The following is a 72,089-nucleotide window of genomic DNA, read 5'->3' as shown; positions in this document are numbered from 1 at the left end:
GCCTATATTCCATGTTTATACACAATGTTATAATAATAATTAGTTATAGTAGTAGTAGTAGTAGTATCATGGATAATTATATTGTCTATGTAGGATACTTGAAGAGAGTAGTACTTGGAACTACACAAAGGATTTAGCTCGAATTGGCTCGTTTTGGCTCGACTCGACAGGAAACTCGATCCAAATTGAGTCGAGTTAGGGGAATTTTTTCGAGCCGAGTTCAAAGATGTCTGCTTCGAGTCGAGTCGAGTTTTAAAGAAAACTCGCTCGAACTCGCTCGTACCCCATCCCTATTGTATGCATGATGGGCATGTAGAGTTCTTTCGAGAGGGATAGAATCATAAACATAATATATTTGAAAAATGCTTAGTTCCACGGCTTTCTTCCCAGGGGGGCGAAGGGATGGTAGTTATCCAGCATTTATTATGAGTACCTTTTTTGAAATATATAAAACAGTAACAAGTGGACAACACAATATATACATATCTTCTTATCTTCAGTTTTAATTGCTGATTTCAATTGCAATTAACAATTACAATTAGCAATTACAAGTTTCAATTGTCAATTGCAATTAACAATTAAATATTTCAATTGCACTCTTTGCGATTGACAATTAACAATTAAAAGTTTCAATTGCCTGGTGACCAATTAACAATTGACAATTGACGAGAAATTAATTGCAAATTTTATGGTTGAATTCAATTGCGATTGAAATTAATTGTCAATTACAAATTGAAATCAATTGCAATTGAAATCAATTTCAATTGATTTTCAGAGAAATTACTTTCAATTGATTGATCAACTGCAATTGATTTCAATTGATTTTGTCCAACACTGATTCTGATAAATCATTCTGATTTAAATTAAGATTTAAATCACTTGATTTTTTAAATAATCAAGTGATTATGAAAATCAAATTCCGAAAAAAAATGCAGTGAAAATAAGTAAAATCCCGCTTCTGTTCTGTTATTTCAATCATGGAGGTATGTACAGTACAGTATGAAAACGAGTGTTATGCAGAGGATGATTAGGGAAAATACCGATTTGAACGGGTAACAAGCCAATCTTGCTTTCTTCTCTTCGTAACATAGTGTTTGAAAATCGTAAAGTATTCCAACGGGGAAATCACCGTTCGAATTTAAGACAAAAATTATTTTATGTGCATGTCTGTTTGTTCCCAGATATATATATATATATATAATAACTTTAGGCGAAATTTACGGATGTTATATGTATTTCGAGCCGCAAGGTAGTTCTGATTTTTTTTTAAAATATGCCCTACCAAATATTAGTAACTTTTGTGAAAAAAAAAATGCAATGTTGATAAACGTTGCTATGCTTTTTCTGTAATGCTTAAGAAACATTGTCTGGGATTGAAATAGGTTAACGATTGGGGATTAATTCAAAATTCAACTCCAATACTTTCACTTAAATGTCATAATTAACATTTAATACTAATTCCTAAGGTTTTTTTCTTCAGTTCGCGACTTGTAGTATAGAAGGAGAAAGATTTGGTTTAAATAAATAAAAAACGATTTAAATAAAAAAAATCAACACAAATATTTTTTTTAAATCACGATTTTTTCCACCCTACATAATTCACACGCATTTAGCGCCTAGCATATTGATTCTCCCTTCTGGAGAACAGAAAAAAACGAATATATATATACGAAAGAAAGCCACGCATACACAATTCAAAATGCATATTTCATCAATTTTCAATAGGTGTACAGTGTATTCCTACAGGGTGTAGTTCTCAGATATGCTCTCAATAAAGTTTTTATATATATCCTGATTGTATAGAGTGTCCGAATTAGGCAGGAGGTAAGCCTTGACAACAATGAACATCTAATGCTTCGGAGGGAAGTCGGAAGTGTTGAAAACCAGCAGTTATATGGTTTTAATGTTCAGAGTAACATGTAATGCGATGTATTTCGTCATTGTATATTTCACATTTTCTTCAATCATAAGTAGGGATGGGCACGAGTCGAGCGAAAGGTAATTTTCTCGAGTCGAGTTCCGAGTCGAGTCGCTGTTTTGAGGTCGAGTTTTGAGTCGAGTCGAGTTTGATAAATGGCTCGCTCGTTCAGCTCGTTTTAGCTCGTTTTGAAATCATGGCCTGATTGAGTGATTAGACTAGAAAACAAAAGCTATGAAAAATGTAAGCACTAATGTGGAATACTTTTAGTGTTGCTCACGAGAGGGGACATTGCTCGCAACACGTCTCGTCTCGATAACGAGACGACAATAGATTTTATAACGAGACAGCTTCAAATATGGTGAGCATCAATATAAGTATATACTGTAGTTCTTACCGTCAAGGCTCAGACCTGCACGGTCGAAGTTTTGAGCCCAAGCAGAAGCCCACCAAGGGAAGTGATGTTAACCGGCTCGACTCGGTTCAACTGAATGAACAGCTCGAGCCGGCTCGGTCGGGATAAGACATCGGCTCGGCTTAATTTAGCCGACGGCTTGAACTGGTTCGTTTGCGATGAAACATCGACTTGACTCAAGTAAGAAGATAGCTCTAGCCGGCTCGGTTGAGATGAGCCACCGACTCAGTTTGACTCTGCTCGAGTGAGCCTTCGGCTCGAGAGGGCTCGGTTGAAACGAGTCCATCGGTTCTGCTCGACTCGGCTCAACTGAGCCGGTGGCTCGAGTGGGGTCGGTTAGGGTAAGCCATAAACTCGATTCGGTTCTGCTCAGGTAAGCCACCGCCTCAAGCCGACTCGATTGGAATGAACCATCGGCTCGAGTTGGCTTGGTTGGGATGAGCTGTTGTCTCGGTTCACTTCTCAGTAGGGATGCGCACGAGACGAGTAGAGATTTAAGACTGTTTCTACTCGTCTCGAGAAAACGCTGTTCAAGGTTATATACATATATAACCTTTACATACCGTATATAGTATAAGCGGTTTTTTAATCATTTACATATTACGTAGCAAATTACGATAAAAGTTTCAATTTTTATCACAATGTGTAAATTTTGTAGATCATTTTATGCACTATGATGAGTAATTATATATTCATAAAGGAAGTCCAATAAATACGAAAGTACTTGACAATTCCATTCATTATGGAGGAAATTGTGAATTACTTTCGTATTCATTGGATTTATTCTATGAATTTATTATTATTATTATTATTATTATTATTATTATTATTATTATTATTATTATTATTATTTTCTCGACTACAAAGATACAAAGAAGAAGAATTCCGTCACTAGTAACATAGAAGCGAAAGTGACTTCTAATTGAAAATAATAAATCAATGCATTTAATTTCGGGGAGAGTCCATATGGGTACTTTAGAGTTTACGGCTTTTCTCCGGAATCCGTGCTCATTGTTGGAAAAGCGTTATATTTTATTGTATCATTTGTCAAGTTTAGCGAAATAAGAGTTTTACTACAGCGACAAATTGAACAATTAGGCTCAGAAAAACAACGCATATGCTGTTCTTTCTTCAAACATACACACACAAAGAGAGAGCCCATTTGGTCAGGATGTTTTTTTAAGTTAGCTTTGTGGAGTCTCGCAAGGAGAAATCTTACAAGTATAGTATGCTTGTTTTTACAAGAGATGTAAATGGGCATCAGCACTTCTAATGAAAAGCGAAAAGAAAAGAGCAGACTTGCCACACTTGACACTTGCGAAGATACCAAACATGGGATTGATTTATGCCAGATTTTCAAATTATATTCCTGAATTAATTTTAAAAACCTGCTCTACTTATCTCCATTATTTTAATGAAGTGTTTTAACTGTATTCATGTACAAAGGTAAAATGACGCTGTATCACAAAGATAATAAAATAATTGATAAATAGCAATATATATATATATATATATATATATATATATATATATATATATATATATATATATTAAGAATTGATTTTTTTTAAATATCCTGTTTAGTATTCACAGAGATTTTTTTTTCAAAACTTAAATTTGATAGGTGAATCAGTAGACTTTTAATACATTCACATTGTATCCATTGACTTGGGGAATAGTCTACCTCCAGACGCACTTAATCTCTTAACCATCCCCCGATTAATCGAACAGTTTGATACATTCGAATGTGACTTAAATTTCTATTCATAACTATTCTTATCAAACAGGGACATTACGAAGAGATGGATGTACTGTACAAAATAAAATAAAAGTATATCATTCGGATTTCTATAATCCACAGTCCAACCCAGGGCTTTCTAATTTTAAACAAGATAATGTGCCTAGCTGAGACTTCACATTGTGATGATTATATTAGTGAAACTTATGCAAATGCTATTGTATATACAATTTAATAGATATTACTAAATATTGAGCCTCCCAGTGGCTATGTGGTTAGCGTACTCTTCTTCGGTGCGGGAGTCCGCGGTTTGATTGGCAACAGGAGCTCATGTGGTTCAAATCCCAGGTTAAGCTGTAGGTTCACGTCTTATACAGCTTTGCTCCTGAAAGGGACAATAAACTATAATCTAATTTAATATTACTAATTTTTTAATGGCTTACCAAGACGACGCGAATTTGACTGCCACCAAATCAGTTTTACGAGTGTATATAAATATTCAGAAACAAGTGTATACACATACACACACACACGCATACCAAATATCAACACTTGAAAACTATTTTACAAGTGGTAGACTGCGCTGCATCAAGCAGTGTTATCTTCAAACAAAACTTCTTCATTTTCCCATTAACGTCTCATATAGTCTCGCTGCTGAACGGGACGTTAAACTCAAAATAAACTCAACTTATTTTCCCATTTGCTGAGCTGAGCTGATTTTGAGTTTAACATCCCGTTCAGCAGCGAGGCTATATGAGACATGGACCTACTGATTAACCTGAAATCCGAACTGCATGAGCTCCCGCCAGGAATCGAACCCGGGTCTCCTACACCAAAGGCGTTTACGCTAACCGCTTAACCACGAATGAGCTCAATCATCTTCCTATTTGTGTGCATTATTTGATTCACCCACAGATTTGTCATGTATATTTGCACTTGTCATTGGTTTTAGCATTTTCGTGGAGAGTTCCAACTAGTCACAACCTGTAAACTGAACACATTGAGAAACTAAAAGAATTACGTTCATTGTGACTGATAAAGAACTTCGTGCTTGAAACAAGCGTTTCATTTTTCTCTGAACATCTTTCTTCAGCAAAAGAGTCGGTTCTCTGTATTGGAAAGAGCGAAGAGCGAATTTATATTTTATGCATGGACAACATTTTAAGAAGTATATACAAAACATGCCGCTTCCGACATAGCTGTCAAGCCTTTCTTTTAGCGGTGTATGACTGGCTGTCCCCTGACGCGAATCCCCTTCCCTCTCAAGTTGTAAATTGAAAACGGACAGAAACATTCAAGATAACCACATTTAGATTTCAGTTGACAGTAATAAAACTATGGGTAAATAGTAAACTGTCTTTTGTGGAATCACGTTGTGCTTATTTTTGAAAATTTCTGTGAATTCAACAATACAACAGCGGAAATACTGACAAGTTTTATTGCTCCAACCATCGCAAAATTTTCAAAAGGAAGCAATTATATATAGTAATTGCAGAATCCTCCTAAACGTTGAAACACGTGTTACATTATCTTAATTTAAGGGTGTATGTACTGTACACAGACTTTCACATATTCAACTTAAGAAAATTTTTATTTTGGACACTTTCTCAATAAAGTAATGGAAATTTGAGTGTTATGAAATTTTCTCCCTTTCCTTCCTCAGGAGCGAGACTTTCGAGAAGTCTATGTCCATGTCCATTCTTTTATTTAAACCTTTAGTTACAAAATTTCACATCTCTAATTTAAGGAAACCTTTACATTCACCACTTTGTCAGTTGCCCCTTTTTCCTCTTGTTAGCAGAATTTTCGGAAACACTTAAATACGGATTTCCTTAATCAAAATGTCATTAAGATGCCGAATTTTACAGTCGAACTTAAGAAAATCCACGCATTTAGAACTTTCTGATTAAACTATAGGAATTTGAGTATCTTACAAATATGTCTTGCTCCCTTTCTGGATCAGAATGTTCTACATTGCAGAAACACGTGTTTCATTATGTTTAATCAAGCGTTTATATTCCTGTTTAATTTCTATAATTTCAGTTCTTCATGATATATGCTATTCTTTTGGAGAAAGACGACTCTCTTAAGATACTTGTTTCCAAAAATGTTTGTTTTTCCCTTGCTTGTGTGGCAAAAGGAGCGTGATGTCCACATTTGACATTTCTATCTGCAGAAGTATTGCCTGGGCAAAAATGAGTTAATCGCTTCAACATTTTATATAATAATGCTTATTTATTTAAGCATTCTTACATATTGTTATGCCTTTTTCTGCTCTTCAGAAATGACTATTTAACTGGAACTTAAAAGGTTTTGTTATTCATTATTTGCTTCGATTGATTAAATTTGCAGTTGTTTGAGCTCAAGCTACAGTATGTCACATTCTTATTCGTACACACATTAATTTGAAAGAAAAACACAATGTATTAAACATACTGGTGGTAAAATTGACAGCAGATTGCTGGAGGAGTGAGGTAGGACAATGATAGACAAACCCAGTGCAGAAAGGGGCGAAACAAGTACACCATAGAAAGGCAGAAAGGAAAACATATGAGAACTCCCGAATTTACGCCACATTGTTATTCGTACTCTTGTATACAGGTTTACATTTCATATACTAAAAAGGAAAGAAAACATCATTAGAACACGAGCATAACTAGTGTGGCGTACAGGAAAAGGACATATTAACTGCTGGTGTTAATGACGGTGTACACTGGTAAATAAACCTTCAAGAATGGGGAAGAGTAAAGAGCTAGGAGAGAAAGTCAAAGAGACAATCGTAACGCTAGCATTACGGGGGTGGTCGTTAAGAAAATAGGACAATTAATAGTCAAAAGGCACACAATAGTCCAATGTATAGTAAAAAGTTTAAGTATAGTGGTTCAATGAGAAATAAACCAAGAAATTCGAGGAATAAGAAGTTAAGTGAGAAGGACGAAAGAGTGATTGTGAGACAGATGAAAACAAATTCCAGACTAAGTGCTCCAAAAGTCCAAAAGATAATAGAATGTTTTACAGGGATCAAAGTAAGCACTGAGACGATTCGTCGAGTGCTACACAAATACGGTTACCATGGTCGAATATCTCGGAAGAGGCCATTCATAAGTCGTAAGAATCCTAAGTTACGACTTCAGTTTGCAAAACAACATGTTAACAAGAGTCAGAAATTTTGGAACAATGTCTTTTGGTCAGATGAGACTAAAATTAATCTCTTTAGGTCTGATGGGGTCCACAAGGTGATGCGAAAACCCGATTTGGACAACAATATTGTCAATACCATACCCACGTAAAACATGGATATGGTTCTATTATGTTTTCGGGGTGCATATCGGCAAAACGGGTTGCTAAAATTTAGATTATTGATGGTACAATGGACAAGGTTATGTACCTTGACATTTTGAGGAAGAATGTTAAGCAAAGTGCAGAAAAATTGGGCATGCTACCAACTTTTATGTTCCAACATGATCACGATCCCAAATATACGACAGTTATAAATAGGGACTGGTTAATTTGGAATGTAAGCAAACAATTGCACACCCCTTCCCAATTCGCTTACCTTAACCCTATTGAACACTTATGGGCTTATCTGAAACCTAAGGTTCACAATAAAAACGTTAAGTCAAAAGAAGACTTAAAACGGGTGGAGACGGAAGAATGGGGCCAAAATCAGCCATGCCACGTGTACTACTTTTCTTATTCTATACAGCAGCGATGTATGGCAGTTATTAAAGCCAAAGGCTACGCTACAAAGTATTAGTTATTTTGTTTTTTCATAAAATTGTTTCTTACGTTAATGTTTATATCTAACTGTACGAATAACAATGTGGCGAAATATTGCATATCTTAATTTAGTTACGCACGCATTTTATATTATATCGATTTGTAGATTGTTTCTTTGTGTCTGTAACAACAAACAAGTGTTTCAGAAGTATTTATGTTCAAGCAGAAATAAATGTCGTTCATTTGTTTACGCGCATCTCTCAATTTTCTTTATGATCACCATGTGTACGAATATAATTGTGACATACTGTATTCGTAAATACAAGTTGGCTTCTCAGTACGATTTGTAATTAATGGAAGTTATTTCGCTGTAGTAGTTTTAAAATTTCCAGTTGTACATGGCAAATCGCGTGCGTGCGTCAAGAAACCAAACAGCGTACTGTTGGTTTGTTGATGAATGTTGATTTTAGAAACTGATTTTTAATATTTCTTTCTGTATCTTGTTTCTTGCCGTTGTTTCTTTAGACTAAGAAGAAAATAATCGATCGGCCTCGAAAACAAAGAAATGGCTGTACAATGTGTAATACTTCAAAGAGGAAGATAAAAACGAAAATAGCTGCTGTGTGCTTTGTAAGAAGACGGCATTTTTGTAGCTGAATTAATGAAGAACAAATGGAATATATAGACAACGTGAGGATACTCTACGATTCTCTTCTAATAGCACGCTTCTCTTCTCAAAGCTTAATTCTATGTTCGTGTTCTGTTTGAAGTACTCTCACATTATATGTCGTGACAAAGTCGTGTATATATATATGTGTGTGTGTGTGTTTTGTGCATAGACACTGGAAACTCCCCGCCCTCACATCACTGATTAAAACGGTCATTCGTTGTGGGCGTTGGGAGGCTGATTGAATATTCCCTTTCTGAAGGTGTACGTGTTGCCTGACAAAAAGAACGATGAAGTAACACAGATAGAAAAGGGACACAGGTAGCGTCTAGTGAGGATGAAGTTCGCGAGTTCTTAGTACAGTAAGATTTTTTTTTTTTTAGGTTCGAACATTTCTTTTTTTCTTTTTTTTTACCTAGAAATGAACAGTTTAAGTCAAGTATCAATAAACTTATTGTTGCAGAACTTGCTTGTTTGAAGAAGCTTGAAAAAAATGTAATGCTACTATTGTGCACATGTATTAGCAGAAGTGTCTGTACTTCGCAACGGAAGAATACGAATTGCCTAAAAGATTTCAGATTGACTTACAAAATTAATTTTATTTTCAAATAGAAGGATACTTGTTGATGCAAGTTTGCGAGGCAAATCTTTTATGCATGCCACAAATCAGTTGTCCCAGTAAAGGACGTTACACTAGTGCTTTCAAAGGGTCGGGTCGGGTCGGCTTGAAGACCGACCCGACCCGACGCGTGACCCGACCCGACCCGTGATCCGTTCCCATTGACCTGACCCGACAACCCGACCCGAGCTGACCCGATTGACCCGACCCGACAACCCGACCCGAATAACTCGACCCGACAACCCGACCCGAGCTGACCCGACTGAGCCGACCCGACAACCCGACCCGAGCCGTAACCTGACCCGAGCTGACCCGACTCAACCCGAGTCGGTTCGGGTCTGGTCAACCCGACTCGTTTGAGAGCACTATGGTCACGACACTGGTGAACGCCAAAATGCACTCCCATTGGGAATTAAACCCGGACCACGTGTACCGAAGTCTTACACGTTAACCACTAGCTAGATCAAGCGGGGGATTTGTATATGTATCTTAATGAATATTTGGCACTTTTGAGGTTTGGTTATTTCTTTTTATAACTGATACCAATGCCTGACGTGGGTGAAATTTATTTATTTATTTATCTTTGCTTTAGTTCTATGTGACGAAATTTTTATTCAAGGCCAGTGTTCTCACCTGCTCGGACGGCAGAGTCTTCTCGGAAGGCAGTAGCAAGAGTCTCTTGACGGAAACAAAAGGATAACGTTTAACTACAATGGTAAGGGTTGAGGAAATGGGAGAACACCTGTGATTTTTCCAACCCTTCAACTTTCATTCCAAAATAGGTTCTTATGATTCCGGGACCCGCGCTACTTTGATTTTTCTTTCTCGGTAATTAAAACGTATTTTACAGTATATATAGTTGCAAGTAAGAAGATACGTAATATGAATTTTGTAATTTAAAATTTAAAAATACAGCATGATAATCAATTATAAAGTACTAATTTTATTTCATCATTTCAGCCCAAGAAATGAAATTCAAACAATTCGCACCCTGGGTCTTGGTCATCAATACTGCGTCTTATTCTTTGTCTTGCACAGTCAAGTCTTGGTCCTGCATTTCGTAGTTTTGGTGGTCTTTCATGCTATACAAGAGCGAAAAATGCTCACCTCATCGGTACAAATGAAGACCAAGTGTGATTTTCGTACTATACGGAAAGCAAGAAAATATGTTCATCGCTACTTGGTGATCACCAAAACAAGGCCAAGAGCAAGATTACTATGCAATTCGTCTAGCATATCCAATCTTTATCTTGTTCTTCTATCGATGTCCTTGGGCTTGGTGAAATTAAAATGAAATATTCAGTTTAAGGTCCCTTGATTCTCTACCGAGGCTAAGGGATATGGTGACCATGAGAAATGAATGCAATGGTGGAATGAAGAAAGTGGGAGGTAACAGGAGAACCTCGAGAAAACCCACTACATGGCGTTTCTCCACCACAAAGCCCACTTAGCACAAGCTGGGATCGAACCATGGATACCATGTACCAGAGATGAATTATCTACTACTGAGCCACCGCGGCCCTACTTGGGCTTGGTCGTCCATATCCAATCTTTCTTTTGGCCTTGCTTAAACAACTTCTAGTTTTGTTCTAAATACAGATTTCATATTGGCGTAGATATTAATATTACAGTCGATTGGTAAAATCAATCTTCCACATTTAAAAATTAAAGTACCCACAAGTACAAAAATAAGCATTTACCATAAAAACACTAGCTGCAAGTGTTCAAAATAGATTTATGGTTTCTATAAAATTAATTGAAAATTGCTATTTTTAATTAGGCAGCTAGTGAAAAACAGCAACTTTCGACTCCAGCCGAGTTTAAGCTCAACCTAAACTCAGTTGACCAAAGTGAACTGACCCGACTGACCCGACCCGACAACCCGACCCGAGCTGACCCGATTGACCCGACCCGACAGCCCGACCCGAGCTGTCCCGACTGAGCCGACCCGACCCGTAACTCGATTCGAGGTGACTCGGGTCGGGTCGGGTCGGGTCAACCCAACCCCTTTGAGAGCACTGCGTTTCACATAGGAAAATATCCAACAAGCTTCAACAACAGTTATTAAATATCATTTGATAATTGACTTCAATGAAAGGAAGTGTAGTACCAGCCTACAGCACTAAACTTTGAACAATTTTCCATTCAACGCTTATAATAATGCAGGGAGGTACAACGTCTGATTCCCCAATATGTCAAGAAATAACGTAAAAGAAACTAGAAGACTTTATAATATTTATTGTAGTTGCAAATACTGTTCAAACTGCCTCCCACCATGTTCAATGCACAAGGTACTGTACATCTCTTCAGTACTGATCATCTGAGGATTGACATTTAATCTCTTGAGTTATTGCTCGATTAACTGTTTCAAGTTTTACAAATACTGCGGTTGCCCGGTAATCATCTTGTCTTTTACAATACCTCACATGGATAAGTCGCATGGTGTAAGGTAACATGAACCGTGTGCCGAATCTGTCGTAGCAAGACAACAAATTACTTAATCGAAATGTTAATCAAAGAACTCCCTCACAACATGATAGTGAGAATTTCCTTTATTGTCTTGTGACTTAAAATGAATGTTTTCGTAACCAGTGTTATTGTCAAGTTCTGGAATAACAACTTTCGCCAACATATGTAGGTATGTGTCACTGGTAACAGTTCATTCTAAAAGGAATGGCTCTTTTACACCACCAATCCAAATACCACACCAAACAGTGATACCAGGGACATCTCTGACTCTTCTGTCACAATTTTCTGTGGATTGACAACCCTCCAATAAAGATAATTGTGCCTGTTTCATCTTCAATGTGGCTTCATCTGTCCCAAAAATTCGTTTTCAGAAGTAGGCCTATCTGTCAGCTACGTTTCGAACGTGAACTCATAGACCTAAACACGCCAGTCAAGATCACATTCGCGCAACGAGTGCAGAAACTTTGGCCGGTAGAGGTATGTGCCATTTTCAGATTACCTTTCCCTTTTGATTAGGGATGGTACCGAGACCGAGACGGACATTTATATACTGAGACGAGACCGAGACCGAGACGGATTTCTAAATACCGAGACAGACCTCTATAAATCGAGACGAGACCGAGACGAGACTTAAGTCAGTCTCGAAAGTCTCGGTCTCGTCTCGAATATTGATATTAATAGATACTAAAATTGCCTTCACTCAAAATTTGTTTCGCTGCTGTGTTAGATAATATGAGAACGGTTGACTGATGTACATTGGCGCATTTAGGGGGTCGTCATCGGGCTCAACCCCCCCGAAATAAATTTGTGATTTTTTTTTTTTTTTGCATTGCACGTACAACGCAAATGTTTCTTACTCGTTCCTCGAGCCTCTCCGCAAACAAAATCCACTGCTGAGGCAAATAGAATTTTCTCTTTCTGCTGTCTGTGTCTCTCTCCCTCTCCCTCCATCCCCCCTCTCTCTCTCTTTATATATATATATATATATATATATATATATATATATATATATATATATATATATATATATATATATATATATATATGGTCGCGGTGCCACCCAGGTCCGCCCTGCATAGGTTCCCGGGGCCCAATTTTAATTTTAAATGGAAGCAAGGGGTGGGTAGTACCTCGTTCGATAGACCTTGAGAAACTAAAAAGCGTTGTGGCAAAAGATCTTTCATATCGGGCACTGTATTCAAAATGGCCGACAAGACATGTTGCCTCTATCAGATACAGTAAAACGTGCAGTACCACTAATATGAAAACGGTTGAACGTAAATGAACCGAACAAAAACTCAAATAGAAAATGTCATGTGGCACGTCGATTGATATTGTCGCGGAGGCTCCCATGGCCACCCTTCATGGGCTCCCAGGGCGCAACCTCAAAATTGTAAATGGAAACATGGGGTGAGTGATACCTCGTTCAACATAACTTTAAAAACTAAATAGTGCTGTTGCTAAAGCATATGGGTCACCGTTCATATGGGTCGCCGTTTTTAAAATGACCACCAAGGCATGATACCTGCATCAGGTAAAACGTCCAGTGTCACTAATATGAAAACACCGGAACAAATATTCGAATAGGAAATCACAGAGGGTATTTATCATTCTATAGCTCGGGAATGTTGCAACAGTCGAAAAGATGATTAAAGTGAAAGTGTCATAATGGAAAGGAAGAAATCTAACTCCTAGAAATGTATTCTAACCTCACTCCGTACGTGAGTGAAGCGGGAAGGATCGGTGAAATTGCAAATGAGAGCCTTAGTTTTTGCAAATTGTATCTACGAAACAAAGTTATTTGAAATATGTTTTTATAAGAGATAAATGTCTCTGTAATGGGATAAAGTATGTAAGATACTTGTTAAATGGTACCTTCTATTTTGATTGCGGGTAATGGTTTGATGCAAAAATGAATCAACTGAAATGCGAAGCCAATTTGTCGAACAATGCAATTTTAGATGCTTCCAAAAGACTTAAATGCTTATAACGCCATTTACAACAATTGTTATTTCAAATCGTTTCAGAGATACCAAACACATTGTGATACTGCGTAAAATGACGTATTTGTATTAAATTTTTATAATGATTATTGCTTTCCTTTGCTTCTATAACATTGCAACAATAGTTTTTGGTGGTTTTAATTACAAGTGGCAGTTACATTATTTTAAGCAGCGTTGCCCACTTAAATAAATTGCTAAATATTATTCTAAATTAGGGATGGCCAAAATTTTCCGGAATCCGGATTCCGGAAATTTTGTTTTCCGGAATCGGAAAATTTACTTTCCGGAATTCGGAAAAAATCCGGAATTCGGAAAAATTCCGGAATTCAGAAAAATTCCGGATTTCGGAAAAAATCCGGAATTCGGAAAAATTCCGGAATCCAGAAAAATTCCGGATTTCGGAAAAATTCCGGAATTCAGAAAAATTCCGGATTCTGGAAAGTAAAAATTCTGGAATTGGCCATCCCTAGCTAGTAGCTGTTAAAAAAGAAACACAATAATGAATATATATACTGTATTAGTTTCTTGTAGTTGGATATGTCTTTATCACTTACGTAGACAATTGCTACTGCAGTTATTTACTGTTTTATAAGGAAGATCTTATTTTCACACACAAAAAAGTCGCCGGTATGTCTCAAACATTATCGCGTTCCCACCTGCAGCTGCTCCAAAGCACTGCAAACTACCTTTTAAACAGGCGAAAGGCAGTGAAGGAAAATAAATCTCAACAAATATTCTAATAACATTCGCTTATTGTCAACATACCTACAGTGAGCGCAGAAAGTGTTCGTACACCGTGCATACTTTATATTGAAAACAGCTAGCATGAGAACGGGAGGTGGAAAATATATATATAACCAGAATTAAGACTACACATTCATACATTTTATTTCTATATACAAGAGAAAGGCCAAACAAACACAATCACTGTTTTGTTCAGAAGAAAAGAGAGAATTCCTTTTTTTGTAAACGCAAAATGTCACCGTACACTTATGCTTGAATTAGTGCTTATAAAGTATATTACGTTATTTGATATTTTGTGGGATTACCCTGTGCGTTAATGATTGTCTGTAGTCTTTGTGGCATTGATTTCACCTGTAGTAGTTCGTAGTTCTGTAGCTTCGGGACTGATTATGTCCCATTCTTCTTGAATAGCTTTTCTTAGGCCTTCTTTAGTAGAGACAGGGCCGGCGCGAGAGAGGGTCGAGCCGTGCCACCGCCCAGAGCGGCAAGTCTAATGGGCGGCAAAATTTGAAAAAGAAAAGAATACTATCAAAATATAATGCTTCGTAATAGGCTCACATGGAAAAATAAGATTGTGTTAACCTGAGAATGTAATTGAACTTACTTTACTCACATTCAAGAAAATACTCTCTCAGGAAATTCAGAGCATTCCTCCTCGTTTTCAATTATCAAACTACTAGCCACAGGATTCTCGTTCAATATTTCCCTTGCAGCAGTGTAGATAGGATTTTGAGCTAGAGTGCATAAGATTATCACGGTGTCTTTTTATATTTTTTTCTATTCAATAATGTTCTAACGCTCCGCTCCAAGTATGCAGAAGGTACACTCCCACTTGAGACAGGCCGTTCTAGCCTGTAGCATCCAGGGGCGGATCCAGGACGGACTTCTGGGGGGGCGGTGGGTTGTAATACTGCTACTTAGAGCTACTTTTAAGAGCGTCAAAAAATAAACTATATATTTTATTTATATATAAAATAAAAAAGTTTCCTCTTCTGGGGGGGCGATCGCCCGATCACCCCCCTGGATCCGCCCCTGGTAGCATCTAGAGACATTTAGGTTCTAATAGCGAGTTTTTGACCAATTTACAAATTGTTCATTCCGAATATAGTAAATCGTACAGCGTATTATTTCTTGAGAAATGTCTCATTTTTTGTATAGCTAAAAAAAAGTTTATGACTTTTTTTTCTGCGTCAGTTCAACGTTAGGCCATACTAAAGGAACATATTAGTAGTCTCACTTTAAAATCATAATCCACCACAAGGTGGGAGAGCCGAATTGATGCTCTGACTCAGTTATCAAATATAGGAAGTTTATGATGCCTTACTTCAAATAAGTAATGACAATAGAACCGATAGAATGGTCGTCCACGATGCTCTGTGTATAGCAAACCAGCTGAGTTACTTTTCTTTCCTTTACTCACTCGTTGTCTGATATGACTTTAAAGCATTGATTCTCATGTGTTGGATGCAGTAGGATTTCTTGAAAATATATCTGGGTACTTTGAGAGGAGCAGAAATTATGCAAAGTTTAAATCTTACTTAGTTGATACGATGGACTTGGCATCAGCATTAGATACGGGTGATCCACTGATACGTAATACAGTGCAAGCTCGAAGTCGAAAGAAGAGACAGTTTCAGTACGAGGCAGAGGATGAAGCTACTGAAAACATCCACAAACAAGATACAAGATCGATTTTTATTACAAAGTTCTAGAAGTGATTGTGTTAGCTTTTAAGAGAAAGATTTGAGCAACTTAAACATCACAGCGAGTATTTCAATTTTCTTTGCGATATAAGTAATCGTAAAGATATAGCCTACCACCTGAACTTTTTGTCTGAAAAGTGTACTAAACTTACCATCATTTTAACACACGAAGAATTGAAAGATATTAACCCCAGTGATTTGAAAGACAAACTGAAAGTGTTATCCACTATAATTAAGCCTGTGAAAGTTCACAAAAAAAAAAAAAAAAAAAAAAAAAAATAGGAACATGACTTTGCTCCCAATGTTAGTATTGCACGTAGAATTTTGTTAATCTTGCCTGTAACAGTGGCAAGTGGAGAAAGAAGTTTTTGGAAACTTAAGTTTATTAGAAACTATCTACACTCTTCTATGTCTGAAACACGCTTGAGTGGTCTAGCGACGATATCAATAGAACGCAAATTGGCTAAAAAGGAATTTGCTCATATCAAAGCAAGAAAAGTTTCTTTCAATTAAGGTATGTTAAATTTATGTATGTCTATTGTGTTTTAGTACATTATAAGGCTTAAGCTAATCACTTACATTTACCATAATATCTGATTTACTGTATTATCTTCTTGCTCCATACTCTGTTGAAAACGCCTTTTGATATAAAATAAGCCTAAAAATTAAAATTCTTAGTCATGATTAAAGTATATTTTTAAAATTTTATTTTCTGTATGCGCTGCTCTATATTACAGATATACAGCGAAATCGAGCATACTGAATATTGTGTCAGTATAGAGTCGTTTAAATATTACGTGAACATTCCAGAAAGGTAGTTCTTTTTTTTTTTTTTTTGTTTGTTTACTTTTCCATTTTATACATGTTTTTAAATGACACTTGAACGTTATCTGTCAAAATAAGGTTTGCGGATTAAAGGGGCGGCATGTGAAAGCACCGCACAAGGCGGCAAAATTGCTATCGCCAGCCCTGAGTAGAGAAGCTGTGCCTTCTGATTGTTGTCTCCAGAACAGACCATAGATGTTCTATGGGGTTCATGTCTGGGGATTGGGGAGGTATGCGAAGCTGTTTCAAGGTATTATAGAGTAGCCACAATCGAGTATTTTCCGCTGTATGTTTGGAGTCGTTGTCTTGCTGAACAATAAATTGTTTTCAAGAACCATCTTCTGCGCACTAGTATGGAGATTTTCCTTTAATATGTTAATATACACTTTGTGGATCATCACTCCATCGATAAGGTGGAGACGACCCACTCCTGAGGCACTCATACAACCCCAGACGAGCACGGACCCTCCTCCGTGTCTTACTTTAGGGACGAGATTTTGAGGATTCATCTCTGTATTCACCTTGCGCCATACAATATGCCTCCCATTGGACTCGATAAAGTTAAATTTACTTTCGTCCGAAAATATGACCCTATTCCAGAAAGAAGCCTGATCCCTTATCTTTATACTCTTTTTCAAACTTTAGTCTCTTTATACGATTTGTCTTGTTCACCCAGAACATTTTCCTGGCTATCCGACCATGATACCTTGCAAATATTCCGCACTGTACTGGCTGATACTTTAACACCGCGTGTTTCCAGATCCGTTGCCAATTGCACAGCACTATTTTTTGGAACCTTTTTTCTTTCCCTAATAATGTAATGTTTATCTTGTTCACTCAACACTCTTGGTCTTCCAGTTTTTTTTTTTTTTTTTTTCGCACAGTGATAGAAACATTATACATCGCAATTATTGTTTGTACTGTTGAACGAGGCCTGTCTGCAAGGTTTGCTATCTTTCTCAAAGACTTACCCTTCTTATGCAATTTAATAATTACTTTTCTTGTCTCCTCATTTGTTTCTGTTCGGTTGCTTCCCACTTTGACAGCCCACCGTGCAGTTTTTTCACTTCTATTTACAACTAAACTCATTCTGTTACTCGTCATGCTATACAGAGGTGTATACTCAGGTGAATACTAGTGAACCCCAGTTGTGGTATCTTTGTTTCGTATTCGTACGTCAGGTGTACGATCACTTTTGGCGTCTACTCTATATATTTGGTCTAGGAATTAATTCGTGCGGGTGGACAAGAGATGGCGCAACGAACGGAGCGTCCCACAGTTCCGTGTATCCACACATGTGTTGCAAACCCCTGTCATCGCGTATCGTTCGTAGTATAGGGCAGTGGATTAAAGTGTCAACAACACCAGTTTGTAGTTAAGTGATTATATTAATAATTATACATCAGTCATTTATACCTTTTTTGTAAATTTTGTAGTATAATGAAAACTTGTATTTGTATGGATTGCCCTTTAGTGAACTAAAATTGTATTTTTTTCATTTGTTCGGAATATTATAACGGATGGAGTAACTCACTGAGACGATGATAGGCAAGCCTAGTTCAAGTGTGAGTGGAAGTTACTTTACACAATACAAAAATAAGTTGAATTGTAGGGCGCTAACATCCCAGTGCAAATATATAGCCGGCGCATTTTCCCCTCTTTTTGGGGTAGGGTGCAAACATCCCAGTGCAAATATATTGCGAGCGCATTTTTTCCTATTTTTGTGGTAGGGCGCAAATTTCCTGGGCGCAAAATTCTCAGGAAAATATAATGTCCGTGAAGTTGACAAGCCACTTATGTCAGACTCCATTTCGACTTTAAACGTCGCTAGTGCTACGTTAGTGTTCGATAGTGACGCAAATCGTTAGTACTTCACAGATAACGTGTGCTTTTTAAATAATGGATATAGGTCTTCTAACTGCATGCCAACACGCCCACTTCTAAGAATCATCTCAAAAATGAGGTTAACCGTTAGAGCAAGTAAGTGCTCATTAGTGCCATTAACATTAATGCCTCCATCGTACGGCCCTTTGAGTAATGATAATAGCACGCTCTTTGCTAGTCTCAATGCGTCCCTATATTCTCGCGAACATTCTGACGTGCCCAAGTTAGTTACTTTTTTTTTTTTTTTTGCAACTATTGTTTATCTGTTATTGTTTATTGCTAGTCTGCAGAGTAGTCCTTACATTAATATGCCATTGTCCCTGATAATCATTGCGTATTTACAAGCAGTTTGTTATTACTGTTAGAAGATATCAAAAAACAACAGATAAAATCTACTACTTAACGGTTCACATTTTTCTTTTACAGTACATAAACGATTAATAATAATAATAATAATAATAATAATAATAATAATAATAATAATAATAATAATAATAATAATAATAATAATAATAATAAGACTATTCCAGCATAAAAGTTATCACTTGCATCCTACTGGCAACAAGCGACGCATATTTTAACTTCACAAAAATTAGTTTCTCACGATTTTCTGGAAAACTACGTATGATAACATCTTCATTATGTCAAGTTGTTTATCTCAGTGTGATATATGTCTTACCTCTGGACAATATCACAGTAAAACAAAAATTAAATATTAGAAGTACATCGTACTTTTGGACTACATCTCATTAACCATGGGAAGATTGAGTAGTATATACTTTAGGATGTAAGTTTCAGCTTAACTTGCATCATACATTCTTAGGATTACAAAAAGGAAATTTGTTCGTTTGCGTTTGAACAAAATTCTTAGGATTACAAAAAGAAAAAATAATTTTTCCGAATTCCGGAATTTTTCCGAAATCCGGATTTTTTCCGAATTCCGGAATTTTTTCCGAATTCCGGATTTTTTCTAAATTCCGGATATTTTCCGAATTCCGGAATTTTTCCGAAATCCGGATTTTTTCTAAATTCCGGAATTTTTCCGAATTCCGGAATTTTTCCGAAATCCGGAATTTTTCTAAATTCCGGAATTTTTCCGAATTCCGGATTTTTTCCGAAATCCGGAATTTTTCCAAATTCCGGAATTTTCCGATTTTACTTTCCGGATTCCGGAAAGTAAAAATTCCGGAATTGGCCATCCCTATTCTAAATATGTGCAAATAACGTAGATGAACTGCAAGATATTTTAAAATTACTCGTAGTTTGTTTTATGGTGCAAAAATGCTTTCAAGACAAGACGTTTTTCATGGTCTTTTGGCTACTTATAATGTTAATGTTTAAGTCTTCGTTCCAGCAATAGATGTAAAGGCAAATTGTAACTGAAATTAAATGTAACTGATACATTTTCAGTAACACTAGTTGTTCCTTCTAATCCTTAGGCCTGGTGTACTCTTTAGATTAAGACCGTGCTTAATTAAAAGTTATAATTACACACTAATTATATTTCACTTCCTTTAGTTTGACCACCGATCACCATATGGTATGGATCACCACTCGATCCATACCATATAGCTATATGCAATTATTCAAGGACTTACAGTTAGTAATACACAGTGTTCACTTTTCTTTTGTTTTGTTTTAGTTTAACATCCCACAGTTATGCTAGGGCGGCTAAAGGAGACGTGGAGCTAATGATTATACTGGAATCCGAATCACTTCAGTCGTTCAACTTTACCCCTACCGGAAATCGAACTCGAGACCACGCGAACCGAAATCAAGAGTGCTAGCCGCTAGACCAATTGCGGGTTCTCACATTATGTTGATTTAAATCATTCAGTCAGTGTTGCCAGATCCGAAGATTAAAAAGTAGCGTGTCTGTACACCCAAAGTAGCGAATTCGAATTATTTGTAGCCCAAATATATAGAAATGAATACTGATGGTGCTAATGAAATAATTTAATATGAGTTGGAAAATGTACTGGACGTATTGCAAGAAGAAATTATGATCGACGGACGAAAACAATTCTAGACTGGATACCACAAGACAAAAACAGCCTAGTAAACCTCCGCATACAAAAAGGTGTGACGAAATGAAGACCCACTGAGGAGTAACCTGGAAAAGAATTGCCCAAGTTAGATAGTTGTGAAGACTTGGAAAGACCTTCATCCAACAATGGATTGATAATGATTGATTATGATGATGTTGATGATTTTATTATATCTAAACCTCGGAGATAAACTAAACCAAGTCATAATTTCGTAATTTTACAGAAGCGAAAAACCGATTCCTCAACTAAGACTACATATATAAATTTTACTAGGTAAGGTAGGGTAAAAATGGATCCAAAATTTAATGAAAAATGATAGAGCGAAAAAAATATTTTTGACTATTCAATCCATCATGTTGCAGAAAAACTACGAAAATTAATACAAAAGAAAACTATAAAGTTAAAAATCACTTGTTTTGGCGAGTGAGAAAAAAAAATAGATACAGATAACTCGAATTACCTATATACTTATATAATATGTATGTCCATGTTTCGCAAGTAATTTTTAATCAATATAAAATTTCAACGTAATGAACGCAAGATTAGTTTTCTCGAATAAAGATTGCATGCACCGTTGAGAGCTCAGGAATAAGATTAATCTATGTTACGGCACTGGATATGTGCTTACGTAATGCATTACAACCTTATGAACTTGTATAAGAAACAAAATGCACTTAAAATGAGACGCGAATTATGCGAAACATCGGACTTTGAATCTAACTTGTTTTGTGATCCAACTCGAGACCTCACATAGCAAAGATGAGTGTAGTAGCTCCCACCACAAGGTTCAGGACGTTCGTGTTATAAAGTGTCAATTAAACACGGAGATGTGAAATGGTAATAAAGCATTTTATCAATTTCAAACAAAATACGTATATTATAGTAATAATTTACCCTATTAATGATTTACCCTATTTGTTAAGATAATGAACGTTATATTCTGTTTTTAAAATGACAGTCAAAGCAGAATGTATTGAATAATAAATGAGAATTTGTAAAATTTCAATTTCGGTACAATTAAATACATTCGTGCTGCTATGTGTTGTGTTATCCGTTAGGAGGTATTGAACAATTCTGATTCAAATGAAGGAAATAAACTACTGTATAGTACTGGAGTTAATTTAATAGAGTTTAAATGTATAGGCAGTTCTGAGGCTATATGAGACAAAGTCTATTGCTGAAAGTGAAATATGGGTTATATTAGGGCATTAGGGTGATATACCCACTGATCACTGAACCTGGACTACGCGCATGGAAAGCATTAGCACTAGCAAATTAGCTATGAAGAGGTACACCATACCATAATTCTAAGTCAAAATGAAAGGAAAAAATAAGCGGAAACGACAAACTGTACGAGAATAATACTTTCCTTATTTTAGTTTCACACTATTTATTTCGAGACTTTCGAGACGAGACCGAGACTTGGTACTCGAGACCGAGACCGAGATCGAGACAAGCATCTGTTGACCGAGACGAGACCGAGACCGAGACGGTGATTTTTTTACTCGAGACGAGACCGAGACCGTTATTTATCAATCGAGACGAGACCGAGACAGTACAAAGTCTCGTCTCGTCTCGATACTATCCCTACTTTTGATGTAGGCCTACGTATTCGAGGAACATACACAAACAGGCCTATGTGCAAAAAGTTGCAGGGACGGATCCAGGAAATGTCTGAGGAGGCCGCAGGTCGGAAAATTAAACTTAAGTGTTCGCTAAATAAAAATGTGAATTTAAGTGTTGCGTAAGCGCAATACGTATTTATCTTCATATTGCCGAGTTCAGTCTTAGAGTAGAAATACACTTAAAAAAAAAATAAATAAAGAGGCTAAATTTGGACAATTAAAGTCAGTGTTTAGAATCACATTAAAAATACTAAATTCTCTTTATCTGAAATATTAAATCATTGAGAATAATGATTTCTACTACACACATTTCATCAACAAATAATTTCATGCCAGACAGGAAAATATTTCTTAACATATCTCTGAACCAAATTAATGATCCTCGTCCTGCCAACAAAAATGTTTCCACAGTTTTAGAATTTCCAGAATAAAATTCAACGCCTTGATGGGTTTCAATTGTTCCTTAATACAAACTTCACACCACTTTAAAACTTACTTTTGTAAGATTAATTTCTCTGTACGCACTGGTGTAACTTATTGCTACAACAGTAGCACACATTACAAAAATAAACCTATTCCATATAAAGTTTAAGGCAACAATAAAGAGTGAAGCAACTAAAATATGGAGAACAATGCAAAGCCATGGATTTAAAAATATAAATTCATAATATTATTTCACACAATAAATGAAAGTTTGTCATTTCAAAATGAGACATAAGTATTAAAACAATAATTTATTGCTAGTCGTTTTATAATTGTAATGCTATACATCTTTCCTAATGCTACTTAAAGTACAAATTGAAACATCGTGTTTTTCAAAATAGCGAACATATTAATAACATTCTCAGTGTCAACGTTAAGATCCCGGTGTTACATAAAATAATGCAAGTCCAGTCAACCTATCTTCTGCCATCGTAGACCTTATCCACCTCTTGAGTATCCTTAGAGTTGAAAAGCTTCTTTCCGCTGGCGCTGTGGATATTGGCAAAGTCAGCAATATTTATAACAAGTGGTTCAAAAACGGATAGACATTTCCGTCAATTTTAGAATATAGTACTAGTGCCGTGTTGAACGTTCTGATAATTTCGAAGTTGCAACTTTTCTTCAAACAGCATATCTCATTTACAAGCTTAATTTCCATCGTGTTCATATTGCGAGAAAACAGAGGAAAGTATTTGTCACAAATGTGTGAAATTCTTGCTTTCAGTTCAATCACATCTGAGATTTATTCCAGTTGCATGGACACTAACGTGTTTGAAAAGCGTAGCGATTAACTGACTCTTTACTAAAGCGGTCCTGGAGATCAGCATAAATAAAATCTAGTACTGAAATGTACACAGATTTTTAACAATAATACGTAATATTATCTTCCTTGCTATCAGAAACATTGGAATATTTTTACCGGTTGACCTGTGTCAGTCAATCGTGGAATGCAAAGAGGGAAATCCAGGATTTCTATGAGTTTTGGTTTCTGTTTTTCTTTTCTTTCTTTCATTTTTCCTTTTTTTTTTGCACGTTCAAAGGTAATAGAGAAAAAAAATACAGTTTTCTCTCTTCTCCTTCAGTACTTCAATTGCATGTCTGTGCCGCGTACCATCTATGTTTTCTTCATGTACTTACTGAGCACAACAGTACTGTTCAGGATGTCACTTAAACTGATAATTGCAATTAAAGATCACAGTTAAGAATATAATGTAATAAACAATTGAAGACTTTTGGGTAAAAGCCCGTCAAGTCCAGAAAGTGAAAGTGTAAAGGAAATAGTTTCACAGGGGTTTCTCATCACCCAATTTTCTTCGAACTTCGCACATATATACTAGACCAAAAATAAATCGACACTTATTTATCTTTTTTTTTTTTTCGAAAAATATATTAAGAGGACAAAGAACCCCTTTTCAAGAAAAGCTCCCCTTGATTTAAAGGACCAAATTAAAGAAACGAAACTCTGCCAATGCAAAGATGACTTCAAAGTAGGAAATGCGAGTTTTGTCGTTTTTACGAGAAAAGATTTGCAGAGGGCAATGGCCCCGTTCGAAATGGCAAAGGACCACGAAGAATCCTTACGGAAAACGGATTTGGGCGGAATTGCTTGAAACCATGATATCTTGTAAATACTGTGATTCTGAGAAAAAGTCTTAATGGGCATAAACGCCAATCACTGATCGTTTGGCCATTAGAAGGCCACTTTTCTGAAATCAGACGAATATAGTGATATTCTGGATTTCAGTGGAAATGACTGAAACTGTGACATGTTTCACTGAAAAGTTAGATATTGAGCTCCATACTATACATTACAAAGTCAGATTTCGGGTCAGATTTTTCGGAAACGGTCGGGTAAGGAAACTCAGCGAATACATATCAAATTAGTGTAGGGAGTCCAGCACTTTTAGAATGAATTTTTTGTGTCCCCGGGGCACTCGCAGGGTCCTAGGTGGTGTCCAACTCAAAATTTGCAAATGGAACCTGGGATCGAGTAGCATATTGTATGAAAGCTATTGTTAAATAAAAGGAGTTAGAACAAATCTCAACTCTCTACGATAACTCTGTGCAAACGGTCAACTGATCAAAACGTCAATACAACCTACATCAGCAAATCTATGGCGATGCTTCTAAGACCGTTAAGTTGCGACAATACAGTAAAAAAAATAAATAAATAAAAGACGTTTAAAAGTGCAAGATATTGAAGTAAAGCAAATTGCTGTAGAGTCTCTCACAGAGTCCCACAACGGACCTTATCCAAATATAAATGTGACTTCGAATGACCAATGGACCATAGAATGACCATGACCATGCGAATTTTGAGTTGGACCCCGCCTGGGACCCTGCGAGTGCCCAGGAGACACACATTTTTAATTCAAAAGGTGCTGGGCTCCCCACACTAAATAGATATGTATTCGTTGAGTTTCCTTATCCGACTGTTTCCGAAAAATCTGACCCGGAATCTTACTTTGTAATGTATAGCATGGAGCTCAATATCTAACTTTTCACGCTTCTATCTCCGCAACGGTTGAGATCGAGAATGTATATCTTTTTCCGTGTTATGTTCTTTTGGGACAAGGTATCCAACGGCCATAGTCACGATTCAAAGTCAGAGTTATACTTGGATAGGTTCTCTAGTCAGGGCAACTTTTGATCCAAAGGAAACACATATAGCTCATTAAAAAGAGGTAGTTATCTGCAAAATTACAATGTGCATATGTGCCGAAAAGAATAAAAGAAATAGGTTTAGAATTAACGACCATAAATAAATTTGTGTAATAAATAATTTATTTTTTCGAAAGGTGTCTACAAAATATATTTGTCATGTAAGAAAAAAAAGTCATATAAACTGCATATAAATTGTTCAATTTATAATTGTGTTTTTCTTATAACCATCTGAATAATTTGCTACAATATCAATTTCAATAAACTGCATACGTTTTCTGTCTTATGGTTGTTTGTGTTAATGAGTTTTCAATACGAATAATTCAGTGTACGAGACTAGTATTAAATACATATATTAAACATAGTGTAGTATTTCTTCTAGTACTGTATATTGTTATGCTTACTCTAAATACATTATTAAAAGTAGTTGTTGTGCCATTGATTATAAAAATTTTACAAATCAAGCTTTACTAGAAATCCTATTCTAGAAATACAACAATCATACTTATTTTCTGTAAGTTGGCCACCTGCATAAGTTGGCCACTTTTCAATGGAACCGATGGTGGCCAAAATAGACAGGTTTCACTATATTGCGATCCTGAGAGAAAAAGTGTTAATGGGCAAAACCAATAATCTTTGACCGTTTGGCCACTACCAGCCAGTTTTTGAAAGCAACCGAATATAGTGATATTCTGGATATAAGTGAAAATGACTGAAACCATTTAATACAGTAAAATTAGCTCCGAACCCGGGCATCTAAAAAAACAAAGGTTTGAGTGTTCCACATTGTTCATTACACTTTACTTTAAATGTGGTAAAAAGTATCCGCCAAAAGACTGTCGGGTTTTGGAGGGGAGATGGGGGCGGGGGGTTGGTATGAGTTGTTGAAATTAGTTTAGAAAAATGATAATATTCTTGATCAAAAGCATATTCATAATATAAGTAATACTTTAATATACAATCCTTGACATCTAATCTATATGCTTGACACCTATAAAACAAATACAGTAAACTCTCGATTATCCGCGATCTTCTTTACTGAAGAAAATCTACGTAGGAAAATAAAATCAGAAAAAGGAAAAGGTATTTTAACACTTAAAAAAAAGCCAGTGGACTTATTTATGAGAAAGAAAATCAACAAACTTGTCTGTTTAGGTAGTAATAATGTTATTTGTAGAGATTCACCTGTAAATTTCAATTCAATTTGACATTAAGAAGAGGTATGCATTTTAGCTCCGCATAACATGTGTCTGTTTTCAAATGATCGATTAAATTGTCCAAAAGAAATTTCGTGTAGATGTATTCTTCTTTGTCCATTTTGCGCACCGTCCGGTATAAGTTTGCCGCGCCACCCAATTACAAGGATAATTAGAGTTTACTGTATGGATAATTAGACAAACCTAAAACGAAAATTATTACCTTAACGCATTAAGCACAGAGAGTTTTCATTTCTCCATCATTCTCATCACTATCTGAATTTGTTTCATAAAATTCTTGGATATTCTCGTAATCTGTCAACACATCTTCTTCCGCATCAGAATCAGTGGCAAAATCTGTATTACTGCATCCATATCCAGCGCAGTTAGTACACATGGTTGTGCGCTGAAGGGCACTTCTTCAGCAATCACAGTCGCTTAAACACTCTTCTGTGCATGAACAAGAGATGAGGCGTAGCAACCATTCTGGAGCAGCAGCAAGAGTTGTTGGTGTTGGACGCAGATATCCACTGACCTTCCAGCCCCATTTTAGTGGGTTTTTCTTGAATCCATTCCAGTGTTGCACTTGGTGGTAGACTCTCAGTGAATGTTCCCTTGCTGTAGCTTTCGTTGAAGGTAGAGTAGCTAACTTAAACTCACCTTGCACTGGCTGTCTTGCAACTGTCATTAAATATATCTGGTGACGTAAAGCATCCAAATTTCGTGTCTTGTGGGAATCATATAAAGATAAAAAAAAATCATGGCCAGCTTCAGCAATATCGTCTGCCTGTGCATTAGGATAATTAAAAATAAGCATTTTTTTTCTGAGTTCCTCATCACTTTTAACTTTTTTAAATGGGTCTGTCTTACCTTTCCTATATATTGAGGACACAGAGTCACAGCCTGTAAAGGCATAAACATACAACAGAACTTCCTTCATGTCCCCTATTTCATGCTGCATTTCTTGAATATTGTAAATTTTATTTGACTGATTTCCTTTACCAGGCACAATCATCTTTAAGCGTAAGCTGCAGTATGGGGGAGCAAGAGTAATTAACAAAACCAACTGATCAGTATCATCAACTATTACTCGCACCTCCATCCCATTTTGAGTCTCTGCGATTGCTGTAGAAACAATCAAAGTGTCTGCATCCCCATATGCTTGAAGCACATGACACCCTCTTTCCTTCAAGTGTAATGTCAGAAGAGATATTAACTGTTCCTTCTTGTTCTAGTTGGCAAGGAAATCACTCTGCCCAAAGGTGACGTGAATGTGGTCTTCTACTTTCACATCTATGTTGCTAGCTGAGCGAGACCTTCGCAGATGTTCCTCATCTTTTGTGTTGAGTTCTTCCCTATAGCCATCGAACACGACAGTAGCTCTTCCGTAACGGGAGATAACATAGTCACTATATTGTCGGCATATTACTTGAAACGTTGCAGGGCGTTGCCAAACAACACGATGTAGAAGATGCCCTCCGTCGACCACATATGATACCCTCAGTGCCATCTCATCATCACGAGGTGGATTGGTTCCTGCACTTGGTAACACTTTTAGGATTGAAGATTTGGTTCCTTTCCTCATAAAACCAGTTTTATCGAACAGTAATTGAGGGTATGTACATAGTTCATATTTAAATATTTTCTTAAATGTTCTTCTGTTCTCACACTACAAACCATGCGATGGAACAACTGGTTGGGGTTGACGTGAGTGGTGTCATTTCGGATAGTGACATATTTTGTCACGGCTGCTAACGATTTGACGGTATACTTTCTTTTTAAATTGATTTCACTGGATTTAACCCCCTCGATCTCTTTTATTGCAGAAAGACCAATATCACTGGCCTTGTCACAATTTGTAGTAGAGTCAGCCAATACACCTGTAGAGAGAGAAGACAGCTGAGGAGGTTTTGTAAAAGGGTTGTGCAATCGAAACCAAGTTATTAAAACTTTTAGGTGCTTGGCATTTAGCTTCTGGTTTGAATCACGTAACTCTACGTGTTGCTCTGAGGAAGCATAATTAATAGATGCAAATCTCTCAACTACCTCTACGATTCTGGAGCTTGCAGGCATCGACTTCACCCATGTAGCGATAGTTGATGCAGTGATTCCTCTGCCACCAGTCAACCCACCGCTGCTTTTCATCGCCCGCATTAACACTTATTCGATGGTCATATTGGTCCAAACACCGCACCAAAATTTGTTACTTCGGCGAATGGTGAAGAACCCTCTGGTGATAAATTTGTCGAACTCTTCTTCGGGTAATATACTCAGTAGATGTAGGCAATCTTGCAAGTACACATGCGCCGATTTCGCATAATTCAAGTGTCCTGTAGCATGGAGAAAAGGCAGTATTTGCTGCACAAAGTGAAGATGGAGGTAAAAATCTCCAGTTCTCTCTGCTTTTATGAAAATCTTGATAATATGTACCATTTCTATGAATTGAATTCACAATTTTTGTGTTCTACCATATTCCTTGAAATTCTGCAGCTGCTCATCTAAAGTATTTGCTAAATTATTGACTGCAGTAGACCTCACTATCTCATCAGCACCTATTGTCCAAGAAGTTAATTACAAATAGAGTGCCTCTAAATCTTCTTTGTTAACATCAGGATCGTGTGTCTCAAGGAAAACTGTTATAAGGGCTTCTTGGGTTAGGAACAAGGCACAAATAGATCTGGAATATGCTTTCCCTGCATCATTTGCGGAATGCTGTTTTTTGCGTATACTTGACTCCACACCTCTTCCAAACCACTTCCAGCCATTATGTGACCTACTGATCCTATAAAAGAAAGGAGAAAGTGAAAACCTCCAAGGCGAATGAATAGTGAGTTCAGAGGGCTACTGAGAGGGGCTGCAGCTACAATTTCCCGAGCCTTGGCATATAATGGTTGATCAAACGTAACCATCGTGCAAGCCTGACCCTGCTTAGCACCTTCCTGAGCAGCATAAAGGAGAACGGTGTAAATAGTGGAAGGGTTTGAGGGTGCTAAATTCACAAATTGAAGAGCCAAAACTGCTGATGTTTCATACGGTTGTCCAGCATGCAGCCTTTCCATACAACCATTCCAACCAGGCCTACTATCGGTACACGAACCATTAAGCCAAATACCAGACAACAAAAACATATTCAAAGTGTGGGTGGTAATAGCTGATAAAGGTTTAATTTACATTACTTTCCAATTTAAAGCAGTTATACGTGTATACCCAGATGTATCTGGACGTTTGTATATCTGTAATTCTGTTAACCCACTTTGTTCAATTTCTTTTGTTTTGACATTCCTCCGAGGTACACAGGTGTCAACACTGAGTGCAGATTCAGGTGTCACACACAGTACACCACCCATGGAATGAAAAGTGGCATGATCATCCACAGTATGTACATTGTAATCAGCATTATCAAAGACATACTGAACATAGCCCTGATTTATATTTAATTTGTCCTCACTGGTAACTGACCTTTCAAATTTTAATATTTCGTTATAAGAAGAACAGAACCCCATATTTGTCAGTAAGTAAATTAAGAGCCTGGACCCAAACATTCTGTGAAGGAACACTGCTGTACCAAATTGAACAGGGAACACAAATGATTTTGGCCGAGATACTGCAATTATGGAATGAGCAACAGCGATTGTTTTCCGTTCAGTATTTTTTTTATTGTTTTCTTCTGTTATCCTGGTAGGCTTAATGATTTCATAAAGCAGTGTCTTCAGTAATTCTGGAATAGGATCTGGACTTCCCGCTTGAATTTGCTCAAGAGTTGGAAATTGAGAAGAATCGTAAGCTTGAGATTTCAGTGTTCGTCGAATTATTGCTGCTGCAGTTTTGATACTCTCAATTAATCATCTTTTTCAACAAATTGCCGATTTTGGTACCAGACATCCGACAGGATTCTGGATGCTGTTCCACTGAAGCAAATTGCGACCCTTCTTCCGGGAAGATCTGTTACATGTATGTTGGAACCAAAACGCCCGATCAATTTTCTTTTCAGGTGGCTGTCATCGTATGATTCCACGTTAGGGTTCAGATCGTTATACAGTTTTTGTAATTCCTTCAACGTGTACTGGCATTCATCATTCTCAATTAAATATTGACATAATTTATCAAATGCTGCAGCTCTTTCAGAGTATGCTATTGATCCGCCTCTAGTTGCTGGCTTTCCAGGTTTACTTGAGCCTTCCACCTTGAATCTTGACAAACAATACCTATGGTACCTACCATCACATTGGAGTAGGTCAATGACATTGCTAAGTCTGAGAAGTGCTTCTCGTCCCCAAGCACAATTTCTTCTTATTGCGTCTTCACGGATAGCTTTTATCAACTCAACTGTCTGTACCTCACTCCATTCTTCTTGGTATGGATACCTGCATTTCGATACGTCCACAAATTGGCGACCACACAAGAAACATTGTGTTTTAAAGTCAAATGGAGCACGGGGAGTTTGTCTAAGCTCAGGATTTGGAACTGTTGGGGGTGGCTTGGGTTTTAAAGTGTAGCGCCTACGACACTCCTTATGCACTTCCAACACTACTTCCTTTTCGAATTTCTCCTTCACACCATCTTGCTTAATTTCACTACACTCTATTATTCTATATCTCCCTTTGTGAGTTAACCGAATAAGTTCACCACCTTTATCAACACAAGGTTGCAATACACAACTCATACTTACAATGATAATAATATCGTTTTCACGTCTACAAAGCAAATCAAAACTGTTATGAAACAACTACCGGTAATACCACATGCTATACTTGATTAGTGTTCCTTTGCTTGGAAGACATAGTAAATTATCAGAAATGGTTTTAAACGTAAAAAGTAAAGTAGATACACAAGAGAATGTCGTTTACATTTTTTAAACATTAATCTTAAAATAATAATTATGCATGTTGATTTCAAAATAGCAATACGCAGAGGAAATGTTGAGATTTTGTAATTTAGAGACATCTGCGGAGCAAAAATTTAACCGTATCTTTAACAAAGAGAAAAAAATAATTTTCTAATCTCTTTCCTTCTACCCCTTCCCTCTCCCAAACCCGTCACTATTTCTGCGGAGACTTTTTACCACACTTACAGTAAATGGTAATAAATAATTTGGAACAGTCAAAGCTTTGTTTTTTTGGATGCCCGGGTTTAGGTGTTTTTCTGTCTAATTTTACTGTACTATATGTGTAGTAGATATTGTGATAAAATAATAGAAAAGTTCTTGAGGGAACAACCAACAATCACTGACTCTTTAGCCACTACGAGGTTACTTTTTTTGAAAGCAACTGAGAAAAAGATATTATGTATTTCGGTCAAAACTGTGATATGTTGTAGATATTGCCATGCTGAGAAAAAGTCTCAATGGACACAACCACAAATCACTAATAGTTTGGTCACTACAGGAATATTTTCTTGAAAATAACGGAGTATAATCATTTTCTGGACTTAGATAAGAATGAGTAAAACTGTGAGGTGTTGTACTTGACTGGCAAAACTTGATCTTCTCATGGTGAGAAAAAGTCTTAATGAACACAAACATCAATTATTAGCCGTTGGTCACTATAGGTCCATTTTCTTTAATCATCCCTCTATAACGATATTTTATTATTTAGGTGTAAATGAATGAAACTGTTATATCTTGTAGACGTCGTGATTCTAAGAAGTATTGTCTAGCAGTTTCCAGGGTTTTTCTTAGTCTCGCAAGACTAAAATCGGAATTTTGTATATGTTTAAATGATGCTAGTCGCTACTCTCTTCACCCCTTAACCAGGTTCTGTGTTAGGACTTTTCAGGATTTCATACTATTTCAGCGAAATTCCAGAATATCCTTAGCTTTTGCTGTTTTTTAAAAAAATGTAGCCACGTACTTGACAAACGGTCAGTGATTGGTGGTTGTACGTGTTGAGCTTTTTCCCCCCTTCAGGATCACAATATCTACAACATATCACTCTTTCAAGCAATTACACCGAAATACAGAATAGCGTGGCCTTCTACTGTATTAAAAAAATGAATCTATAATGGCCAAACGGTCAGTGTTAGTATTTTCTTATTTCCCTTCAAAATAGTGTTTTCTTGACCCAAAGATGGCATTGGAATGCATTTTTTGTAAACAGTCCCTGTTTCCAACTTTCACCCCAAAGACAACCGTTAAGGAAGGGAGAAGGGGGAAGAAGTGTCCTCGCCGGAGCGAAGAGGGTTCGTCGCGAGGAACAGAAGTGAGCAGAGATGGACAGTGCGAGTGTGCGGTGTTTGTTTAGTGCGTAAAATTAACATTCAATATTCACAATATAACAATTGCTTATCAAGAACTATCAGCATAAATGATTATTTGGCACTCAAGTGCAATAGTGCAAGACAATGTGTTTTTATCACGTCAATTTCGTGTTTCAATTATAAAACAAACAAACAAAAACAATCGATCAAGTGAAACAATAGATTCAAGTTAGCTTTATTAACTATTATTTAGTTAACTTTATTAATCTACAATCATATATTTCTTTAATTAACTTATATCTTTATTCAACTATTTATATATGTGATAAATTAAATTGCTATTGAATGCGAATGCGATCATTATTCAACTCGCGTATCCGTGGATGAACCTCCTATGGAAATACAGTTCTGTTATAAAATAACAGTGGTCCTCCAACTATTGCGCATCAATCACACATACCAAACATAACAAACATTGGTCCTACCAGGGCCGGATACGCGAGTGGAGAGAACTAATTAGTGTGTTTACAGTTTTAGTGGACAAATTAATTCAGTGCATTAGAAAAACGGCAATATGGCGGTGTACGTGAGCGTCGGGTAGAATATTTCCCGCGCGTCCGTGTCAGTGCGGTGGTGCCACATCACACCCAGGTCGGAGAGAAGAGGTCCAGGATTGCAGCAGCAGAGCAGTATCCAGGGAGCAGCTTTACAACCAAAGGTCAGTAAGTATTTATCTGGCTCATCCATTATTTTCCTTGCTTGTTTAAATCAAATTTAGAAATGAGTGAGACACAACGCCTGTTACGCCAACGCGCTGCGTACAAAGGGAAAATTTCGCGTATACAGACATTTATAAATGAATTTGATGAAGCCCAACAAAATGTAGAAGACATTAAAGCACGGGTGGAGCATCTGGACAGGGTGTGGTTAAAACTGCAAGAAATACAAGATGCCATATAAATCGAACAAGAGGATGATACAGACAACACAGGGGTAGAAATCGAAAACTTGTATTTCGGTGTAAAGGCACAATTACAAACGCTTCTGTCGAAACAGGAACACAAAAATCAGTCTTCAGATCATGACGCATCAAGAGCTAATACACACACACAAATCAAGTTGCCCGCGATTCAGATTCCTCACTTTGACGGGGATTACAAACAGTGGCTTCCCTATGAAGACACATTCAGGTCACTCATACACAATAATAAAGACATTGCCGCTATTCAAAAACTGCAGTATTTGAGATCATCTTTGAAAGGGGAAGCGCTAAAATTGGTACAAAATCTGCCCATCACAGAAGCAAATTACATTGTAGCATGGAAATTACTGTCAGACAGGTACTCAAATAAACCACTAATAGCTGCATCGTACATTCAAGAGATCCTTAACATTCGTCAGGTGCAAAAAGAAAACGCAGCAGAACTCAGGGAATTTGTAAACACCGCGGCAAGCAACATAAACGCATTACAAGCGCTCAAAACAGATGGTCAGCTATTAGACATCATTCTTATTCAACACTTTGTGTCACGATTAGACAGTAGCAGTAGAAAAGCATGGGAGCTACGCAAAACTGAAACACCATTTCCCACGCTTGACGAATTCCTGTCATTTTTGGAGAAAAGATGCCAAGGGTTGGAAACAATGACTGCGAACACAAGTGAAGTAAAGGGGGCAAGAATACATCAATCGCAAACAAAGGGTGTTATGGGCAATCATACGAAGGCGTATGTGTCCACAGTTTTTCGTGCATGCCAGTTTTGCAAGGAAGCTCATCCTATATTTGCATGCCAATCATTTATTAAAGCGAGTGACAAGCAAAAGAGTGAGTGTGTTCGCAAGAATAATCTCTGTATTAACTGTCTGCGGGAAAATCATCGAGCAAGCGAATGCAAATCGAGTTCGTGCAAAAAATGCGGCAAAAAGCATAATACATTGTTGCATTATAATAAACAATCAAGAGCGTCATCTTCTTCAGAGGGAAGAAAGGCAGAGAATAACAGAAGCAGCAACACGCCCAATGGATCCCAAGAGGAGCAAGATAATGTCCAGGGTTCATATTGCACACTTAAAGGGTTGCATACGTCACAGGTGTTACTCTCCACGGCCATGGTGAAGGTGAAGGACAGCAATGGACAGTGGATTACATGTCGGGGCCTTCTGGACAGCGCATCCCAGAGCCACTTCATTTCGGAGACATTGGTCCAGCGTCTGCGTCTCAAGAAGCATAGAAGACACATGCTCATTCAAGGCATAAATGATGCTGCGTCAGAAGCACGGTTTTGTGTTGACATCGCACTACAGTCAATGGTGACGTCATATCAGGCAAACATCAGTTGTTCAGTGTTGCCACGCATCACTGGAAATTTACTGGCGGAAAGAGTGGACTGTAAAAATTGGAAAATCCCGAAGAATATAGCACTGGCGGATCCCACTTTCAATGTTCCAGGGAAGATCGACTTGTTGTTGGGTGCGGAAGTATTCTTCAGGATACTCAAAGCGGAACGGAAGTTGCTGGGAGAAGAGCTTCCGGTACTACAAGACACACAGCTGGGTTGGGTCATCGCAGGAAGCATCCCATCAGAATGCCACAGAAACAGTCCAGTGACGTCATTCTTCACCAGAACCGAAGACAATCTTCACGATCAACTACACCGTTTTTGGGAGCTGGAAGAAGTGTTCACCAACCCTCGAACCGCCGAAGAGTCAGCATGTGAAACGCATTTCCAGAAAAATTTTGTGCGAGACGAGACAGGTAAATTTGTGGTTCGTTTGCCATTGCGTGAAGACCGATCTGTACTTGGTGACTAATTTCAACAAGCGACAGTTAGGCTACAACAACTGGAGCGGAAGCTAAAGCGTCAACCTGAGCTACAAACGTCATATGTAAAATTTCTAGAGGAATACGAACAACTGGGACACATGAAAGAAATTCAAGAATCGCAGTTAAGAGAAAAAAACAAAGAAGCAGCCTTTTACCTACCGCATCACGCCGTGTTCAAACCCAGTAGTACCACAACGAAGGTCCGCGTGGTGTTCGATGCGTCAGCCAAATCTACAAGTGGCAAGTCACTAAATGATATTCTCATGGTGGGGCCTACGTTGCAGCAAGATCTGTTCTCCATCGTATTGCGATTTCGTGCCCACCCTATAGTGTTTACGGCTGACGTAGAGAAAATGTATCGCGCCATTAGAGTACATCCCGATGACACATCATTGCAACGTATTCTATGAAGAAGATCACCTGAAGAACCAATTCGAACATTCGAGCTTCAGACCGTAACCTATGGCATGGCTTCATCATCATTCTTAGCTACAAGATGCTTGCAACAGCTGGCGGAAGAGAAATCACACCTATTCCCTCAGGCATCGAAAATATTAAAAGAAGATATTTTCATGGACGATCTCGCAAGCGGCGCGAGCAGCACGGAGGAGGCCTTAAGGTTACAAGCAGAACTCATTTCTTTGCTTCAAGGGGGAGGATTCAACTTACGAAAATGGTGTTCAAATAGTGCAGCGTTGTTGGAAGCCATTCCGCCAGAAAATCGAGAAATTGAATTTCCCGTCCAGTTTCAAGATGTGGAGGGCGTCAACACATTAGGTCTATCCTGGTATCCAAGCAAGGACAAATTTTTCATTAAACATTGGCCAGCAGACATCATTGAAAATTCAAGTAGCATCACCAAGCGACAGGTGGCGTCTGTGGTAGCTACTATCTTTGATCCACTAGGTTTGATAAGCCCAGTAGTAATCACATACAAGTGTTTTCTGCAAAGATTGTGGTTAGAACCAATCACATGGGATGATGAACTACCGCCGGAACTTCACGCAAGATGGCAACACTTACAGCAGCAATTAGCATTCATTAAAGATATTCAAGTAGATCGTTTCGTTTTAGTGGAAGGAGAACCAGTCAGCATTGAACTATGTGGGTTTGCGGACAGCAGCGAATCAGCTTATGGAGCATGTATCTACGTACGGTCAACGAATCAAAATGGTCAAACAAAAACACAATTGCTGTGTGCGAAATCACGAGTAGCACCGCTAAAGAAAATCACATTAGCCCGTCTAGAATTGTGTGCAGCATTGGTACTCGCAACTTTGCTTCATAAAATTCTGCCTGTGCTACAGTTCAAGATAGACAGCATTTATTTGTGGTCTGATTCCCAAATTGTGCTTGCTTGGTTATCTTCACCGCCCACAAGATGGAAACCGTTTGTTGCAAACAGAGTTGCCCAAATACAGGACATGACTCAAATCAGCGACTGGCAACACTGCCGATCAGCAGACAACCCTGCGGATATGATCTCTCGTGGTGTCGAACCTGCTTCCATTCAGAACCGAAAGATCTGGTGGGAGGGGCCTCCATGGTTGTCACAGCCCAAGGACACATGGCCTTCTTCAAGAAAGAAATCCAACATTCAAGACGTTCCCGAAGCAAGAGAAAAAACAGTTGTAGCTTTGACTACACAAGAGCCTCAGGATGACGTCATCAGCAAGTTTTCCGGGCTAACGAAGCTAGTACGAGTGATAGCTTACTGTCGCCGTTTCCTGCACAATGCAAGAAGGGGAAGCGAGCGAAAGACAGGCAGTCTATCAACGAGTGAACTAAACAATTCGCTACAGCTGTGTATCAGATTAGTGCAACAAAAGGAGTATAAACAAGAAATCAAGGATATTAGTGCAGGTCGTCAAATCTCAGCACGTAGCCCTCTCAAAAATTTGTGCCCTCTACTGGATGAGAACCAAGTGCTACGAGTGGGTGGAAGGTTAGAAAACAGTAACCTTCCCTATGAAGGAAAGCATCCAGCCATTATTCCTTCAAATTCGCATCTGGCAACACTGATTTTGGAAAATGAGCATAAAAGACATCTTCACGCTGGGTTACAACTATTAGTGTTCGCTGTGCGTCAACGATACTGGATCCCTAAGTGTCGTCAATTAGCAAAGAAAATTATTCATCATTGTGTGACATGTGTTCGTCTCAAGGCATCACCTATAACTCAACAAATGGGACAATTGCCATCTCATAGAGTACGGCCGGCACCAGCGTTTTTAAATTGTGCGATCGATTATGCAGGGCCCATAAGCATCAAATCAACTCTCAGAGGCAAATCGCTCAAAAATGTTATATAGCGGTATTTGTTTGTATGTCTACAAGAGCCATACATTTGGAAGCGGTCAGTGACCTCACAACTGAATCTTTCCTTGCAGCCATGAGAAGATTCATAGCAAGAAGAGGCAAATGCAGTAATATTTACAGCGATAATGGCAAAACATTTGTAGGTGCAAATAATGCGCTTAAAGAGTTATACAAGATGTTACGAGAAGATACATTTCGTAAAGGGGTGGAGGAGTTCACATCTTCGGAAGGCATACAATGGCATTTCATCCCGGCGCAATCTCCGCACTTCGGGGGATTGTGGGAGGCAGGAGTGAAATCTATGAAGCATCATCTCGTCAGAACTACAAAGGGCGCGACATTGACCTTTGAAGAACTTTGTACGCTCTTAGCGCAAATTGAGGCGTGTCTCAACTCTCGTCCTATAACAAAAATGAACGACGACCCTAACGATACAGATATTTTAACCCCTGGTCATTTCCTAATAGGCCAACCTCTCACCTCTATCCCTGAGCCAGACATAACTGACCTCCCTAACAATAGACTAGACCGTTGGCAGCAAACGCAAAAATATTTTCAAGTGATCTGGAAGCGGTGGTCGAAGGAATACCTGAACGGACTCCAGCAGAGAAACAAGTGGTATTTCCAAAAGAACAATATAACCCCAGGTACTATCGTGTTGTTGAAGGAAGTAAACATTCCTCCTTTGTCATGGCGCTTAGGTGTAATTGAAGAAGTGTATCCGGGTAAAGACTCGCTAGTGAGAGTTGTTACTGTACGGCCCTTTTTAGACGTTATGATAAATCATCAAGGGTGGAGATTTTTTTATCATATGCAAGAGAGATATTTTCTATTCACACACGGCGATATCGCTCGGAGATATTCCTCACAGAGGTCAATAGAGTCTGACATCTTTCGGAGGTTATGTGAACTATTTCAGAAAAATACAGGGCCACGATGTTTGCTTGTGGTGTGTGTGTGTGCGTTTCTACCTGCCACTTGTGAAAGGACAATTCCTGTTTCTTGGTAATTTGTGTTCCCGCCGTAGTAAAATAAAGAGCTTGAAATGGAAAAGAACTATTATGCGGCTTTTGCAATTATCATGTCCGTAGCAATGATATAATTGTGTTTATGTTTAAAAAAGAAAAGAAATATAGAACGGTGTTGCCTATTTAGACACTTAAGAATCGTTAATAGTAAGCTGAAAGACGAGTGTCATTTTATTGCTGGGGTTTTTAATTCATTTTTTGTATTTGTGTCCACAGAATATATCTAAATTAAAAGATAAAATATACATTCTTGTCCCAAGTATTTAAACATACAACACCCCCCCCATATATATATATATATATATATATATATATATATATATACCTTGTATACTAATCCGTAACTACGCAACTTCTCGTTAAATCTTTTAGGATTCATGGTATCTTTAGATACCATGGCGTAAGTGTTGTCTTTGACCGCTTATTTAGGTTCTATAACAAGTATTTAGGCCGGCTTTTTTTATTGGTCAAAAAAAGGATGCATTTTGGAATCAGATGGTCATCTTGGTGGCGCCAAGTGGGGACAGAGGGAAGTGACTTATCCTTGAGGAAATTTCAAAACTTTTTCAAGCCTTTAGTTTCTAACATACCAGATTGAAACTTTGCACACGGATTGTGTGCACCTTTGAGTAGGCCTATTTCTCAATTCTTTAGATCCATGTGTACTCGGGCCCGAGGCTGAGGGTCGCAACTATTCCGAGGGGGCGATTTTTTCAGAAAAAATTCTGATTTTTACCAATTTTTCCGCTTTAGGTGTACGATACGCACATGTGAGTCATACCGTTGGAAAGGGCTTGTTATATTGAAGAAAATAGTGTTTGAACCATGACTCTAGGCCAAATAGTAACGACGCAGTAAATTTTTATAATATGATTGAGTTGATTTTGAGTTTAATGTCCTGTTCAGCAGTGATGCTATGTGAGACGTGGACCTACTGATTAACGTGGAATCCAAACCACATGAGCTCCCACTGGAAATCGAACCCGGGTCTCCCACGCCAAAGGCGCGTACGCTAACCGGTTAGTTATACGTGCGTGTGTGGCCTAAATTCAGACTTTCAAAAAAATTTTCATCCCTTTGTTTTCAAGATACAAGATTGAAATTTAGCACACGCATTGTGTACGTAATACGTATTTAAGAAATTTTCAGATCCCTACGTGAACCCAGGGCCGGGCCAGAGTCAGTGTCGGATGTAGAAGGTAAAAAATCGGGGAGCCAGCCAGACCCAGGACTATGATAGGTATATCATGACTTTACTATAAACTTTCAAAAATATATAAATAATAAATTATTTTTTGACTCAAAAAACTGGGGTCCTAGGCAGGGCATGATTTAGGGAGGTGCAAAAGTGCACGTGCACCCCCGCGTTGTTGTAAATATATCGGCCGCGGTGGCTCAGTGGTAGAGCGTTCACCTCTGGTGCATGGGTTCCTCGTTCAAACCCTGCTCCCGCCAAGTGAACTTTGTGGTGGACAAACACCGTGTACGTGGGTTTCCTTCCACTTTCTTCATTCCACCATTTCATTCATTTCTCATTCTCGCCGTCTCCTTTAGCGTAACCGTTATAACCGTGGGGCTGAAAACTAAAAAAATTCATTTCATTTCGTTGTAAATGTACACTACCTAAAGTAAGAAGCTAGCAGAGAGCTTTGCAAAATAAATAGTTTAAGTCAATTTTCTGAAGGTTGAAGGAAAAGAATTCATCGAAATCAGATACTTAGCATTTCCAAAGGAATTTCTCACTCACATCACAGATAAAGCATTTAAAAAAACTCAAATTTAATTCAAATGTACTGGTAGTTATTGGTGCACCCCCTCAGAGAATCCTAGATCTAGGTCCCCCGGGCTAGAGCCGCCACTGGCCAAAGTGGTGAAGTGTTTCGGGGGGATCCTTTAAAAAAACCGGGTTTTCCCGAATTTTCCGGTCCAGGTGTATGATACGGACATGTGAGTGGTATCGTTGGAAAGGGTTTGTTATACTGAAGAAAATGGCGTTTGAACCATGACTCTAGGCCAAATAGTAACGATGCAGTAAATTATATATATAATGTAAATTTTGCAGGATTTAAATTTAGGACACGTATTGTGTACATAACTACGTATTTTCATAAAAAATTCATATCCCTACGTGAACCCAGGCTCGAACTAGAGGGATGCAAAAATTTCGAAAAATCGAAAATTCTCTCAGTTTTCCTCGATTTTCCAGTTTCTGGTGTATAATACGGACAAAGGAGTAGTACAGTTGGAAAGGATGTTCTATTCTGAACAAAATGAGATATAAAACATGATCCTATGATAAATGATCCCATGATCTTAACATATTTCAAATTCTATCGAATATCAAATTCATGGTGTATATTTCAAGGTGAAGTTTCCCCATCTATTCAATAAACTTGTATTTCAGCTCTTAGAGGCATATATTTTTGCTAACTTCATATACCCTGCATTTCATTGCAGTTTATTTTATTATAAACCATTACTTAATTCTACATATTATAGAATTGTTCATAATATTTGTCAAATTACCTCCGACATTTTCAACTATAAATGTATTTTTTTTTTTCATTTCTTTATATAACGAAATGTAATGCCATAGTGACATTTTGCACTATGCTCTCTCTTTCGTTACGAGCTAAAGGTGACTATTTTATTTCTAAACGAAAAATAAAATTAGTTATATTTAGTTCTAGAATTAAAGATGATGGAAACCAATGAGCTGACCACACACAAAACAACTTAAATCCATCTTCTTGACCATAGCTAATTAAGGACTACAATTGAAGAGCATTCAATTTATTTTTGAGCTGTAAACATATTCGTAGTTTTTATTAATACTAAAATCTAGAACAGTTTTACGCTTGTAAAATTCTACTTCATTTTGTTCGCTTGACAATAAATATATAAATACTTGCAGAATATCGAATCACATCTTAAACTGTAACTATATTTTCCTGTTTACTGGAGTCCTGTCTGATCAATGAAAAAATAAAAATAAAAAAAAGTGGGACCCAATGAGCTACGGAATAAGATACACAAGTCACCTACTATATACTGTATATATACAGGGCCGGATTTAGGGGGTGCAAGGGTAAACGTGCACCCCCTTCCGTTGTAAATATACACTACCTAAAGTGAGAAGCTAGCAGAGAGTTTTGCAAAATCAATAGTTTAAGTCAATTTTCTGAAGGTTGAAGGAAAAGAATTCGAGATCAGACACTTAGCATTTCCAAAGGAATTCCTCATTCACATCACAGATGCCTAAAGGCATTTAAAAAACTCAAATTTAATTCAAATGTACTGGTAGTTATTAGTGTACCCCCCTCAGAGATTCCTGGATCGGGCCCTATATATATCCGGGCCAGAGGTGGACAAAAAATCTAAAAACACTTCATACAGGACACGTAAGTTTGGCCCTCCACTGTACAACACGTGTTCCGGTTGCCAATCGTTCTTTTGTTTTCAATGTGTCATGTGGACCTTCCTCTTCCGTTAGCAGTAACAAGTTCACCTGTGAGTGTCGTGTTGTGAAAGTGGTGCGGTAAAATGGGCGACCTGACAGACTTCCAAAGAGGCATGATCGTTGGTGCCCGTCTGGTTGGAGCTCTACTGTCAGATAGGGACCGGAGAGCATTAAAAAGGATTGTAGCAGCTAAAAAAGAATACCACTGCAATGAAAATTACGTCTGAACTCAATTCCGGCCTATAGAACCTGGTTTCATCGAAAACAGAGCCCGACGGGAACTTCATAAAATGAAAATTCATGGCAGGGCCGCTATCGCCAATCCCCTAGTCACAGCAGTAAATGCGAAGAGGCGTATCCAGTGGTGCAAGGACCACAAGGCGTGGACTTATGAGCAGTGGAAACACGTAATGTGGTCCGATGAATCGACCTTCACCTTGTTTCCAACAACCAGTCGTGTTTACGTATGGAGAACACCGTCGCAGGCCTAGGATACAGACTGTCTGCTCCCAACTGTAAAGCATGGGGGTGATTCTGTTACAGTATGGACAGTGATATCGTGGTTTTCTGCAGGTCCCATCATAGCCCTGCATGGAATGATGAATACTAAGGAGTATGAGGCCATTTTGGGGGACCAGGTTCTACCCATTGCCCAAATATTGTTCCCTGGTGGTACAAAATTCCACACACCACGATTCAGGAGCTCTATACGTCCATTCCACGTCGGATCCAATCTGTTTTGAACGGAAAAAGAGGCCGCACACCATACTAGGTATGATTTTCACACTTTTGTAAACGTTTTAGATTTTTGTCCAATCCTCCCTATATATATATATCGGGTGAAGCATTTAAAATTGTTTTTGGGAATATCTTGAAAACTGCAAATCGGATTTTAAAAAAGTTGCAACAAAAGTTGTTCGCCTCGAAGGGGAACATCCAAAGATACCACACGCGACCCCCTGCCCCCACCACCCGGGTGAGGGAGGGGCAACTTTGAAATCTTAAATAGGAACCCCCATTTTTATCGCATATTTTGATTCTCCGTGAAAAAATACGTAACTTCTGTATTGAACATTTCTTCGTTACGTGATAGATGGCGCTGTAATCGACAAAAACAAACATAGTACAAACGAATGACCTAGTTATTGTTTCAATTTTCTAAAGTCGGGGCTATCTTGCCAGATTATTAATATTCAAAGTCTAGTTTGGATTTTAGTCATATTTTCCGTTTACCATTTTTCCATTGCTTACTTGTATTTATTTTATTCATGTTTATTTTCCTTTGCAATTAGTATAAATTAGTTAAGGTATAAGTAAGTGTAATTAGTTATCATTATTGTATTTTTTCCTTTCATTAATTATTTCATAATACAATTATATTATTACTGGTGAGCTTATGTCCGCGACCCATACCTTATATATATATATATATATATATATATATATATATATATATATATATATATATATATATATATATATATATATATATATATATATACAGGCGTTGATCCAAGGAGGGGGCTATAGGGGCTATAGCCCCCCCCCCTTCTTGACGCTCAGGTATACACTGGATAAAAGGGCTTCAATCCTGCTTTACACAGGATAAAGCGGCAAACTATGGTTTAACCCCTCCCTTGATCATATCCTGGATCCGCCAGTATATATATATATATATATATATATATATATATATATATATATATATATTTGTATACCTTTCGAGTCGTCGTCTGGAGACATAAATTGCACTATGTAGCAACGTCGCAAATAAAGAACCATAGATTTAGATGTATCAATCTATCAAATAGTTATATCGATTCTTTTCCAGATGGCAACTAAAGTCGATATTGATTGATACTGGCATCACTTATTAGTCAAGCAATCGATTTAACGCTTTGTTGTATTCGTAGAGTAATGCTAATGGCTTCAAGTTACTCTGCGACGTTGCCACATAGTAAAATTTTGATTCCCCATAGAGCCTGAAGGAGGCCCCGGAGGGCATTTCATCATACAACATTTTCGCTTTATTGTGACCTGCAGAAGAGTGCTCTGTGGTCCGTAGGCACCATTTTTAGAACACCCATAGTTTATATTATAATAATCTTAAGTGTTCTTGGAAGAAGATAAACCTTTCTAGCCTAATGGTTACTATTGGTTAAAGAGCTCGCCTTTGGTTAAAATATTTAATCTGACATTGTAAATTAAAATACAATTTATATAGAAGTGAAATAGTATGAAGCATATATATATATATATATATATATATATATATATATATATATATATATATATATATATATATATATATATATATATATATATATATATATTCAAAATTCTAGTTATGAAGTATCTATATACGATTTCTGAATTCGGAATTGAGTTGAGTTGAGTTGATTTTGGGTTTTACGTCCCGTTCAGCAATAACAGGAGGTAAGCACTAAAACGCTTGATTGACAAACCAGAGTAAGAACTGAAAAATAAAACAATATTGAATAGGTCTACAACAAGGGTGGCTAACCTTTCTTAAGTTTGAGCGCTACTTTTCATTTCTGAAATCACTAGCGATCTACTGATTAAAATATAGACTAAAAATGAGGACGTAATGGACAGGAAAAAAAAAAAAGAAATACGATTCATAAAATTAAGATTATTTAAATATTTAAAAAAACTAATTAATTCATTTTGATTTTCTCAGAAACGTTCATTTGTTATCAGAAACTAGCAATCAGTCCATCGAGATTGGTATGCTTGATTGATACAAACAGTAAGACAGACCAACGTGGGCTACCTCTCACAATTACTTGTAGACTAGTAGACCATGGTTGATGTGTCCATCTCTGGTCCCCAATAAATTTATGTGGAAGAATTATTGCAAATACTGTATTTAATTTTAGGTTTATAATGACTTGTTTCGAAGATATGGACAAAGGTTTCAATCAAGGACGTGCCGCTTCTGATGTATGCGGTCTAGGTTTCAATTCTCGGTGCTAGTCGGTTTTATCTCATTTTAAACTATGGATCTACCTTTGCTTTAGCCGAGGTTAAATTTCATAAATCAAAGCAAACCAAATCGAACGGCTAATTTGTTGTAGTTTTCGTAGTTTGGAAAACTATTCGCATTTCATGAACAGAAAATGGGGAAAAGATATTTATTTCCTTTTTTGTCAACAGAACAGATCACAGGACGACAGGTATAAGCAAATTCTTAGCAAAACCTGTTTTTTCCGCTTTCCTTCCAAGAAGCTGGCAGCGAAGAAGGGTTGGAAGCGGTGACCTATTCATTCCTTTGTTTCTCTACGGGGGGCTATACCTGGCTTGCATGCGATAAGTTGAACATGTCGAACTTATCGCATCGTATCATATGCAGGAGAGATATCATGAGATAAACTAATTTAGATGTGATGATTTCTGAAATTTATCTCTACCCTTGATGATTTATCATAACGTCTAAACGGCCTCTACGAACTGCAAGCGGCATTTATAAACGTGCAGTAAATAAACTGGTTCCATTACCTTCCCCAGTTTCTTCCCATCAGTGACAATTATGTGTGAAAGTGTCTCATTGTTTGTTGGTCGCTATCCGACCAAGAGGGGGGAGTATGTTAGTATTTTCTTTTTTCCCTTCAAAATAGTGTTTTCTTGACCCAAAGATGGCATTGGAATGCATTTTTTGTAAACAGTCCCTGTTTCCAACTTTCACCCCAAAGACAACCGTTAAGGAAGGGAGAAGGGGGAAGAAGTGTCCTCGCCGGAGCGAAGAGGGTTCGTCGCGAGGAACAGAAGTGAGCAGAGATGGACAGTGCGAGTGTGCGGTGTTTGTTTAGTGCGTAAAATTAACATTCAATATTCACAATATAACAATTGCTTATCAAGAACAATCAGCATAAATGATTATTTGGCACTCAAGTGCAATAGTGCAAGACAATGTGTTTTTATCACGTCAATTTCGTGTTTCAATTATAAAACAAACAAACAAAAACAATCGATCAAGTGAAACAATAGATTCAAGTTAGCTTTATTAACTATTATTTAGTTAACTTTATTAATCTACAATCATATATTTCTTTAATTAACTTATATCTTTATTCAACTATTTATATATGTGATAAATTAAATTGCTATTGAATGCGAATGCGATCATTATTCAACTCGCGTATCCGTGGATGAACCTCCTATGGAAATACAGTTCTGTTATAAAATAACAGTGGTCCTCCAACTATTGCGCATCAATCACACATACCAAACATAACAAACAGTCAGTGATGGGTGGTTGTGCCTCTTGAGACTTTTTCTGGGGATCACAATATTTTCAACATATCACAGTTCGAGTTATTTCATCGAAATCCCGAATATCACTATCTTCGTCTGCTTTCAGAAAAGTGGCTTCCTAGTGGCCAAACGATAAGTGATTGATGGTTATGCCCATTAAGTTTTTTCTTAGGATCACAATATCCACAACTTATCACAGTTTCTGTCATTTTTAACGAAACCAATAATATCGTTATATTCGTCTTTTTTTTTTTTTTTTTTGAAAAAGGTGCCCCTGTAGTGACAAAATGGTCAGTGGTTTGTGGTTGTGCCCGTTGATACTTTTTTTTCTCAGGAATGCAATATCTACATCATATTACGGTTTCAAGCAATTCCATCGAAATCCGATTTCCTTAAGGATTGTGTGGGGTTCTTTACTATTTCGAAAGGACCATTGCCACCTGGAACCCTTTTCTTGCAAAAAAACGCAAAATATGTATTTCCTACTTTGAAGTCATATTTGCATCGACAGAGTTCGGTTTTATTAATGTAGACCTTGTAACTAAGGAGGCCTTTTTTAGAAAAGGAGCGCTTTGCTCCTTAACTTATTTTTCGAAAGAAACAAAAAAATGCGTGTCGATTTATTTTCTGTCTAGTATATATGTGCGAAGTTTGAAGAACATCGGATGACAAGATACCCTTGCGAGGCTCAGGGGTGTAGCCAGCGGGTTTAGCTAGGAGGGGCCCGTCGCTTTTGAAGGGGGTCCAGCAACAATGTACAAAACAAAATAGAAAAAAAAACTGTTGCAGCTAGTGTTTTCGAAGCCTAAAAACCCGGAAAATTTTGGTTTCCTTCCGGAAAACTACAGACACTGTTTTTTCAAGATAATAATAATAATAATAATAAAGATAATAAAAATAATAATTATAATTGTTATTATTATATTTATTTTTTATTTCTGTTTATTTATTTACTTTTTAATTTATTTATTTCATTTTTTGCTTTTTCTCTATAAATTATATTCCAGATAGTTTTTATTATGTTTAACCAAGAACTATTTCCCTGGACCAAATATTATACCTTTGTGGATAACTATTTCAATTTACGCCCTTGTACACAGAACCTACCTATAAAGGTAACCAATAAAGTTCTACCGCCTTCTCACCCACCACCTTCGAACATCGATATGTCACCTGAAACTAAGATGTACTTGGAAGATCAAAAATAGCCCCCATCAGCATCAACGTTCTGGGATACCATGGATTTCATCGCGGTAGAACTGCGTAGGCCTTGAAGCGAAAAATATATCAAGTGCATTTTGCACTTCTACTAGGGATTTTAACTGGCATCCTCTAAGGTGATTGTCCAAATAATGGAACAGGTTATAATCGTGCGGTTCAATGTCTGGAGAGTATAGTGAATGCAATAGTGACTCCCATCCAAGGTGTAGGATGGTGTCTCTGTCATCTTAAGGCCGTGTCTAACGTTTTGAGCTGAGATCATCAGTCCCTATATAATAACATGGTGAACTTCTTTCCAAAATATTATGAAAACTATTTGTCAAATGCAGTTCAAAATTTCTCCAGATGTTAACCTATCCCAATAGTGCATGTCCACTTTTTTGTATTTTTAAACTAGCTCTTACAGTTCATTAATATTACTTTTTAAAAATAAATGTGACAACGCTGGAAATAATACAAAAATAAACACAAATTCAGGTATTGGAGAATCACCAGGATTTATTTTCCTGCTCGTAAACTTGCAGATACAATCTCTCCTGATTCATTCACACCATTGTTCCTCACTGATCTTCAAAAAGTTTGTAGGGGAGGGAAACAAGTTAAGAAATGAGAAACGATCGTTCATCTAATAATGTGGAGAATGTATATCTTCAAAGTTATGTTAATTGACAATCTGATTATATGATTCGGAAAAAGAAAGGGTTGCGGGAGGCAAAACTGGCCGCTGTCAGAATTCAGACAACGTTATATATCTACACATCTTTTTACTTGTATTTTATAACAAGACTTTTCAAACAGGTTGAACTTTCCCTATTTTCATTTTCCAACCATTTTTGATCCTAAATCTTCACTTTTGCGAGGTGAAAAAAGAAAACTCGACAGAAGGAACACAAAATTATTGTAAAAGCATTAGCATCAATATTTTGCATTTCAAAATAAGAAATGTTACTTTAAAAAAATAACATAACTTTAAAAGAAATATCTGGGAAAGTGAAAGAACAAATCATGGCATTTTATTCTTGTACGTAGCAGTAATATACAAAATAAATAAATAAATAGGCCTATTACAATACTTTTGAGGGTCTAGATCATTTAGACCAGATATTGGTATTCCAAAGGTAAACAAATGAAATATATTCGAAAACGTGATTTACAGAATTATATATATATATATATATATATATATATATATATATATATATATATATATATATATATATATATATATATATATATATATATATATATATATATATATATATATATATATGTGTGTGTGTGTGTGTGTGTGTTATATAGTGTTTTGACTCAGTTTCCTGATCAATGTTACGTCACTTCTTAGGAATCTACAATTGCTCCACTTTTGAACAAAGAGAAGTTTATTCTTGTTTTTCCTATGTAGTTCATAACACTTCTTAATTTAGAGAAAAATACCCGTAATGTGTATCACTTCTATTCTGCTGATTTATATAAAGAACCAATTACCGGTTGGTCGCAAACTGGAATTATTATTTTCCACTGAGGAATCTTATCAAACTCTTAATCAAATTTGGCCGACACATGAAAAGTAATGGTCTTGTCGCAAAGTGGAATGATCATGAATTGCATGGAATCAATAAACAATATATCCTCAGAAAGCTATATTTGTGTATATAACCACATTCTATTTTGTAGTTGACCATCCAATACAACATATTTGTTGATGAGTTGCGGATGAAACATCGCAACCAAAATCTTACGGCCCACACAGGCCTGTATCCATCTAAAATCTCGCGGGACCAAACCTTGCAGTAGCGATTTCTTCTGTATAGAATGTTTAAAATATATATTTAAAATATTTGTACACTTTGTAAATAATAATAATTATTATAAATATTACAAGATAGAACATAAGTGATTTTATTAATTTTTAAAAGAGGAAAAGAAATATAGTTTAGTAGTTAGTTCCGGCGTATGCGTCGAAAATAAATATTCACATTTCACGCTCACCATATAATTAATTAAATAGAAAGACAGAACAAGAATGAGCTGGCCACATTTTTTTTTTTTTTTGTTTGAAAATTTGCGTATAAAATCTGTCAACTCAGAAACGAAAAACCTATTTATGTAGACGGATAACTTGTAACTCATGTAATTTAGATACAGCACTAAAAAGTTTGTTCCATCACCATGATATTGTTCTATATGAACAATACATTGAACATACGTATTTAGTAAAATTATGAAGGGTAACTTGCATTTATGGACTAAAAATTATGAAAAATATGTTTTGATCAGTGGTGTATTTAGGGGCTATTGGGCTAATACCAACAGAAATAATTTCATGAAATGAAAATGAAATCTTTGAGTTTTACGTCCCACGGTTATGCCGGTTAGGCTAAAGGAGACGGTGATTATGAGAAATGAATGAAAATGGTGGAATGAAGAAAGTGGGAGGAAACGGGAAAACTCCGAGAAAACCCACGCACACGGTGTTTGTCCACCACAAAGTTCACTTGTCGGGGGCTGGGATCGAACCCGGGATCCCTAGCACCAGAGGTGAACGCTCTACCACTGAGCCACCGCGGCCCCCAGAAATAATTTCATTATTACGTTTTCGCATCATACTTATGACACAAATGATGATACGAGAGCAATGAAGAGCATTTATCTACGTTTAAAATATTCAAGTTATTACACAATTTACTCCAATAAGGAGCCACGGTGGCTCAGTGGTAGAGCGTTCACCTCTGGTGCTTGGGGTTTCGGGTTCGATCCCAGCCCCCGCCAAGTGAACTTTGTGATGGACAAACACCGTGTGCGTGGGTTTCCTCGGGGTTCTCCCGTTTCCTCTCACTTTCTTCATTCCACCATTTCATTCATTACTCATCATCACCGTCTCCTTTAGCATAACCGGCATAATCGTGGGACGTAAAACTCAAAGATTTCATTTCATTTTCATGTACTCGTATAATAAATGCGGTTTAAATGTTCTTATGTCACACTATTCGTGGAACAATCGTGACGCGAAAAGTTGTGAAAACTTCTAATTGAAATTAAGAAAAATATAAGACACAAATTTTTTAACATAAATTAACAACGAAGCAGATATCGTTCTTGCTTGTAGTGACTAGCTGGCAGATTTTGGTACATTTTTTGCATGAATAATCAATTTTATGGCATATCAATCTCGAAGCATATCATCAATCTGTACGCTATTATTGGGTATTAGCCAACAATAGAACGCTGTAGAATACATTAGGTGATTATTTAGAAATGAAATGAAATCTTTTAGTTTTACGTCCCACGATTATACCGGATATGCTAACGGAGACTGGGATGAAGAGAATGAACAAAATACTGTAATGAAAGAAGTGGGAAAAACCTGAGAACCCCACGAAAACCCACGCACATGGCGTTTGTCCACCACAAAGCTCACTTGGCGCGAGCTGAAATCAAACCTGGGACCTCATACACCAGAGGTGAGTACTCTACCACTGAGCCACCGTGGTCCCCGTTATTCTTTAGGGCATAATAACTGATGCAAAAAGAATTCTAGAAATTCCCATATTCTTAATCTGCACGAAAATAGATTTAATGAATAATATTTATTCTATCTGGGTTTATTATACTTCCAAACTATGTTATGAATAAGTATCGGAAGTCTAATAGAACAGCTCTGCCTGTTGACAGGTATAAGGCCAAAAGCGGTAAGAGATATTAAGAAGGATTTTCTGGAATAGATTTAGCGTCATAAGAATAGGTTCCATCTCCTCCGTCAATCTTCTATATAAATCGGAAGTGATAGAGATCGACTACTTACGGGTCATAAATAATAATAATAATAATAATAATAATAATAATATATATATATATATATATATATATATATATATATATATATATATATATAAGCAAAAAATATAATAGCTAGCGACAAGCGGGTTTAGGGAATTGATTCAACATCTCTTGAAAATGTACCATTTCTACCCCTATCTTTCTATCAAAACCTTAAATGATAGAAATTTACTACTACTTCCAGTTTCAATATAAAATGGCCTTTCGGTTCCATCTGACATTTCGTTTTCTAAAATAAATATTAATTAATACATTTAAATTTACTCGTCAGTTGTGTGTGTGTGTCAAACACAGCAGGGTTCTATTTCTCAAAGCTATTCATCTTGCAATGTTTTTTTGAGAATCCATCAAATATCATGAAGTAGAAATACTAGAATAATAGTAAAATTCATTTCTAAGTACTATTGCTGACAATTTTAATTTGCCCCTTTTTTTGCAGTATATACAAGTGTAAAATATTTGATTTTGAGAAGCTTCACACTTGTATTATAAGAGTAGTAGTTTTGAGATGTAGGCCCCAGTAGTCTCAAGTTTTTTTTCTTTTTTTTTTTGAAAAAAAGTAAAAGAATTGGGTTCTCGATGCCATTCAAAACGCAGATATGTAAATAATATATATATATATATATATATATATATATATATATATATATATATATATATATATATATATATATATATTAAATGCTACAGTAACATTTCAGAGCACGGTCACGGTAATGTTGAAGTTGTATGCAGAGTATCGAGCCAAAGCCCCTGACTCTATGAGTAGAATGAAAGAGATCAAAATACAGAGGTACAGGTGAAAAACTGGGTATTACTATTGAGTTGGTAGGTTTGGTAGGCTACATCTGCAACTGTCGCAGAGTGGCTGTTGGTGACTTTAGGCGAGCTTTATAGAGTCATTATATGCGTGGCATGCGAGCGTGGCATGGACGTTCCGGAGAGCGCATTCGGTGCCGATATTAGCAATAGCTGGGTTAATATGCCTGGGTAAGGTACGCCAGAACTTATGGTGGAGATGGCGTAAAACTTCTCTAACAGGGGGAAGCTCTAGATCTTCCAGAATTTGGCGGTTGCGAGTATATCTGTCGTGACCAGTGATGATACGACCGGTTCTAGTCTGCACACTTTCAAGTGTCTGAAGGTGACTGGATGAAGCATGTTGCCAGGCAGGGCATGCATAGGTAAGTATGGACAGGACTATCATCTTGAATATGTGCACTCGGGCCTCATGAGAAATTGAACTGCAGCGAAAAATTGGATATAATGCTGTGATTTTGCGTAATGCTCTTTGCTTTATGTCCTTGATGTGCGCAGCGAATGTTAACCCACGGTCTAATATCACTCCCAAATATTTAGCATGTGTGGCGTGAGGAATGTATGCGTTCTCATATATTAGATTTCGACGGGTGCGTATAGTCTTCTACTGTGTATAACAGTACAACTTTTGTCGGTATTTACTTTAATCCTCCAACGTCTGGCCCATTCCTGAAAACTGTTCAGTTGACGTTGCATATAGATGTAACACTATATAAGTGAACTGCTTGTTGTGAAAAAGGCGGTATCGTCGGCGTACGTTGCTAAGAAGCAATGTGGTAGGGTTGGAAGATCGGCTGTATACAAATTATATAAAAGTGGTGAAAGTACAGCGCCCTGTGGAACACCTGCTTTAATTGGTCTGGATGAGGATTTGACACCATCAATAGATACATGAAATTTCCTACCAAAGAGGTAAGAACGGAGTAAATGCAGAATACTATCCGGAAGACGTTGGTCGTGTAGCTTGTATAATAGTCCTGCTAACCAGACTTTATCAAAAGCTTTTGAGACATCCACGTACACACCAAGAGTATGTTGGTTTCTGTTGAAAGCCACAGTTAAGTGATCTACTACTCTCACGAGTTGCGTAGTCGTGCTATGTTGAGCACGAAACCCAAATTGATGGAAGGGTAGAAGATTACTATTGTCGACATGCTGTTTCAGTCTCCAGAGGAACACACGCTCAAATAATTTACTCAAATGGGACAGAAGACTTATCGGTCTATGATTTTCTGGAAGCAGCGGATTCTTTCCAGGTTTGAGGATGGTGATGATACGTGCTTCCTTCCAGGTCTTTGGGAAGTAGCATAGTTGAAAGATGGCATTAAATAAATATGTCAAAAAAGACCAATAATTTTCGGGTTGGATGTTTTAGTACCTCACTTCGAATCCCATCAGGCCCAGGTGCTCTTTTTGCAGGCATACACTTGATATGGCGTTCTATTTCGCGTGGTGTTACTAAGGTGATGTCATGTGTAGCTTTTTGATTACTCATGCGATATAATGTGGTTCGGACATGCTGTCGGAAATAGGGCTCAAGACGTGCTCTATTGGGGTGGAAGTGTGCTTGCAGAGAGTCAGCGAATATGTCCGCTTGCGACTGAGGGTCTTGAGTCAGTCCTTGTGGTCCCTGTAGGACTCTTGCTCTGGAAGAATTTGAGGAACGTTGAAAGGATTTGGAGTACGTCCAATTTTTACGATCATTTACAGTGACATTTCTAAAAGTGTCTTCCCAGTATTGTTGATTTTGTCGCTGAGTCAGCATCTTGAGCTTCCTACATAGTTTATTCCACAGAGCCTTGTATGCAGGATGAAGTGTGTGCTGCCATCTGCGTCTAGCCCAACGTTTTAAATGAAGATAAAGTTGCAGATGTAGACTGTCGCCTTGACATGTGTGTGTTGGAGAGATTCTGGTAGTGGAGCTAGCTGCCTCTGCTGTACGAAGTGCTAATGTAATGTGAGAAACTGCTTGGTCGATATCCTCAATGATGGCGGGCCGATCTCGGAGATCGATCATAGTGTTTAGTTCTTGTTTAAATGCATCCCAATCAGTTTCTATTTTCTTGAATATAGGGGCAGAATGGGCGATGCTTCTATGTGAGACGTGAAAAATGACTGGTTCGTGATCAGAGTCTAAATCCGAAATAACATAAGGATGGACAGTAAAAGACACATCTTTGCAAAGAGCGACATCAAGCACATCGGGCTGTCCGCCAAATTTTGGATGATGAGTAGGATCTGGTGGAGCACTGATGATGAAGTTGGACGTGAGTAGATATTCGTGTAAAGCATCTCCAGCAGTGTTTGGAGTAATGAAGTTCCATTCTCCATGCTTAGCATTAAGATCTCCAGCTAAGATGACTTTTGGCACTAAGTTAGCTATGACATCAAAGTCTGTGGGTTCTAGTTGTGTGGCCGGGGACCTGTACCCAGTGACCAATATTAATGAAACTCCTGGAGTTATTAACTCAACAGCAAGTGCCTCCAAAGTAAGTAAGGGTGGTATTGTAATCAACCTGACTGGGAATGCCTTTTTAACTATAAGTAACAATCCTCCTTTCTGTCTGCCCACTCTATCCTGTCGGTACACAATGCAATTTGGTAGGCGCCAAGTAGTGATTCGAGCAGTAAAATGTGTTTCCTGGATGAACACGACATCGACTCTATGTTGGGTTAGAAATCTGATAAGCATATGTTTTTGTCCTTCCAGGCCATCTGCATTCCAGGTAGCAAGGATAAGTGTGTGATGCAATACGCTGGATTTAGAAACAGCCATCGTCGACCATTTCCGCTATTGTTTCTATTACTACTGCAGCCTTGGAAGCTGAGTCTGCAGCTTGTCGGAAACGAGTGATACCACGTTTGATATTGGTTAATATTTTGCGGAAAGGTAAGCCCTTGAGTAAGGAAAGAACGGACTTTAAGTCGAGGTCTTCTTTAGAACTATCTTGAGGAAAGGCAGTAAGTGGCAGGGTGTGGGAAGAAGTGGAAGCTTCAGTATCTTCGGTATTTCTTGATGGGTTGAATAGTGTCAGCAGCGGGAATCGAAGGTTCCTTTGCTGATGGTGTATAGAAACCTCGTTTGGTTATATTCGGTTGTTTCTTTGGCTGCTGTGCCGGCAATTTGAGAGCTTCAGAGTAAGATTTAAAGACTGGACAGCCACGGTAGTTTGCCGGATGATCTCCCTGACAGTTTGCACAATTGGCAGGTGTGGATGTGTCTGTTTTACTGCAAGACTGCGTGAAATGTGATTGCCCGCATTTGAGACATCTCGGATGGGCTTGGCAGGTGTCTTGCGAATGTCCCAAGCATTGGCACCTGTAACATTGCAGCACTGAAGGAGGTTTATATGGTTCAATTTCGACTTTGTAATGTAACAAGGTATTAACTGCGTATATCTCTCTGAGAGCTGCGGTTCTTTCTAGAGCTACCAAGAACAGGGGCATCATTATTTTCTTGTCATCCGTCTTGCTTTTACGAGACATTTGGTGGACGCTGTTTGGTTTGTACCCCAGTCGGGAGAATTCTTCCTTCAGGTCGTCTAAATCTGTGTCGATAGGTAGTTTTCGGACAACTATCTTAATAGGTCGTTCGCTCTTACTACACCTGTGGCATATTCAGTCTTCGTCTGCTCGCAATAGGTTTCGATGGTGGTATAGTCATCTTTGTTGGACGCTTGGATTCGAATGCGCTCCTTATTTGGCTGTGCTAAGGGAGGCTCCTTCAATGCCCGTGACAAGGTCTTTATAAATGTATATGTGTTTGTAATGCCGTATATGAAAATTGGAGGAGGCTTATGACTGGGCGGCTGCTTTGGCGGAGCAGTATTATTGCCGGCATTAGCATTATCTGCTTGGGTGGAAGACAAAACATCAAACCTGTTGCTGACTGGGGGAGGTGGATAGTCTGCCTTGTTGAGGTTTTCCAATGAAGACCTACGTCGCTTTAGTGTTCCAACTACTGTAAAGTCCATATCTTCAGGCTTATTTGAAGTAGATGGTTGTGAGCACTTGAGTGCTTAAGTGTATTTGGTATCGATTTGAGCTCCCCTGGAATGGCTGTTCGCTTCTTCTTGCCCAAGGGCAGAAGAAAGTCTTCTGGTTTGTATGTGGCCCGGATTATTTTACCCCTGGTAGCAGGAATCTTGGTCGATTGAGATTTTTTCTCAGATTTGGTGGATGTCTTCTGAGAAGCCATCTTTATTGTGAGAGTGGGGGATGGCGCCAGCTTATAAGAAGGGTAGTGGCGTTCCCAATAAATTTTATGATCTTAGAGCAGTGCTCTAAGTTTTAGTTTGCCAAGGTGCTTTTCCTCCGAAGAGTAAGCACTACTAATCGTTCGCCGGTATAAGTGCCAAAGTCGTCAACTATTTCCTTCCTTCAGTTATATCTACCTCCGAAGAGGAGAGTACCAAAATAAATCGTTAAGCCAAGAGGAATAGCAAGGTCGTCAACAGAAAATATCAATTTGGTGCGTTAACCTCCGTGGAGGTATTAAAGATAATTCGACGGTTGTTTCCTTAGACTCCAAGAGGCAAGTAATCCAACCGTACATACGAAGATCGCGACTAAAATAAACCAATGGGGATGGAATGCCTAAGTGATTAGTTTATTTTTCTCCGCCAGCTACGGATATCCTATTTTATTTTACCTAGTTAGAGATTCCAGGTGGCCAGTTCATTTCAGAGCGACCGAGCTCTAACCTATATCCTTAGTATTCAAACCTCTGATTTACGGTTATTTGTGATTTCACGTTTATAACAAAGACAAATATTTTTAAAAGAGTGTACTTTAAATAAATTACTTAAAGAAATATTTTTCACAAAGTTTATCCTTTTAAATTATTGTTCAAAGGCCTTTGCCTTTAGTAAGCCTTCTCCGAAATAAATACAAATGAATTGTGCTGCCATCTTTGGAGCTCTTTTAAAATACGCATATATGTTTGTGGCCTATCCTTTCGACAATGAGATCTCAGAAACTGCAGGCTCTAGAAAGATGACGTTTTCACTGATCGATTGCAAATTTCATGTAGATTGTCCAGTTCTAATTGAATATTTAAAAAACATGGGCACTATTTCTTTATTACATTTTTAGGGTACATTGAAAGTGTTGAAATTTAAAAAAAATAAAACATCACATCCTAATCATTATACATTCCAACACCACACTGTTGTATATAGGGGTTGTATATGTCTCCGGCATTTGTTTCATAGCCAAATAATAATGGAAAAGGAAGGATAACCATTTCTCCAGTCTAAGATGAACCTTTCTTGGGAGTGTTTTGCCCAACGAACACCATATATAACTGACATTATATTAATTTTGTATGTAATGTATTTGCTTATTACATACTGCATGCAAGAAGAAAGAAAACATGGTCATACATGAATTAGAAACTCCAACCGGAAGTAGGCTCAAAACTTGCAAACGGTGCGAGATATTCAGAAAACTAATGGAAAAATCTCCCCTTTATGATATCCCTTGGCTATTTTTTAATCAATACGTCTTTAACTTGTGTCTGTAAAGAGACATGTACAGATTTTGTAAGGAATGATAAGGCGATTTATGCTCATATGCGAATAATGCGCTGTGTAGAGAGCGCAGGTTCAGCTAGTATATATATATATATATATATATATATATATATATATATATATATATATATATATATATATATATATAGTAAAAGAATCGTACGGACCGTTCTTTATTTTTACTCATTTCTAAATTTGTTAGAAAATTTTGATACAAATATACATAACAGGCAGTAAGTACCAGCATTTAGTATATTGTTCGTTTTCCCTAAGACTTCTCTTTGATCTATATGTAAACATTTGTCAGTTGATGCAACAAATAAGTGAGTTTGCTCTACGCTCTACAGTTCGAAACTCATTTTATAAGATGAACAGACTTCCCTCACTTGAAAACAACATAGACAAATTTTCTGAAACTTTCGTACGTTGTTAGCTGCAATATGTCTGTACAGGTAATTCGCGGAGATGTTTACGTAGAATCAAGGAAATTTTTACGATCTAAGAAGAGAGAGAAAACAGACTTTGTTATCTGCTGTCAATCTGCATTCCATCGGTTTCTTTTCCTCCGCGGACAACCCTAAAGTTCACGCACGTGACCTAGCGGGGCAGAGAATGAAATAAATCTACCTGGTTAGCTCCCTACTTGCTGTTCTGCACTGTTGCAAAATGCAGCCAATACCTTAAACATCTTTTAAATGGAAGAAAATTAATTTTTAATTAGCGCGCTCTAATATTACCTTAGCAAGAAAAAGTAAAAGTGAACATGCAATATTAATACTAGTAAACATTCGGCCGAATTTTGAACTGTATAAGATAAATAGTTTTCATAAAATTCTGGAAAGAAATATGCCATGTTATTATATAGGGAAATCCTATCGCATTCCGAGTGTTGGACACAGCCTTAACCACGTGGGGCTTAGCGTTGTTATATAACATAGGATCCCCTTGCGATTCAGAAGTTCTAGCTCCAGAGTTTTAAGTTTTTGTTGAACACTGCTCAACTGTGTACAGTACACAGTTGGATTGCTGCCCTGACTAGCTGGTAGCAGTTCCCGATGTACGATGCCGTGAGCAGTCCATCAAATACACAGGAGGACATTTTCTGGTGCAGTGCTGGTTTCGGCTGTTTTGAAACTGGTTCATTGGATGCTAACAAATGAATACGGCGCCGTGAATCTTCGAACAGGACCCACTTCACATCACATGTCAACACCCTGTCCAGAAATAGCTCCTTCCTCAGACGAGGAAGCAAAGAAACAAAGGTGTCAGCACGCGTTGCCTTCTGGCCCAGAGTCAAATCATGTGGGGACCATCGGCCGAAATTGTAGTATTTCTTCAGTTGATGCAGGTGCTGCCGAATGGTTTATTCATTCACACTGAGTTCTAGTCCAAGTTCCTCACATATTTGGCCACAATTCGTCTCTATTGCTGCCTGAAAATCTTTATTTTGTACATATGTTGGTCTTCCGGTACGTGGTGCGTCTTCGAGTGTTTCTTCACCGTCCTTAAACTTGATGAACCACCGCTGCATTTTCCGCATACGTAGTTACGATTCCCTGCAGCGGCGTTTGACACGAATTTGAACTCGTACAGCATACACGCCCTTACGATGCTCTGTGGAGGTCCCATGTTATGCATGTTCATGATGTAACTGAACTGCTACTACTAGGTAGTATGTTGGATATACCCACACCAACAACTCACCTTCGCCTTATCACCATTCGCATTCAATTTTTTGTGTGAAAACTAATGGAACCAAGACCTCTACAAAAAGTGACAGATCATTATTAGTTACCATTATGCATAAGACTGATTTTGTTTGAAATTACACTTAATTTCTACAATATTTCCTGACAAATATATTTATTTATTATCCGCGACTAGAAAAAAAAACATAATTATTTGATTAACAGCTATATCTCATTTCCTGTTTTACACCAAGAGCATCAAAATGAACGAATGAAATCCAAACTGAAAAATTGAATAAAAATGTTACTTTTGATCAAATTTTTCATCTGATAAAGATATGTTTTTCAAAACACTACTTACATCATATAAACAATATAATGTACTTACTAATTACTTTACTATCATTGTTTAGTGGTAGTATTTATAGTACCTTGTTAAAACGTTTGTGTTCAAAGTGTCAAATATAAATCACAGTAAATTGTGTAATCTGGCTGTCAGAAAAGATTATACCATATTATTTTCTGATCAGTGTAAGGAAGAGATACCATGCTATTTTTCGATCGATATGGAAACTATTACTTATATAGAAACTTTAAAGCTGGTCATTTGGGGGGCCTGGCCCCGATGGACGCCTCGTAGCTACACCCCTGGTGAAGCTATCTCCTTTACACTTTCACTTTTTAGACTTGGCAGGTTTTTGCCCCAAATTCTTCAAGTTCCCTTAGCTGCAGAAGTATTGTCTTGCGAACGGGACACACATTGAAAAGATTTGGCTATCTTCGGCAAATCTTCCTGGAATTCCAAAACGGAATCGTGCTTCTCGAGCCAACGTGTTTTACAATAACTTCGTAGTGAGCGCAGTGCCGCAACAAAACTCTTCGAGACCCCGGTGCAAGAGCATACCCCACTGCCACACACACTACCGAACGTATTCTTCAATATATTAGTAAAAGCAGTAAACACAATATTACACACACACAGGCACACACATACAGAGAAATACTTTCCTCTTCTAAAGTAATATTAAATATGGAATAACATAAGGTGAAAAGGATATATTTACATGCTACAGCATTTCACAATTTACGATGATTTTACAGAGCTTTTAAAGAGAGCTATGCATAGTACAACGTAAGTGAAATGTATTTCAATATTAGTCAAAATGACAAAACTATCAATTACGTACTTTAAAAACAAACTATCAATTACGTACCTTTTTTTTAAGAGAAAAAAATATAAGAAATTATGTTATTGATAGTGTACCATAGTTATACACATGCTATTTACAGAAAATACCATCATAATTAAGAAATAAAAAGGGAGTATGAGGAATGTTGTACAACTGCTGAAACAAGTTCAAAATAAATTTACTGAAATTGATTCAAATATTCAAACATGCAAAGTACCATAAATACAACAAAAATTTAGTTATTTCAAAAAGCTTTTTCTGCTAGCTTTATCATCAGCAAAATCGGAAAATTTTGTCTATGTCTAATCTTGATTTTTTTTTTTCATTCTACGTTTAATATAGCAACATGTGTTAACCTTTGTTGTGAGGTACTACTCCTCAAGTAGTTCTTCATGAGCTTTAATTTCAAGAACACAGCAGAAGCCACACTTACTACTACTGTTATTAAAATTACACATGCGTTAAGAACATCAGAAAAAGACGTGTAATACCAATTTTCCCTAAGAACAAAACTATTTCCCGAATTGTTCGAAGGTTACCTATTTCAGCTCCATTATAACATCTGGATACCAATATTTGCCGTGGACAATCTGAGCTTATATCACTACTGTACTTTGTAGCAAAGCCATATCCAGATTTCTAAAGGACTTCTTTAGATGCATACCAGGGTCGGATGCAAGGGGGGTTCGAAGCGATTGCCCCCTTAGAAGAGGAAACTTTCTTATTTTATATATAAATAAAACTCATCCCAGAATTTGGAGCTCTTAAAAGTAGCTCTAAGTAGCAGTATTACAACCTCCCCTCCAGAAATCCGTCCTGGGTCATCCCCTAATGCAGGCAACAATCTTGCTGGGGTGAGAAAAGCTATTGAACACTTCAGTCATTTCGTGGAAGCGGGTGCTAAGTTGTTACACAATACAATTTGTTAACTCAGTTCAAGGGTAAACATCTGTAATCGTGATTTTCATCAGAAGATTTGCTTCTTCCCTGAAGATCGTTCCACATGAATGCCCACACCACCCTCTGGTGAGTTCGTCATACTTGAGGCGACCACTTTCACATGTTTGTCAAAGTTGTTATCAGCACTTGCCCGGGGCGGTAAGACTTATACGATCCTAATTCAAGGGGACACATTATTAGAAATACAATTCTGAATTTTGGCAAAATTCCTAGGTAATAACGAAAAAGTTGAGCGATGTGTTTTAGAATCAGTTTCACTCTAATATAGGTGCCGCGTTATTGAGTCTGTTATTTTTGGCCCTGAATAATATTTTTATTATCGTAAAAATTCGCTTTTGTACATTTTCTTTTATAAAAACTACAAATAAAGGGATTTACCCTGACGTAATTTTGCTCTTAGACTCCGCAATGGCTCAGTGGTACAGCGTTCACCACTGCCATATGGTGTTCTTAGTTCAATCCCAGCTCGCGACAAATAAATTTTTGGTGAACAAACACGGTGTGCATAGATTTTCTCGGGGTTTTCTCGTTTCCTCCTACTTTCTTAATTCCACCATTTTATTCATTTCTCATCATTAGCGTCTCCTTTAGCCTAGCCGGAATAAGCGTGAGACTTAAATATTCCATTTCATTTTGTTCTGCTTAATGAGTTCTATCGATTTTCCCGTCTCTTTTGGATAATTAACAGATATTAATTCTTTTTAAGAATTTAAAGAGGTAACATAATTGTTTTAGAAATAGGTATATTGCTGCATACATTAAAAAAAAATCGTAAGTATAGAACTAGATTGCTATCCGAAAGTATTATTGTAAAATTTGTTAATTAAATGCTTCTGTATTGTTTACGTATCACGTCTACTGAACTTTTTAGAGTATACGGACTAAATATCAGTAATGAAAGCCAACTCATAGAAAAAAATACTCATATTCTGAGTAATTTTAATGGAAAAGTACTACTGCATTCGTGGGAAAAAAATAAACGATATATTTGTTCATGTTTCATACAAACTATATTTCCTTTTACAAATTGACCTTTTCTTTAAAAAAATCATATATTTGAAAAAAAACTAGGAAATTATAAGTTAGGCCACTTTTGAAAAACATTAATCTTTCAAGAAAATCCTCAAAACAGGTAAGAACGTCTTATAAAATAAATAAACAGGATATAAACTACCAATCAGCAGTAGCTATAAAACTTGTTGCTTTCGTCTTATCATGATTAATATCATTACGAGAGAAAGTCACACTTCGTTCTAGATTTATTTAATGAAATAACTGCAATTCTATTTCACAACTGATACAAAATTTTGATTCTGATACACCTTATAAAATAAATATTATTTACAAAATTCTGACTTATGTGAAGATCTTTGAAAAGCTACATCCTATATTTTTTTTCAGTAACATTATATTACAATGAATTACAATAGTATTAAGGGTATTCCTATTATAGTGCAGTCAAATTAATAAAAAGTAAGGAACAAATTAGTAACAAGCTGAAAATTGATATACATGTTGGAAATGATGTTCTAAACAACATACTAAAAGTTCCCTGCAATCCCACCCGACCTTCGCCCGCCATTTTGGAAAATGGCCGCTGGAAGTGTCAAATGAACAATACCCAGATAAAATAGCAATATCTTCGTTATCCTTGGATAGTGGTGGATTGTATATAATTGTTATCATTCAAGTAGAAATATGTAGAATGGGAAGATGTATGCGCATAGAAAACACAAATTCAGAACCCAATTATCTTCTTATTGTAACTTCCCTTCACCAAGCTTAGGACTGATTATGAATCAATTGTTTCTACCAAACTAGAAACAGTTTTTTTTTTTCGTTGCCGTGTTTAAGAGTTGCGAAAACATCTTATATCTTCTTGTCTGTATATGGTAATAGTAAAACAATTGAGATCATGTTTATCGTTATCTTTTTTTTTTTTTTTTGGGGGGGAGAAGTTGTTAAATTCCTAGTCATTATTTCTTTTCATTTAGTTCATAACTTTACTGTGGATAGAAGTACTGCATGGCACGTAAGAAATCTGAAAAAAGTTCTTCAGGGGTGTGAAGTCTACTGCGACATATACAGGGTGTTTCAGAAAAAAAGTCCAGTGCTTATAAATCCGAAACGGCTGAGAATAAAAATATTAAACAAAAACTGAGATAGGAAAATGTCATAGGGCGCATCACATGGTGTTGTCGTGGAGACCCCCAGGGCCCTCCTTCAAGGGGGCCCAGAGGCCAACTTCAAATTTTCAAATAGGAACACGTATTGAATCATACCTCATTCAATAGTACTTGAAAAACGAAACAACTTTTGTAGGAAAAAATTTTCGATTTGGGCCACCGTTTTCAAAATGGCCGCAAAAAGTGGGTCCTGTATCTGATAAAACGTCCAGTGCTTATAGGCCTAAATCAGAAACGGCTGAGAATAGAGAGATGAAACAAAAACTGAGATAGAAACGATGATAAAGCATATCAAGTGGTGTTGTTGTATTGACCCTCAGGAAACTCCGTGAAGGGGACCCAGGTGCCAACTTCAAACTGATACAGGACTTTTTGCGGCCATTTTGAAAACGGTGCCCCAAATCGAAAATTGTTTCCTACAAAAGTTGTTTCGTATTTCAAGGACTATTGAATGAGGTATGATTCAATACACGTTCCCATTCGAAAATTTGAAGTTGGCCCCTGGGCCCCCCTGAAGGAGGGTCCTGGGGGTCACCACAACAACACCATGTGATGCGCCCTATGACATTTTCCTATCTCAGTTTTTGTTTCATCTTATTATTCTCAGCCGTTTCGGATTTATGAGCACTAGACGTTTTATCTGAAACACCCTGTATATTCTGTTAAATATGACTCAGTTCTTCTGATACGCATCCTCCCTATGAATCGTGGAATGTCTCGTTTTACTCCCGCCCAATAAAATTCAATAATTGATGTATGTGTTGTATTGTCATTCGAATCAACAAAATTAATGCCGTGATTTACTGTATCATGCTGGTATCCTAAAGCAGATACATCTGTTTATCCTCTCCAGCAATCTGTTTTTATAATTGTGACGGCTAAGACATTATTTGATATAACGTTTTCTAAAGTTGCGGCATTTTTTGCTTTCACTAACAAAATAAAAGTCCTTCTAGTTTGTTGGTCGATTCCTCGAACAACTCATTTGGGCGAAGGGATACGGACAAAATCTCGCGGCCGAAACATCGCCGCCCAAAATCTCGCCGGCCAAAACCTCGCGGGACAAAATCTCGCCGGGCCAAAACCTCGCGTGGCCAAAACCTCGCCGTCCAAAACCTCGCGGGACAAAATCTCGCCGGGCCAAAACCTCGCGTGGCCAAAACCTCGCCACCCAAAACCTCGCGGGACAAAATCTCGCCGGGCCAAAACCTCGCGTGGCCAAAACCTCGCCGCCCAAAACCTCGCGGGACAAAATCTCGCCGGGCCAAAACCTCGCGTGTCCAAAACCTCTCCGCAAATGAAACTTTTCTTTAAAATTTACCCAATGAGTTTCTTAATATGCAATTCCACATTATAAATAATAATAATAATAATAATAATAATAATAATAATAATAATAATAATAAGAAGAAGAAGAAGAAGAAGAAGAAGAAGAAGAAGAAGATACAAAAAACATCGTGTGCGTGGGCTTTCTCGGGTTATTCCCGTTTCCTCCCACTTTCATTATTCGATCATTTCCTTCATCCTGGTCATCTACGTCTCCTTTAACCTACAGGACATAATCAAGGGACGTCGTAAAAACTCATATATTATTTCATACTTTCATAAATATTATTAGATTCTTGTTGAAATTTTAAGTTTTTGGATGTTCCAAAGTTCACGAAACTAACCCCGTTAGTTGTCATTGCTTTCCTTATGCAGACTTTCCTTCCCTATAACCAGTTTGAAAACACCCTGTCGCCCTATCTTCACATTGAAATCCTCTAATACAGAAATAGAATTTTCATATGGTATCACGGGACTTGCTCAAATACCCGTGATACTTCTTCTGAAACAGCGTCTTTTATACAGTCATCCTTATCATCTGTTGGAACATTTACATTTTGGTCAGGCGAGATTTTGGGTATGGCGATATTTTCGGGCGCGAGGTTTTGGCAAGGCGAGGTTTTGGCCCGGCGAGATTTTGGCCCGCGAGGTTTTGGCCAGGCGAGATTTTGGCCCGCGACGTTTTGGGCGGCGAGGTTTTGGCCAGGCGGGGTTTTGGCCCGGCGAGATTTTGTCCCGCGAGGTTTTGGGCGGCGAGGTTTTGGCCAGGCGAGGTTTCGGCCCGGCGAGATTTTGGGACGCGAGGTTTTGGGAGGCGAGGTTTTGACCAGGCGAGGTTTTGGTCCGCGAGGTTGTCGCCGCGAGGTTCTGGCCGCGAGGTTTTGTACCCAAACCTGTGCGAATGATACGGCCTCTGTTGTATTTGCGTTTGCCAAACACGCTCCTGTTCACTTCGACTTTCTGGCCCTTACCTCCAATTTTGGCACTGGCTTCCAACAGCCACATTGCAAGGAGCTCTCTAAATTTGTTTAACAGTTTTGAAATTGTATTTTGGCTGAGACCCGTTTCACTTGTAATTACCGAGGCTGGGAACCACCAAAGTAGAACGTCAAAAGACAAGTCAAGTTTTACTTTTGTTATCTAAAATAAAGTGCCATGTCGAATAGAAGATTTCTTCCTACAGCTCCTATCTGTAGCTGAGTTATTTACCTATTTAAAAAAAGTACTGTAGATTGGTTGCTATTATAATTCTAAATTTGAGTTTTCTATCGAAAAATTAAATAAATACAGTGGTACATATATAAAATATATTGACAAATATGTTATATTCAAAAAGAAAATACAGCAGATTTCTAAAAGTAGTGCTATTTTTCCATTTATCTTTTGTTACTTTTTATACTCACATTTTTAGAGAACATGGTGAAAAATGAACTTAGTACGTAATTAGAATATATATATATATATATATATATATATATATATATATATATATATATATATATATATATATATTGTGTACATAAATTTTTGAATTTTCCAAACATCATGTTTAGATTTCATTTAAAAAAAACTAATATATCTTCTGTTCATAATTAAAAAGTAAATGCATGTTATGAGTGTGTCGTCCATAGCAAATGGTAATGCACAATATGAGTCTCAAAAATTTTCGATATTAAAGAGATTACAATTTAACAATACAATGTAATTTGCAATATTCTACATGAAAATCGAACTCTTCATTATTTATGACGTTAAGGAAAATATACTGTATAATCCATATTTCTTCTCATTGACAAACTTTCATAAATACTCAAAGGGCCACGATGGCTCAGTAATAGAGTGTTCACCTCTGGTGCTTGAGATCCTGAATTATATCCCAACCTCCGTCAATTGAACTTTGTGATGGACAAACACTGTGTGGAGGGGTTCTCCAGTTTTCTCCCACTTTCTTCATTCCACCCTTTCATTCATTTCTCATCATCAGTGTCTCCTTTGGCCTAGCAGGCATAACCATGGAACGTAAAACTCAAAGATTTCATTTCATTTCATTTTTTCCATAAATACTCATATATGTTAAGAGACCTAAAATAGCTTACAATTCCCATTTTTACAAATATTACTCTTGCCTCCGCATGTACCACAGAACTTCAAAGCTTGAACCAGTTGCCATTGCAAAAGAATTTGTTTCAGTCCATAAGTGGCGATAGTTCTACGTAGCCCTCTAATGCTTTTACAGGTGTTGACTAGCCTGTAAACTAATTGACAACTGATTAAAATGTGTACCCTTGAAATGAGATCGTGTAAGTCTTACCGCCTAGGGATTGGAACTGATAACAACTATGACAACTGAGGGGGGAGAGTCAAGTAGCATCTCGCGTGGGAAAATCAAGTATGACTAATTGGACAAGTGGAACGATCTCCAGGAAAGAAGCAATTCTTATGATAAAAAATCACGATAACAGATGTGTACCCTTGAATTGAGTTTTACCCCAATCCTGAATATAATAAAACACAGTGACAGAAGATGTACCTTCCGATGCATCTAGTCTACTATACGTAGAAAGTTCATCAAAATATTTCTTTGCAAACTTTTTGCATTTCTCTTGAAATGTTTCTGAAATACTTAATTTTGAGGGCAGTTTTTTTTGTGGATTTTACAAGCTCGTCATACTTTCCCCGAAAATGTTCCATTTGCTGAAGCGATTCCTTCATATTTGTTTTTCTTTTATTTGCAGATCAATATCAGAAGACTGCAAACTTGGAAGTTTCATACATTGACATAAGGAAGTTTTCCCAAATGACTAGCATCAACACAAATTCAAATGTCTCTATCCTCTTCTTTAATGCCTCAGATGCTGTCGACTCGTCTGCTTTCTCACTTGTCAGACAAATCTCAGTAAGGGACATTTGAACATCAGCAATTCTCTCTTTCATGCTGCCAACAGCAGTATGTTTTGTTTCCCACCTAGTTATACTTTTTTGAGCTTTTTTTTTTTCTTTAATTTTGAAGCCATTTCATCACCAAGAGCTAAAAGTGACCATCCAGGAATACTACAACTGAAATAAACGAAAATATTTTGAAGAATATATATATATATATATATATATATATATATATATATATATATATATATATATATATATATATATATATATATATATACAGTGGCGGATCCAAGGGGAGGGCTATAGGGGCTATAGCCCCCCCTTAACACTCAGGTATACACTGGATAAAATGGATTTCAATCCAGCTTTACACTAGATAAAACGGCAAAATATGGTTTAGCCCCTCCCTTGATCATCTCCTGTATCCGCCCCTGTATATATATATATATATATATATATATGTGTGTGTGTGTGTGTGTGAATGAAAAGTATGTGAAGACCTTTGCAGCATTGACAAAAACAAGATTCAGATTATGCGCACAGCAATGAACATACTGAAAGTTTGAAGTAGTATTAATAATTCTTTCTTGTAAACCACTAAAAACTCCGCTCATTTCTGATGCTTCATCATGTCCCTACCCTCTGCACCGTTGTATGTCGATTTGGTTGCTGAATAAAATTTTACAAACGAGATGTTCGTAGTTCTTGGCGCTATCCTTATGTAATGCATAAACTCCTACAAAACTTTCTTTAATTTCTAATGTCGCTTCATAGTTAAGAAGAAGACACAAACCTGATCATTTTCTTATTTCTAATGATGAATTCACGATTATTGAAAATAACTTAGATTTCCGAACATCTTCAAAAATAATGTTGCTCTAATTGCTAGACTAAATAGATAATTACCACCCATCTATTTGTATAAGCTTTCCGCACGTTAAATCATCTAGAATAAAAAACAAAAGAAACATATTTGGTTTAAAATTGAAAGGAAATTATTATAATCTCTATAATGATTTAGCGAGAAAAGATTGGCAATATCTAAACGAATATACGGATCCAAATAAAGCAGTAGAAGAATTCTATAAAGTAATTTATGACATATTTGAGAAGTGCATTCCCATGAAAAGGCCGAAACAAAAAATGTACCCTTGCTGGTTTAGTAACAGTATAATACAAAAAAAATAAACTTAAATGGCAACATCGCATAAAATGGCTTAAGGGGAGGGGAACGACTAATCACCAATATCACTATAACGAGTACTGCAGACTACGTAGAGAAGTGAAGCATGAAATAGCAATAGCACATAATGATTTTATATTTAATGCTGAAAATAATATAACCGAAGACCCACAACACTTCTGGACCTACATTAAAAGTAAATCCAAACATCTTTCTTCTGAGTCTATGACCTATGACGGACGGAGTCTGACTAAAAATGATGAAATTGCGGAAGCTTTTGCTCAACACTTCCAGTCCATTTACAATAAATCCTCCTCCTCAACTAAAAAAAGTATTGACTCACATGAGAAAAAGTACCTACATGAGGAATATCAGAACTTATTTCGTATCATGGAGATCAGTTCAAGAGATATTGAGAATGCAATAAAGAAAGTGAAACCGAATAAGGCAATTGGGTCTGATAATATACCACCTTATATTGTGAAGGGTTGTAGTAATATTTTGAAATATCCGCTATATACCTTATTTAGCCTCTCAATAAGGACAAATGTTTTCCCGGACATATGAAAAGAGTCAATAACATGTCCAGTCCCAAAACCCGGCAATAAAAATAGCATAGAAAACTATCGTCCGCTAGCTATATTACCAACAATTGCAAAGGTATGTAAAAGTGTCATTTATGATCAGGTCATGCATCATGTTAAATCTTCCATCTCAATATATCAGCATGGCTTCTTACAGAAGAGATCCACGATAACTAATCTCACCATCATTTCAGATTTCATAACTTCATCCTTAGATAATAATGGACAGGTAGATGTAATATATACGGATTTTCATAAAGCATTTGATACTGTGGATCATGGCATACTAATTCAGAAACTTGCCACTTTCAATTTTAGTCCCCCTATGATAACTTTTTTCAATTAATACTTGAGTGAACGTAGACAATCCGTTCAATATAAAGAATTTAAAACTAAAAGCTTTCGTGTAAATTCTGGAGTCCCCCAAGGATCTAATCTTGGACCTCTTTTGTTTTTATTATTTATCAATGATCTGCCATTTTATATCCACAACTCTCACAAATTATTATTTGCAGATGACTTTAAAAAATTTGCAAATGTGAAATCTATAGATGACTGTCTACTTCTGCAACAGGACCTGACTAATATACTAAACTGGTGTACTACCAATAGACTTGAAGTAAAGATTAATAAGTGCAAAACCATGACATACAGTAAACGTGAAAAAACGTATGACTTTATTTATTCGATAAATGGAATAAATTTAGAAAAAATAGATACAATTAAAGATTTAGGTGTGACATTTGATAAAAAAATAACCTTTGCGCATCATGTGGCAAATATTACCAAAGATGCAAATAGAAATATTGGGTTTCTTATCAGAACGACCAAAGAATTTATAAATGGTAACACTTTAAAATTGCTTTATTTTTCTTACGTAAGATCAAAAATTGGATATGCCTCACTTATTTGGAACACTTCTGTGAAAACACATAGCCAAAAAGTAGAGCAGATACAAAGCAAATTCATACGTTTTCTCACGTACAAGAGGACAGGACTTTACCCAAAATACGAACCGTATGATAATTTACTTGATAACTTTACACTACAGACACTTGAACGAAGACGGACGTAGAACGATCTCCTTTTCTTACACAGACTTTTGCACAACAAAATAGACTGTATAGACTTAACTACAAAAATAGTGATACAGGTTCCATCCTTCAAAACACGCAAGGGAAATAGTGGCCTATTCTACTGCAGAAAGGCACGTACAAATGCACTGAATATGTCACCTACATGGAGAATTTGTGCTACATACAATAAAATCATTAAAGATTACGGAGATGTAGACATATTTCATTGTTCAGAAAAATCATTCAAAAAGCTAGTATTGAGTGTATTGAGTGTTCAAGCATCAGGTTCACTATATATATATATATATATATATATATATATATATATATATATATATATATATATATATATATATATATATATATTGGTATTCAAGTTTTATGTTATATTGTAACATCATGTATTTAAGTTCATATGTAGACACTGTAATTGGGCAGTGCTTTTTGTGTTGATAAATAAATAAATAAAATAAAATAAAATAAATAAATGTCAATGAGTTCGTTCTGAATTGCGGGACTCAGATATGTAACTTCCTGTTTTTGTAGCAGCGTGTTCGAAACCGGATAAAACTCTGCGACTAACTTCATTTTCGTAGAACATTTCCTTCTCTAAACTCGTCTTCACATTTTTTATCTTCATTTTCTCTCAAAGCTGTTTTTCCAGATATTATAGAAAGTACTATTTTAATGAGTCGCACTAAAACTTCTCTCTAAAACGCACTTTTTTTCTGAAATTTGTTGCTCGAAACCCTTATCAATTGTTTCATTTATCATCGAACT

General features: G+C 37.1%; 3 protein-coding genes across 3 annotated transcripts; all 3 read left to right on the top strand.

Moving 5' to 3' along the window:
• Positions 1–32,783: 32,783 nt before the first annotated feature.
• LOC145687418 (uncharacterized) lies at positions 32,784–35,724 on the top strand. The gene is made up of 2 exons (XM_081760876.1): positions 32,784–32,915; positions 33,970–35,724. Exons 1-2 carry the CDS (start codon positions 32,784–32,786, stop codon positions 35,722–35,724), a joined length of 1,887 nt encoding a protein of 628 aa, XP_081617002.1.
• Positions 35,725–36,204: 480 nt separating this feature from the next.
• Positions 36,205–38,049, top strand: LOC145687417 (uncharacterized). The gene has a single exon (XM_081760875.1). It carries the CDS (start codon positions 36,205–36,207, stop codon positions 38,047–38,049), a length of 1,845 nt encoding a protein of 614 aa, XP_081617001.1.
• Positions 38,050–38,063: 14 nt separating this feature from the next.
• Positions 38,064–45,452, top strand: LOC145687416 (uncharacterized). The gene is made up of 2 exons (XM_081760873.1): positions 38,064–38,781; positions 45,445–45,452. Exons 1-2 carry the CDS (start codon positions 38,064–38,066, stop codon positions 45,450–45,452), a joined length of 726 nt encoding a protein of 241 aa, XP_081616999.1.
• Positions 45,453–72,089: the final 26,637 nt, after the last annotated feature.

Source organism: Thermobia domestica, chromosome 6 (assembly GCF_964235325.1).
Source record: "Thermobia domestica chromosome 6, izTheDome1.hap1.1, whole genome shotgun sequence".
Lineage (NCBI taxonomy): Eukaryota > Metazoa > Arthropoda > Insecta > Zygentoma > Lepismatidae > Thermobia > Thermobia domestica.
Note: the sequence above shows the minus strand (reverse complement) of the source record. Positions and strands in the feature narration are given on the sequence as shown.

Bases quoted from the DNA above. Each gene is read 5' to 3' on its own strand.
- LOC145687418 (XM_081760876.1), top strand. From the start codon at position 32,784: ATGGCATTGGAATGCATTTTTTGTAAACAGTCCCTGTTTCCAACTTTC. The intron at 32,916-33,969 runs GTGAGCAGAGAT...CTGTCGAAACAG, and splicing joins GTTCGTCGCGAGGAACAGAA to GAACACAAAAATCAGTCTTC.
- LOC145687417 (XM_081760875.1), top strand. From the start codon at position 36,205: ATGGCTTCATCATCATTCTTAGCTACAAGATGCTTGCAACAGCTGGCG.
- LOC145687416 (XM_081760873.1), top strand. From the start codon at position 38,064: ATGTCTACAAGAGCCATACATTTGGAAGCGGTCAGTGACCTCACAACT.